At 49.0% G+C, this 72,089-nt stretch overlaps 1 protein-coding gene and 1 pseudogene across 2 annotated transcripts; both read left to right on the plus strand.

Annotated features, from left to right (window-relative positions):
• Positions 1-19,959: 19,959 nt before the first annotated feature.
• On the plus strand, positions 19,960-26,634 carry LOC144173273 (uncharacterized). Of its 2 annotated transcripts, none has more exons than XM_077701761.1 (2): positions 19,960-20,079; positions 23,646-26,634. In XM_077701761.1, the coding sequence occupies exon 2, from the start codon at positions 23,696-23,698 to the stop codon at positions 26,549-26,551; it is 2,856 nt and encodes a 951-aa protein (XP_077557887.1). In that variant the 5' UTR covers positions 19,960-20,079; positions 23,646-23,695; the 3' UTR covers positions 26,552-26,634. The 2 variants fall into 2 exon arrangements, with proteins under 2 accessions (XP_077557887.1, XP_077557886.1); XM_077701760.1 differs by lacking the exon at positions 19,960-20,079 and adding an exon at positions 20,937-21,358.
• Positions 26,635-40,578: 13,944 nt separating this feature from the next.
• LOC144175238 (uncharacterized) lies at positions 40,579-42,321 on the plus strand (annotated as a pseudogene).
• The last annotated feature ends 29,768 nt before the right edge of the window (positions 42,322-72,089 follow it).

A 72,089-nucleotide genomic window follows, 5' to 3' on the forward strand; every position in this document is an offset into this window, starting at 1 on the left:
AGACATATGGCGCTGTACTGTTGGTTATTCTTGGAAGTTTTATATCAGTGTTTTTTCAATCATGTTAGGGCAGCGGATTAGTAGATGTGTGTTTGTTAGTTCAGTTTTGACTTCTTATTTTTTGTTTTCCGTTGACAAACAATGCTCATCCACGCTATTTTGAAAATTAAATTTCGCCAGCCTTGCATTTCTGTGCAGGTTTAACCATGTGTTAGGGCTTTTTGACAAATTCTTTTATGCTTCTGGTTGTCTTTTAAATTTTGTCATAATGGCGCGAGGGCGGTGGATCAAACAGACGTTCGTGATAACGTCAGTTTGCATTTAATTTTTACGATTTTGTATTTTTTGTTTTTCGTTTGTTATTTTTTTTTAAATAATCGACATCTACGCGCAGTAACAAAGAAATATGTATACTTGGATACGGCTGTAAGTGTATGGCAGCTGCATCTTACCGGTACTCACATATATAAACCCTAAACCTATCCTTCCGTAATTTTTTTAAGCCCTTGTTTCCCCATGCGGTTAAGCGGCTGCTGGGATGAGTTCTTTCTGGTTGCTCCCCAAAAACATCTTTACCTGCTTTACATGTTTGCTGATTTGGTGTTCCCTGCAACGCTTGCCTTCTCTAGAGATCCACTCTGTTACCCTTAATGACCAGCGGTTATTTTGCCTTCGCATTACATGCCCTGCCCACGTCCATTTCTTCTTCTTAATTTCTACTAATATGTCTTTAACACCAGTTTGCTCCCTGACCCACTCCGCTCTCTTCTTGTCCCTTAATGTTACACATATCATTTTCCGCTCCATTGCCCGCTGAGTCGTTCTCAATTTAAGTTGAACCCTCTTAGTGAGCCTCCAAGTTTCTGCCCCGTAGGTGAGTACCGGTAAGATGCAACTGTCATACACTTTCTTCTTCAGCGACAATGGTAGGCTGCTATTCATTATCTGAGAATGTCTGCCATATGCACCCCACCCCATTCTGATCCTTCTAATTATCTCTGCCTCATGGTTGGGATCCGGGGTCACAACTTGGCCTAAGTAGATATATTCGCTTACCACTTCCACTGCCTCGCCACCTATCTCAAACCGCTGTGCTGTCCCGAGGTTATTGATCATTACTTTAGTTTTCTGCATATTAATTTTCAGGCCCACGGTACTACTCTCTTCGCCCAGTGCGGAAAGCATGCTTTGCAATTCGTCCCCCGAGTTACTTAGCAAGGCAACGTCATCAGCAAATCTGAGGTTACTGAGGTATTCTCCATTAACCCTTACTCCCACCTGTTCCCAATCCAACGTTCTGAATACTTCTTGTAATCATGCTGTGAATAACATTGGAGAGATTGTGTCTCCTTGTCTGACACCCTTCCTTATAGGTATTTTGCTGCTCTCCCTATGGAGGATGATGGTGGCTATAGACCCATTGTACATATCCTCTAGTATTCTTACATAATGCTCATCTACCCCCTGGTTCCGTAATGCCTGAATGACTGCTAGGGTTTCGACCGAGTCAAATGCTTTCTCATAATCTATGAAGGCTATATATAGGGGTTCAGTATACTCAGCGCACTTCTCTATCACCTGATTGATCGTGTGAATATGGTCCATTGTTGAATAACCTTTACGGAACCCTGCTTGTTCTTTAGGTTGGCTGAAATCTAAGGTTGCAGAGATTCGGTTAGCGATTACCTTGGTAAATACCTTGTAGACGACTGACAGTAAGCTGATCGGCCTATAATTTTTCAAGTCCTTCATGTCGCCTTTCTTATGGATTAGGATGATGTTCGCGTTCTTCCAAGATTCCGGTAACATTGCGGTCATTAGGCATTGCGTATACAGGTTTGCAGTTTTTCAAGTACAGTTTCTCCGCCATCCTTCAAGAGGTCTGCTGTTATCTGATCCTCACCAGGTGCTTTGCCCCCTTTCATTTCTTTCAAAGCCTTACTTACTTCTTCGGTCGTTGCTGGTGGGATGTCTATCTCCTCTGAACTACTGTCTCGTTCGGCATTATCCTGTATGTCCCGGCTACTGTACAGATCCCTATAGAACTCCTCGGCCACTGTGACTATTTTATCCCTATTTGTGATGACATTGCCTTGCTTATCCTTAAGTGCATACATCTGATTTTTCCCCACGCCAAGACGTCTCTTCACTGCTTTCAGGCTACCTCCGTTCTTTACAGCGTATTCGATCCTCTCCATATTATACTTGCGTATGTCAGCTGTCTTACGCTTATTGATTAACTTCGACAGCTCGGCTAGTTCTATTCTGTCAGCTGCGGTAGAGATTCTCATGGTTTGCCGTTTCGTGATTAGATCTTTCGTCTCATGTGAAAGTTTACCAGTATCCTGTCTAGCCATAGTGCCCCCGACTTCTACTGCACACTCTGTGATAATGCCTGTAAGGTTGTCGCTGGATTCCTGTGTCGTAAGCTCGGCTTCCTCGTTAAGGGCGGAATATCGGTTCTGCAGCGCGATCCTGAATTCTACTTTACGTCTTACTGTTAGCTCATTTATCGGCTTCTTTCGTACTAGCTTGTTGCGGTCCCTCCTCAAATCTAGCCTAATTCGAGATCTTGGTGATCTCGATATATATCACTCGAATACAGTGATATATATCTATATATATACAGTGATATATATATATATATATATATATATATATATATATATATATATATATATATATATATATATATATATATATATATATATATATAGTGTGAGAGATTGGGAAGGAAACAATTAGAGGGAAAACAAAAGGTAAATAAAAAATGACACGCAATAAAATGCAAGGAAAAAAACTATAAGTAAAGTTAAGCAAAAAAAGTAGAGCGAATGGAGCCCAGAAAGCGCAGAGCGCCTAACAAGAAAAAGGAGTCAAAGCGTACATGACGACGCAAACGCGTACAGACGTAGCCATGCGCCCAATGGAAGAATTACAAAGTTTTGCCAAGTCCAGTATCGCCCAAAAAACGCAGAAGAATTTTTGTCCCTAAGGACGAGTCATTGTTGCTGGCCCAGGGTCCAAGAAAGTGACACAACTGAAGGCTTGCTCCACGTCGTACACGAGACAGGCAGCTAGCCACTGTTACTGGCACAGCGGCAAAGCACGGGAATATACACAACAAGTGCTCGGTAGCCTCGCGCACAGCGCACGTGGGGCACATTGGTGAATCCTCCCACCCTATTTTGAACTTGAAGCTTCCGGTGTAAGCCACGTTGACACGCAAACGATGCAGTACACCGTCAGACGCTTTGGTTAGGTCGGGTAGAACACGGAATATACTGAGGGGGTCAATTCCACGCAGAGGTGGATATCTGCTGCGCGGGTGCTGCCACTTCAACATTTGCTCACTCCAACCAGTTCGATAGATAAGGGCACAACCATCCTCTCGAGAGAAAGGAAGCTGTGTCGTGTTACGTAGAGTGGTCAGCGCTGGAGGCTGCATCAGATAGGACCCGGTAGAAGGCCACCGTTCCGTCAATGCAAGATTGTCTGCACCGGCTTTGCTCCCCCCCCCCCCCCCCCTCCCGCGGCCGTTCGCCACAGACAAGCAAATTGTCGCCCCCTTGATAGAAATTTGCTCTTGCAAATGACGACACGGACTTTAAGATGAGGAGATCATATTCCAGCTTAATCCCATCTCTATACCCCCAACTCCAACTCTGCCGAGTGGCCATTCTTTTGTAAATTAATGCTCAATATTAGGGCGATTTCGTACTGATGATTTAATTGGCAAATTTATTTATTCGTTTTCTTCCTGGTGCTATAATGGCATCTCTTCTGCGGTGCGTGTAAAACTTAACATCATAGGTTTGAATAAAAAAAGAAAGACTTGTTTTGCACCGTTTCCTACCGAAATGCCGCTTTTATTCATCGTGATTTGGTTACCTGTTTCTACGGTACTTAAATCAACCGTTTACTTTTTATGGTTGTCCAAGCCCTGTACTCAATTCTTCCGAGCGATAATATGATTTCTCACTGATCTCTTTGCCTCTAAGTGCACTTTCCTCTGAAACGCTCTGAAATGGGTGTGGAAACACACAAGGGTGTTATGTATATTAACGAAACTATCTGTGTCGCGTCGTGGATGTCGTCTGTATATAGATGTGTATAGTTCTCTTGTTTTTTTTTGTTTTTTTTTAAACTTTATTCCACTGCTGTAAGGACCGCTGCTGTCTCAATGTACTTAATCTAACCCCTTGTGGTTCCTTAGGGCAAGTATTGTACCTTTTGTATACTCCAATGCCTGGAATAGCCAGCTCCTGTTTGGGTTGGAGCTAAACTCTCCAATAAATAATTATTTCTCTCTCTCTCTCTTTCTTTGCCTCCGGAAGGAATGAATAAAGGGAATACATTCGAAGACAATGACTATCAAACACGCCAAACACAACCCGTTCATGCGAATGTCCGAGTTTTTTTAGGTATACCCGACGCTATTCATCTAGCCCTTTTTAAACCTGAGTGCGACAGAAGATGTGCTGAGAACAATAAAACTGAACTAAGGAAAGAAGGAAATAAATAGAAGTACGTACGTGTTGGCCGTTAAAAATTTTTAATTTTTTTTCGAAATTAGGCTCGTTCTGTTCTTATTTTAATTCCTATAGTGCAGAATTGGCACTTCCAAATGTTGTTTTTGTCCCTGCTTTCACGTCGCTGAGTGACTGCGTCAAAAAACTATTATTCATGACAGCTCTCTGATGACAACATCTGTAAAAATAGCTAATAAATACAAGAAAGAAACGATAAATAAATAGGTCGAAGAATGTGGAGGAAAAAAGTCGCGAGAATTTGGTTCAACACAAGGAAACAATAGGAGTGAGAGTCATCTCTCGCTCGCGCATTCTAAGAAAATCGTCCCAGCTATGAATCTGTACGTCGCCGCTGAGTGTTTGTTCCCTGGTCAACTCCGCCGTGGCAACTTCCACTGGAAAATGCATCGTCGCCCCTGAACGGCAGCTTGGAGTCACCATGTTGTAAAAGTAAGGAGTTTGTCACTCGTCTCAACTTCTTATACAACTCAAACCTGGCTTTATTAAACTAAAATATTTATGCACTCCGTCGTTTTACGGGCAAATCGTGAATCCTTAGAGGCAGTGCACATCGCAATCCTCGATTTTATTGATCCAAATAGTTCCTGCTTTTAGGGAAGTAAAATGCGGGATTCGGTAAACTCATCATCACCTTCATCAGCAACACCAATGACTCGTCATTGCTCATGCTGCAGATAACTTACGAGAGCCTACAAGATATACTTATCGCCACTCCTATTTGGTGTAATCAGTATTGAATATTTTCTCCTGAATTTTATCATTTCGTGCTACCAGGCAAGATCCCAGTCTGCCGTGTATTTTTTGGAAGTCTTTCTGGTGGCGGTGGGTTAACACCTGCTGCGTAAAATTCCTCACACCTGGTTTTAACCGTGTTACCTTTACAGCATCATAAAGTCGAGAAAGACATGGGTAGTTGTATGTCTGCGCTTTTAATACAGATTCCTGTAAAACCCGAACGGAACCAGAAGCAACAAAAAAAAATCGCGAGACATCCCGTTTTGTCAACGAAACTTTCGAGCAAATTTTATTTCCTTTCTAATGAGAAAATGTCACTTCTTTTGAGCGTTAACGGCGGTCATATTTAAAGAAGACACATACAATTACACCCGTTTTACACACACACACACACACACACACACACACACACACACACACACACACACCAAAGATGAAAAATGCGCACGAAATGGCGTGAAGTAATAAAACGTCGGCCAACTTTATGTTAGTCAAACATGCTTTCGGCGCTCGGGGAGGGGGCAAAAAAGTCTTACGTAGGTCGACCTACCAGATATTAGAGAGTTTTAGCAGTCGGTCTGTTCCGTCATCTACGTAGTTACCGTGTTGACCGAGACGCGACTGCGCCTGTGTGCGCGGAAGGGTGAGGAGGAAGGGCGAGGAGGCGCACCGCACCATGACGAATGCACGGCGTGGCGAAGGCCTGCCCGCGGAACTAATCCCCCTACCGCGACGAATGCCCAAGTGCCCAGACGGGTCCCGGTCGCGTATTCCCAAACCACACCCCGTAGGGGCCCAGGCCGACCACACCCCCTTCAAACGGCGACGTCACAGCGGGACGTCACTTTCTCTTCGTGCGCGACTTCATGCGACGTGGATTTTAGATGCGACGCTGAGAGGAGCATCTCTTGCCGGCGGCCCTGTCCTGCGTGCGCCGGCGTCCGCGTCCGCACAGCTGCGTGTCTCCTCCGCTCACCCCCTCTGCTCTCTTCGATAGCGAACACTCTGTCTCTCTCAACATCTGCGGGCGCGTGGCGCAGCGCACTCTCACTCCGCCGGTGGGCGGCGCTGCGCGCGGCGCTGCATGCGCGCTGTGCGCATGTGCAGTACTCTCTCTCCCGCGATCTCCTCTCCTTCGGGTGCGCTGCGCATATACGTGGAGTGCCGCGCTCTGGCCGGTCTCTCAGTCGACGGTCGTCCGCGTTTGCGTTGCGCTTGCTCTCTTGCCGTACCCGACGATTGCTTGATGCGACGCCAATGGAACCCCCTTCAGCGTCGCATCACACCAGGGTTCCCGCGAGGGGAGGTGGGCGTAATTTTTTTCTCTCGTTTTGGACGGCGGACGATGGTTTCACTCCGTACGCGAGGCTGGAGCTGAGGCGCTGGGGAGCTGACGCACATTTAGTAAAAGTTAAAGGCCCAACCACATGCAGCGTACTTTCGGCGTTTTCTCGCCTGGTGACGTGAGCTGACGCGCGAGCAACGCTGATGTCTACGCTCGCCAGATATCGGCGTCGGCGCAGCGCGAGAAAGCAGCGGAAAGCTGGCAGCGGCGATCGGGTTTCACGTCCTTCTCGTGCTTTGGGGTCATTCCTTTCAGCAGAAGAGAATGAATTTCTTTTTAACTTGCGGTTATCGGCTGCCTTGAGACAAATTGCAAGCTATTTTTGTTCAAAAGCGCTCATTCATTTGTGGCTTGTTTGGTTTTCATCGGGGAGATCGGGTATTTGCGATAGCTTTTTTTTAGTTAAATAAGGGAGTTCTGGCTACGTCGCTTGTAGTATTAGCATGATGGGGCTTGGCTGCAAGATTGGTGCGTGACGACCAAGCCTTATCAACGCCACAATGCTAGCGGCGCATGCCATTCCTTTCGTTGCTACCGTGGCTTGCGTAGGGAAGACCGAGGTTTTGCGATGGCTTATCTTGACTCAAATAAGGGGGCTGTGGTTACATCGCTTGTGGTGATAGCATAACTGCCCTCGGATCCAAGATGGGTGCGTAAAAAACAAGCGTTACCACGGCTCAAATCTCTCAAACATGACGAAAGCAAATCACTCGACAATATTCGTTGGCAGCCTCTGTTAGGGTACCAAATTCTTGGGACCTGCGTCTCCTCCTGGCGTGGTCGAGCGGTTGCGCGCTGGTGTGCTGGCGTTTTGTGTTTAAAGTCCCTGGTTCGAATGAGAGTTTCACCGGCTTTTCTTTTCTTTTCAAGCTAAACAAAGGGGGCCAGAGTGCCTTGCCGTTTAACTTACATGTGACGTTCGACATTACCCTCAGTATCAAGGCAGCCCCGAAATTTGATTTTCTCACACTTTGAATGCCTATGAAGCTGCAGTCGGTACATAACATTAAGGTTAAATCAAGTAGCAAGTGAAGTTGTGCTAAGTGCGTCTTCGTTCATCATCCTATCTTATTTTGTTCCGATTTGACGGTAATGACACAATTATGAAAACGGATCAACACGCTAGCTGATGTTAACAGCAGATGAGCGACCGACGTACGCGTGTGCTTTCGAACGATAGGGAGCAAACGTTCTGCGCTTCGGAACGGAATGATGATGATGATGGTTGGTGTTTAATGGCGCAAGGCTGACGAGGGCAAAGAGCGCCAATCGGAACGGAATCCAAAAGACCACCCAAAATGAAAAAAAAAAACACATTTTCGTCTTCACTGTAATGATCGAGAGTGTTCGCTTTCAGGAACGAAAACAATGACCACATGTACGTGAAAAAGCGTCCGCCTGCGCGCGCACTTAGAGCACCGCGCCTAGCGCTAGCTTAACTAGGAACAGGATGGAAGACGAGCGTCTGCAGGCTCGCAAGAGAGTGCGGAGAGTGAGAAGCGAGAACAGGTATGCAAAGGTATACTTCGTGCTTGAAGCTTCCCAGCTCGTACGTCATGCTCGCGCACGGAGCGAAACCATCGACCGCCGCGAAGCAGCGCGACCACAAAAGACCAAACAAATTTTGTCTTTACTTTAATGAGAGTGCTTTCCAGAACGTATAGGTACGAAAAGGTTAAAGTCCTAACCACATGGACGCTAAATCACGCGTCGCGCGAGCGTCGGCGTCGTTCGGCGGCAACGCGCAGACACGGGCACTTTCAATCGCGATTGAGAAGTTGCACCGGTTGCATTCGTGCACGCCAGACGGCGCCTGATGGCCCGCTTTCCGCTGCTTTCTCGCGCTGCGTCGACGCCGATATCTGGCGAGCGTAGACATTCGCCATTGCTCGCGCGTCAGCTCGCGTCGCCACGCGAGAAAACGCCGATAGTACGCTGCATGTGGTTGGTTCCTTTAACTTCTACTAAATGTGCGTCAGCTCCCCAGTGCCGCAGCCTCAGCTTCGCGTACGGAGCGAAGCCATCGGCCGCCGCCCAAAACGAGAAAAAAAAAAAAAAAAAAAAAATCCACGGCGCATGAAGTCGCGCTCGAAGAGAAAGTGACGTCACGCTGTGACGTCGCTGTTTGAAGGGGGTGTGGTCGGCCTGGGCCCCTACGGGATATGGTTTGGGAATACGCGTCCCGGTCAACACGGTAACTACGTACAAGACGGAACAGATGGACTGCTAAAACTCTCTATTGACAGGTGCCCCGATTTTATTTCCGTTGGTTTGTAATACCGCCGAGTCGATAGCGCTGTGTACTCCTTATTGCGGCATTCCTATACACACCGCTGAAGCGTTACTTACAATCTCTGCAACGTTGACAGAACTACTTGAAAATAAAAAAAATTCTCGGGGGACACGTTCTTCGAAGACCTGGCGGTACTTATCAACAGCTTCCCTGTCGAAAATGACGACCAGAAAACTTTCTGTAGTCTGTCGTATTTTCTCGCGTCGTACTGTCGTGCGGTCGTAGTCTTGTCGTGTCGTGATTCTGATGTCCTGTCGGGTGTCGTGGTCCTGTCCTGATTTTGATGTTCCGTCGTTCCGAATTCCTGCGTTGCCGTGATCCTGATGTTCCATCGGCAGTTGCATATGGTCTGAATGTTATTGCCACTGGGAAGAATAGTATAAATGACAGTTCTATTGTGAGTCTCCTTCAGGTGTCACGCGGCACGCACTATTCTGCAACCCAGTCTAAAATCACAGCAGGAATACCGCAAAAAGGTTGCTTCCTCTCAAGAAGACCCTGTGTGCTGGGGTGCACCTTTTACAGGTCGCTTACTTTGTTGTACTGGCGTCATTTCCGTGACGGGTATGTCGTGAGTGAAATCTTGGTGTATCCCGGAATGAAACACTTTCGTTTTAAAAAAAGCGATATCTGTAGGTGGAGCATCGGGCTGCCGCTGTGGAGACCGCGGTCCAAATCCCACCCGATCGCGCATGTGTGTTTTCAATTAATTACTCATACATCGGGGGCAGTTTTCTGGACCGGGCAACAATAACGGTTCCCTTTCGCAGAATGGGGTGCTTAAAGCTTTAAATTGAGAAAAAGACAACTGCACCACGATTTTCACAGTGCCGAGAAGAAAACAGCAGTTGGAGACGGGGTGACGTCCTGACGATTAATTTTAAGGACATTTAACCGAACCTTGGGAACCTATTCGACACGTCTACTGGTTTTTGCTGAGTGGCTAACAAGTATCTGTCTGCCATCATTCACTTTCCGTCGTGGCTTAGTGGCTACGGTCGTGTGCTGCTAAGCCAAAGCGTGCCGGCTTGATGCCGGACGCATCGGTCATTCTTGTTCTTTTTTATGGAGACCACAAGGATTGTTTTTCTTGTTTTCATTGTTCTTCTTTAAGAAGGCGACAAAAAAAAAAGCTCTTGCGTCAAGATTTCGGCACGCGCCTAACATTTCCAGGTGATCTAAATTATTCCGTAGCCCTCTACTGCAGCGCGCCTCTTTGTCCACGTCTAGCTTCGGCGCTTAATACTAACAAAAGAAAACAAATATGAAAACATGCCTTCATGCATGAACTCTAACTCAGACTCAAGCTCGCTCATCCCCTGTCAGCTAATTTATCCCCTTATCGCTACGTCTGCAACAACACAGAGGACGAGATACATGACAAAAGGCGCCCAACAGCGGGTTCTGCCTCGGCTAACGACAGGGATATGTAAACGCGCAGCAGATTATTCCCTCCCCTCCTCCCCCTCTCTCTGTCTGCCAGTCTGTCTCCGGTGGGTCAGGGGACACACGAGGTAATTAGTTGACACGGGGAGTGGGCGTGCTCTGGGTTGCAGAGAGAAGGAGAGGCGAAAGTGGATAAGAGGCTGAAGGGAAGGGTAGGATACAAGGGGAAGAGGAGAAGGGCGCGAGGTAGAGAGAGGGAGAGAGGCGGTGAGGTAAACGGGGATGTGAAAGGGGGTGCAGTGGTAGATGAAGTGGGGGAGGCGTAGGGCAGTGGGAATGGCAGCACTACAATTAGGTCAGTCGTACAACATGCATGGATTCTTTGGTAAAATGAGACACGTCATCATCCCGCTATAAAGGGGATACAGAGAGGGTGGGTGGGTGGGTGAGGGAGTGTGTATGGGGAGAACGGAAGTATTCCGGTAACGGGGCGTCCGTTGGGGATAGTTTGTGCTGCACAGCCGGAGTGTTCCGAGTTAACATATCCGAAGAGCGAAGATCCAAACGTCAAAGAGCCAAACGTCAAAAAATTGGAACGCTATCGCAGCCAAATTGCGCTCCAGCTCTCTCTCTCTCTTCTTGAACTCTGCCTTCCAGTATAAAATCACAACAGGAATACCGCAAAAACGTAACAAGAATTCCTGTCGTACGAGAAAGAACTGTTGGGTCCTGTTGTTAAGACAAACCCCTCTGTTGTTATGATACCCATTTCTGTCGTAACGACAACGTCAATTTTCTCAGCGACAAACTCATTTCTGCAGTAACAACGTAACTGACATTTACGCTACTGCACTCTTCAGATCTCAACGTTCAAACCATGTGCAACTACTGATGGAACATCAGTATCACGACAAGACAGGAATTCGGCGCGATGGAGGATCAAAATCAGGACAGGAATACCACACACTACAGAACATTCGAATCACAACGTGACAAGAATACGACAAGACGACAGTACGACACGCGGAAAGACGAGAAACTACAAATACTTTTCTTGTCGTCTTTTTCGACTGGGCGGGGTCTCGATGTGGAAGCTTACTCGACTTCTTGGGCTGTCAAATGTCAGATGTCTCAGCTTGGGCCGTCAAATGGATCGCATAAAAACGTCCAGCCGGACCGTTAGCCAGTTTCGTAGCCAAAGGTAATTTCTGTGACAGGTTCCTGGCTTCATTTCGCGGTTACGCGGATCTGCGGATGGCGTAAATGACCCTTGAGTGATGCTCACACATTAAAAACAAGCAAGGGCCATTAGCGCGTGATATACTCATACGGAGCAGTTCGTACATTCCGCCTCACCGATCGTATACAATAGCTGTATCCTCCGCCTTTCCCCTATACGATGCTGATCGACTCGGAATGGCCAAAGGGATTAACTGAACGGCGCTGTCAAGAACCCACACAGCGCCGCATTCCGTCATTCTTCATCTGCCAAACAGAGCACCAAGGACGCGAAAATAATGGAGCAATTAGCGCGAGTGTGGCGCTGCGAACGTGAAAGGGCAACGCTGATTGCGGGAGAAATCCGCGCAGGATATGCATGTGCACGAGTCACGTAGAGTGCCCCTACGCGGGGCGTATTTCATTTTCTGGGCTAATTTTTGCGCGTCCTAGAGAAATAACGGCCAGCGTAAATCGCGACAAGCTCTATGCACTGACTCGGGTGTCGCCAGTAGACTGCGCACGGCCCCTTTGAAGACGGCTCTGTACCGCGCGATGCTACTGTCGTCGGCTCCCCCGCGCTGAACGCCCCGTAAAAATGCAATAAAGGTCCGGCAAACGCTCGTACTCCATGACGTATACGACGCACACAACCCCGCGACGGAACAAGAAAAGGGCGGAGGAAGGGGAGCGGCTAGATTTATTTCACCGCTCACCCGCCGACTAGAGCATATATAGCCTATAGCGGCCGTGACAACGTGGTGACGCGTCCCGGCATCGCTTTTTTTTTCGCGGCGTATTCACAGTCTTGGGAGTGAATTCACCGTAAGCAAATGACAGCGGATGCAGGAAATGTCGATCAACTGTTCACGCGGGGTGATCAGCTCCAGCATAGACAGCAGACGACGGGGGCTCCGAAGCCTTGCAGCAAGTCTCCGAGAACACAGCCAATCATGCTCGCGCACAAATCATTCGGCCCATTTTTTTCTTCTTCTCCTTTCTCGCCTTCCACGCATCTTATTAGTATCCCTCGCGGACAGAGGGGAGGCGCATCTGATTTATATAGTGTTGCCGCGGCCAGTACACCTTTGATCTCCGTGCTTGACGGGACAGCGGGGTGCGCTAGAAAAGCGCTCGCGCAGTATGGAACACCCGCTGCTTCAGGGAGCTCAAAAACCAAGGAGAATGCGCCAAATTCGCTCGACAGAAGCGAGCCAAGCAGCGCTTCGCCCAACACCGCCTGAAAACGAGTAACGAAGTTTTCCTTTTGGGAACCTGGCTGGGGCGTGGCGTATCCTCTACACGGGCTGTGTGTAATACGACACGATGTTACTTTACATGAATTTCACTGTCACGCGAGCCTCTTCAACGAGGAGTCTCCTGAAGTGTGCATCGACTAGGTCGAATATTCAGGCGACCGAACAAAACTTTTAGGCGTTGTGCAAGCCTTCAGTGGATCGTCGGGAACCGAAGGCTACCTCGAGCATTAGGGGATCATGTGTGAACAACACTACTCACCGCTTCATCTGACACAACATGCACGCTAGTCAGTTTGACAAGGGTGCCCTTTTAAGTGCAGAGCACTTAAGGCGCTCGCCTCGTAGTCGTAGCTCGCTCGCTGGACCCAAGTAGAGCAACTGGGCGCTCCGTTGTAGCGCTGTCGTCGCGGCGTACCCCAGAGGCTTCGAAAGCCAGGCGGCTTATATATAGTCACAAGCGTTCGAAACTCGGGAACCGCTGGCGCTTGCCCTACATCTCCCCTTTGTTTAGCGCAAAGATAACTACAGGTACATTTGAGGCAAAATCTGTGTATATAACCTGCAACGCCCGCGTTAATTTAGTTAGGAACGCTCGTTGGGTTGGTTTTTGGCTTTTTGCGATAGTAAGCGAAAAAAGCCGCCGCGCAAGAAAAAAATGGCGCGTTCGAAATGACGCAGAAAGACTCCACGCGTAAGAAGAAAATGGCGCGTTCGAAATGCCGCAGAAAGGCTCCAGCCGCGCAAGAAAAAAATAACGTGTTCGAAATGCCGCAGAAAGGCTCCAGCATACGAAATTAAAGCAAGCACAAAAAGAACAGAACTCCCGCTGGCGCAGTTTAAGGCAGCGTGTGTGCGAGCACTGCGAAGGAGGGAAATTTGAATTGCATGGGCGGATAACGGCGGGAGCAGGGAGCGGATAACGTCGGTACAGCCCGGTGTGGCGAATCAGTGCTGTGCACTTCCGACAACTTTCACATTGAGTGAAACGGCTTTAATTTTTTTCAACAGCCAAGCTGTTCTTTGTCGAGGCGTCTATGGGACGAAATGTGGTACAGCGGTCGCAGCGGACTGAAGAGTGCACAGCCTAGTGAGGAGGAGAGCGAGCGCCAAACACGCATAGGGAAAGCTAAAAGGATGCTGGAACGAGACGCTTATATAGGCAAAGCTTGTCTAAACTACTGCATCTGGCGGAAATGTTGATACTTATCAACACTGTTGAGCAAAAAGAAGGCATTAGGTATATGTGAGGCAAAACGTTGATACATAAGTGAAATTTGCAATTGTTCTCCCAATTAAAAATACATGGCTGCTTGATTTTGGCGATAGCAAATAAAAAAAAGCGTCCTGAAAAACAAAAGGCGGCAGTGGTGCCACCTAGTGGCAGTGCGCCAAGGTAAAAAGTAACAAAAGGTTCTGAGCAGTGGAACACGGCAAAAATGAATTGGAGCGAACGAGAACCGATCGGCTGGCTTTGAGAAGGTCTGTGATGATTATTAGCCTCACGATCAGGGAACGCCAGGCAGATTCGCTGTTAACACCAACGTTCGCTACTTTAAGTCAGTAAAGGTGGGCTAATTTTTACATTTCCTTTTACAGCGGCAGCTGTCCGTAGATTATTACGTATACGGTACCCTTACAGGGAGTACTTTTTCTCGACGAGGGGCTCACGGGGCACGTGCGGTGCCGATCACAAAAATTTATACTTCTGAAATTCCGGTGATCGAACCTAATCTCTCTGGATCAGCCACGAGTAAAATATTTCTCATATTTTTCTCGAGATACTACAGGTCCTGTTATGAGTGAAGTGAGGTTATCCGGCTTGGACCCTCAGTAAGGAAAAAACCACTGGGAGGTGTTTTCGTCAACTCTTCCATCTCGTGCAACATGGTTGGTTAGCCAGCTCAGCTCTCTCTGGCCACCCGCGCATTGGCACTGCAAATAGCGCCGCAGTCTGCCCTGGACTCGCAACGGAGACTAGTGTGAGTGCTGTGAACCGTGTACGACGGCTAGCCCGGTGAAGCCTGTGCTCGTCAGTTTCCGTGCTGTAAAAACGGACCCGAACTTACCGCGTTCCGTACTTCCAAAAACCGACTGTATGGAATCGAGGCTGAATTCAGACTAGAAGCGACTGTTTCACGGAACTGCGTTGGTTGTACGGAAGATAGGCTTAACTTTTTCTGCTTTTATTGGCACACGCCCCTGCCCGCGCTCATTCACACCGGGCCGTTTCCCACGAGGGCCACGAACCCCCATCTGAAGCAACAGTTAAGCCCACCCCACTGCAAACATACGCCGAAATACTCGCCCACTACAGGAACGAGCGTCGCAAATACCCATTCCCCCACCCGAACCTCTCTCGTGATGAAGCTACTGCCTTCCGGTGACTACAGACTAACCCCTACCCACATAACACCCTGCTACATGCCATGTGTCCCACCCTATACCCTGCCACATGCAAATCCTGCCCCCAACCAGGCACCCTGTACCACATTGTATGGGAGTGCCAGCAATCCCCTTCCCTATACCTATGAGCAGTGGGTGGAGCTGCTGACGAGCTCCGACCTCCCACGCCAGCGACGATTGGTGGAGAGGGCACGGATGGCCAGCATAGCCCAAGGCATCCCGGACTAAGGAAGCCTCCCAACGGGCAGGTGCCCTAACATCAGCACCTGGTCTCACATAAAGTTTGTTCATCATCTTCATTATTGGGAAACGTTTCTTGAGCACGGAAGGAGAACTGGCGCGGAGAAGTGCATTTCTACGTGCTATCGGCGTCAAATGAAACGCGAACACGAAAATATGAACCAGAACGTGCAAAACTGAAAAAAAAAAATATTGTTCGTAGATTTCATTTAATGGCTTGCTATTGGTATCTTTGGAAACCCACTTTTCCCAACTTCGTTTTTGTAACTAAGCCACGCGCCATTTTGGCTTGCATGGAAAGAAATCACGCTATTTGTGTGTTCAGGTTCATATTTTCGAATTCGCGTTTCATTTGACGCCGATAGTACATCACTAAGCTGAAGGCTCCCACGTATAAGGCTCGGGGAGGTCTGAACGCGTTGTTAAAGCAAAGCGTACAACCAGTCCTGCAACGGCACTCGGTACAGCGGGATTCACACGACGGAGAAACCCTCTCACGGAAGCGGACGGATATGTGACGTCAACAGCACGTGACCGGATTATCCGGCCTGGCGGCGCATCCACACGTGCGGAGCTACGCGGAGAGACTAGCAGACGACAGCGCCGAGGAACAGGTTCCATTCCCCGCCGAGGGCCACCGCCACCGAGCGAAAACATGCGGAGGCATTTTCTTTCGCGGAGCCACCGCGGGCTATCCCCACCGAGGGGCGGAGCCTAAAACCGGTCACGTGAGCGGGTCCCGCGGGCCAAAAAGAGAGGGTTTCTCCGTCGTGTGAATCCGGCTTACCCGGTGCGTGCATCTGCGCATGCGCACACTCGGTCTGCGCACGCGCAGTGGCGCCGGTCGGCTACCGGCTACCGTACTGAGACGGGTTTTATGCGCTGTGCTATAACTCCTCAATAACTCTTTACTGTTGAAGGTGCATCCATAAGTGGAAAAATGCGATGAGGATGACGTTTTATGCAGAACAAGAATGTTTTAGGTGGAGCCCTCGTAGGGTGGTTCTTGGAAAAGTGGATGGGCATACCAGAGAAAAGAAAAAAAAAAAAAAAACTCCCCAGGGTACTGCAGTCTACTTACCTGCCTCACATAGGGTTGCCACCTGCCCGGTTTGGGACCGGCCCGACCGGTTTTTTACACAGCGGGCAATTAAAACTTCATTTTTACCCTAGTACATATAAAGGTAAAACATCATGGCTCTTTGTCCGGTAGTCAATAAAAAGTACACAGCCTGCTAATGTTCTAGAGGTAACACAAAGGAAAAGTCAAAATAAAGGCCGCATAGTCAACATGCAGGAGACACAAAGTAAACAGAAAGGAAAAATTCATTTTCAAGAGGGGTTGCCGGTTCATACTTAAAACCGGCCGTCATTGGCTGGTTTTTTGGCCTTCGTGCCATGATTATGTCCGTTTTGGCGTTTTATAAGCGTCAATTCAACAACTAATACGATAAATATGTGTCGACAAGCTGCGCCAAGACACGCGAGCAGAGAAAATATTCAGGCGAGCGCGCTGCCTGAGATAGAGGGGGACCTGAGGGAGGAACAAAACAACGAAATGCTGCCGCCGCGGTCAACAATTGCGGTTACTTTTCAGTGAACCACATACAGAGCAATAACCAATCTCTCAATCACTTTAAGTACAAATGTTATGTTGATATTTTAAATGGCAGTGCATGTCAAAAACATGGCGTCTTTTTTCAACACCACGCCAACCCCACCCAGAAGGGCCAGTATTCTTTTCGGGGAAAGGTGGCAACCATAGCCTTAAAGACGAAATCCTGGCGATACTTATTAACAACTTCTTTGCTACTACATCGCATTTGCGTCTGCTACTCCAATTTCATATCTTTGTCGTTTGGAAAGAAAAACTTCGACCGGCCTCTTTTCTCCTAAGCCGTCTTTGCGACTTTTTTTTTTCTTTGCTTGCGTTTCTTCGTGTTGTGCGCGAATTATACCAGCAATCAGACTGGGACACGCCACAGCTTCCCTATAGGGTGCATTCCAATTTCCCCCTTAGACGGCTTCATTGCCGCCTTCGCGGACAGTCCGCCATGTTAAGCAGTCAACGAAGACTGCTTCGAGGAGACAGCATCGAGGTCAGCAACGATGCAGGCTACCTTCCTGTCCAAACAATCAAGTGACGCCAGCGCCAAATTTTTGCGTATTCATGTTGTTACAGAATAACTTGTTCTGTTATTGCAATATTTAGTATAATTTACTTGTGGTAAATACGGTTTAGTTTAATTTTTAAATCTCGTAATGTTTGTAATAATGACGGTAATAATACTTACGAAACCTGCGGCTTGCGTTTCTCAACATGTCTGCTACGAGGTTGTCGTCTGCGTTGGGGTTGCGTTCGTGACCACTGCGCCGTTCCATTTCCTATTCCTTTAGATGTCTTACTAGACTGGTTCGTTAGCTTGTGTACCAAGCTGTCCGCAAATTGGAACGCAGCCAACGGTGCACTGCGCACCGTTCTGATGCGAAGTGCACCGGTATGCACCGGTTGTACCGGTGTACTGGTACACCGGTACACCGGTACCGGCCTGGTGTACCGGTGTGCACCGGTACACCGGGCTGGTGTGCACCGGTTCTACCACGTGCCATTCCGTTCAGGTGTCACGCGGCAGGCACTATTCTACATCTTTTACGTTTTCAATTCATAGTATTCGGAATTTTGTGGAGTGGGCACACTAGCCTCTAAATGGGCCCAATTGCTGCCCAATCCCCCAAGTAGGTATGTGCCACGAAGAAAAGAAGAACAACAACGGCGACAAGTGTTGTTCAACCGAAGCCAACGTGCGGAGATAACGCAGTGGTACCGTGTTGAGCTGCCACTTTAGATTTCCGGGATCAAATCCCATCTGATCCCACGCGTTTTTGTTTACTATTCACAACAGCGGTCATTTTCTTGACTGGAATACAGCAGCAACAACAACGGCGGTTTTGCGCCCTACGGGGCCCCTAAGGCTTTCCCCATAAAACTGAGGCGAAATTCCCCTCAAGAAAAATTGAGACGCAAGATGAAAAAGTCAGCCGCGTATCTGCGCCTTTCGTTGCAAATGTCGACGCAAGACGATAGTTGACTGGCGCCTCTGGCAAGTAAATGCCTCCCTTCTCTTTCCAGCTCACCTCTCATGCTGTTCCCCTCCCGTCTTGCTCCTTCCAAGATAACACGCTACAGGTTTGCTCAAGTCAATTTAAATTTACCGCGTTCAACTGCTCCAAGTCGGGTGCCTCGATGCCAGCGCTGCCGTACGGGCGGAGACGCGCGTGAATCGAGGCACGTTTATAGAACCACGTTGCCCTATTCCACGAGCGTTCCAAGCGGAACGTGGAACCTATCTTGTTGACCTTTTCGTTGCTGTTGCCGTTTGATTTTTTGAATTCCGCCTGGGAGTGCGGGCAACAGTGGGCGAGGTTTTCTGCAGTTGATATAGTGTTTTATTTGCTATCGCAAAACCACGCTTTCATGAATTTTTAAATGCAGGGCATTTCTTTAACTCACATGTAGCGTTCGCCGTGCGTCCGCAACAGCTCAGCGCGCAGGTGCGCCCTCTCCCCCACTCCTCCTCTCCCGCATCACGCTACCCTCCTCGCTCTCAACAACAGGTCCGCACCCCTCCCCCTACACTATATAAAAAAATATAACTTACAAGCGCCTGGTTTCGATCCCACGACCCTGCGGGCGGAACGCAAGGTACATGGTGCTCGAATTACCACTGCGCCACAAATTCGACACAGAATCTACCGCTACGAACGCGCCTTATATCCTTGACTCATTCAAACTACGCCAAGAAGCTGCTGATACAACGCATTCACTACGTGTGGGCGGAACGCGAGGTACATGGTGCTCTTCCCACTGCGCCACAAAACCGACACAGAATCAAAGGCTACGAACGCGTCTTATATCCTTGACTCATTTAAACTACGTCAAGAAGCAGCTGATACAACGCATTCACTACCACCAACTCCCCAAACACTAAACGTGAACGCAATACACCCACCCCCTATGCGACGCATTTACTCGAGTCCCCCTCGCGGGGAGATGGGCCCTTTTTTTAATAAAGGAACACTGCAAATATCACTCATGCATTGATTTTCTGCCTTATATTTTCGTATAGTCTTGTGCTTGTTCAACAATGTTAACAAGTATGAACATTGACACCATACTTAGACGTTAAGATTTGGCTGTGAGTATATAAGACTATTGCGCAGCATCTCTGTTGCTTTGGCCGGCTGGCTGAATCGAGTGACAGACGGACGGACGGACAGACAGACAGACACCAAAATTTTCCCGTTCAAGTTATTGTCTTTAAAAGCCATGCTCGTCCGTCGTCGTCGGGTTTTTCCCGGCAGCGACCGCACCGGCGTTGGAGGGGAGCGCATGCAGCTGGGGCTCCGGCCAAGCATCAAAGTAATCATGGGCGCGAAGATGGCCGATCGGCAGCTGGGGGGAGGTGGGGGCGTGCGGCGGCGGGCTGCTCACGTTCGCGCAGACGGCAGTATTTCCTCGCGCCTGGAGCGCCACGGGCCCTTCGCCACGGCGAGGAGGAGCCCACGGCCGCCTTGGTCGTCGTATAAAAAGAGAATCGTCGGCTGGACACGGAACGCCCAGCGGCCGCCTCTTCTCCGGAGCAACAGGTGAGTGAGTCTTTTCACCGTTGCGACCTGTGGACACCCTGCGGTGACACTTCAAATCAGAGGCTACCTGTGTGGGCAGCTTGGAAGAAGCAGCGACGTAGCGGTTTACAAGACCGCAGGAAAATGACCAAACACATGTGCGGAGAGCGACGCGTTTACGCGCGCTTTTTTTTTTTTTTTTTCCCTCTCCATAACCAGCCCGGTAGCCTTCATGTCTTGATTACTGGTGGGCCGGTTTTCAAAGCGGTAAAAAGCGCGCGGAAACGCTTCGCCCTCCGCACATGTGCTTGGCCCCCATCGCGCCTAGGTAATCGCAGCGCCCGTGCAGATGATGTGTTTAACCCAGTGATCTATCAACCTTCCGGGCCAGCGATCGCAGAGGCAGGATACCAGTAGTCATCCTTCCGTTAACCGTCTCGACCTAAGCTACACACATTCCAGGTTCTCTTTGAGTGCAACCGAAATTATTCAACAGCACATCCGAGCCAGCTTCCGGCGGAAATCCGTCTGAAAGTGCCAAACAACTTGGCTACGGTATAAATGAAGATGCTGCTTTGGCAGCGTCGACGTTTTCGAGCTCTAGGCGTGTTTAAGCGGCTCTCCGTATCGTCCTTCCGAATTTTAGAACGGCGACGAGCACCGCCAACTGGGGATAACGCGCTCCAGAGGAATCGTGTGAGGCGAACGCCTGCCAACCCTGCAGCCTAATCAAGTCTCGTGGGTGGGGGAGCGTGAGAGGCGCTTCTTTCGTTTGTTTGCGCACCAGTATAAATCAAGCGCGAATCGCTCGTGTCGTGTTCGGTGGGCAGACGTCGTTTTGACAGGCGCCGGATGTCACACCTCGGGGCTGTAAATGCGAGCTCGGGGGAAGGAGGCGGCGCTCGGGAGGCGTGGTGGGTTCGAACGCCTTCGGCGAAGCCATAAAGTGTCGCCTTCTTTGATGGCCTTTGAGCCGGGCAAAGCCTCGACTAAACTGCGCGACAGGCGTGCCGGGATCTCGAGCGACCGCACCGGCAGAGTTCATTAGAGCGACCATTGAGGCGAGCCGGTGCAGGGGACCTGTCATTCCTGCTTGGCCATATATTTCCGACTCGTTGGCTGATAAATAAGCCGCGCTTGATAAAGGGTTCCTTTCGGACAGTGCGCCTAATCGAGCCGTCGGAGCTTCCAGTTATTTCCCAGCCGTCGGCCTCGCGAGCAGCGGGTGTTAGCCGCCGCGGCCTGCGGCTTCGCGGCGGGCCTTCCATCACCAAGCCATCCTGAGGCGCGCGGCTTCGGAGTAAGTACGAGCGGCGCCCTGCCGCCGCCGCCGCCGCAGAAGGCGCGCAAATTCGCCTGGAATGGACATGCCCGCTGTACGCAACGCAGATAGTCGCTCTCGGATATTTATAGTGTGATAAGAAGTCAGTGAACGCGTATCCAATGATGGCACTGGTGCACATTGCGTTTGCGGATATCAGTACAAAAAGTTGCACTCGAGCAAGTGGCACCGTATTTGCGTTGTCTGTAAATGCACAGCATATTTGCACAACTGTAATAATTGGTGCAAAAATTGGAACCCGCTTTCAAGCTGTTTATTGTCAACAGGATCCCCCAACCATCCGGTGCACTCTCTAGAAACCACAGTGTAGTTAAACCTGTATTTCCTGAATGTGGTTAGTTCTGAAGAAAAAGGAAGACGGTCATACAGCAAGCTCATGTTCGCGTGAATTTTCGAGCTGGAAGCGGCGAAAGGGGAAATGCTGTGTACAGACCAGAAGCACTTGCTAGGTGACGGACCCGTCGTATGGAAGGTACATCTGCGGCGAACTGTATTATGGTGAGAGGTTGAAACGGTGATGTGCCACGTTTGCCCCTTCGCATGGTCCCTTCGAAACTGCCCCCCCCCCACGTGCAACAGTGGCTATTGTGTTAGGAGAGCAATGAAGGAGGAAAACAAAGTTTATTGCAGAGCAATGGATAAATCGTTCACGTCATCCCTACAAATGCGGTCGCATTTAATGAGGAAATTTAAGCCGATTCTCTTCGCGAGAGACGAAGTGGTATACTCGGGAACAATTTAAGAGCGGCAATAGCTCATGTACGGTATCACTCCGCCTAAGCGACGGACCCGGATGTCAACGTGGGCGCGAGTTTTGAAAGGAGACTGCTATGAAGGCGTGGTATCGTCTGCCTTTCCTCACGTAGTTTGTTTGTCGTCGCTGCAGTTGTTTATAAGCATTATAAATCCAAAAAATAACTAAAACGGCTCTTGCGGCGTTCAAAATATTCCCAGTAACACACTACTTGCGCCGCGCGGAGTAACATCCGGCTGCGGTGACGAGGCACAGTGGCAACTTCCGTTGCCGTTCTTAAGTTGTAGCCGGGTATAGTGCCTCTCCGCCCGTCTGCCAGTTTGTAGTTTGCGGAGCATGGGTTGGCAAGTTCTGCTAGATAACGTTCTCAGGCAAAGATTGTGAGCAGTGAATGTTTCGTCTCTCAGTTCTCGTACACCAGAACCTGGCCTGGCTGTAGACTAGGTCGTTAGGAACTGTTCGGAAGAATGGCCAGGCGACGCCCTAGTAGTCATAAGGCCAGCATTCAAGGTTCTACCTGAGTCTAGGAGAATCTGTCTAACCTTACCTCTGGTTGTTTCTGGGAAAAGCGATGTTTAAATTGCTCTGCGCGCGGAAGAAATTATTTGGTCACTGAAAACATCTTGTTCTTTCGTCTGTTTTTCTTTGCGTCTCATGAGCACCTCGTACGTGACCAGACAACGACATCCGGCTGTCGTGCTGGTCCCTGAGCTGTGTCGAGATTACTGGCAACGTTGTGATGTAAAGCGCACTGATATCACGTGGACAGGATTATACGCCGAGTTTCGATTACACTCATGCTGTGCTCAAAGCGTGCTCGAAGTGTGCCCAATTTAGGGACACAAAAGTTTCCGTTTTCATCCATGCTATTCACTTGAGGCACTTTTTATCTTCATGAAAATGTGACCGCAACCGGGAGCTGGTGTCCAGGCTTTACAAGCTGAACAGCAATGCTTCGTAACCAATATAGTACTAAAGACTCCACAGGCCGGAAGCTGCGAATTTTAAGCAATGTACGCCGTAACATCAACAGCATTGAACCTTTGGCTTACGTCTCCGAAGTTGTTACTAGTTCCTGACTAGCCTTTTGTGTAGTGATATAGGCAGGGTATTCCTTATTAATGTTTTTTATGGCCTTGGGAGCGGCAGTTTGCTTTGACGCAAAAACAATAATTTTCCCACCATGGGCGTGCGTACGTGATACGGAACGTCGAAAAATATTCCGCATCACCTAAAAAAATTGTGTATGCATTCAGCAGCGCGCTTAAAGGCATCAGGAATAAATTATAACTGAAGCATCCCTTTTTCCCGGTGAGGTGAGGCTAATACAGCTTACGAAGTGCTTGCTCCTAACAATTGAAAGGAGGCAGTTCCGCATGGGGCCGTTGCAAAGATAGATGTAACAAAGCTGCGTAGGTCTGCAGTACGTGTAGCTTGTAAATGTGCTGTAAAGTCAAGTCGGTGTGACGCCTGTTCTGCTCTCTCTTGCAGCGAACGGTGAGGAGCGGCTCGTATACCCGACAAGCTCCAGAGCTAACAAGATGCTGGCCTCGGTGCTGTACCCTGTTCTGGTGGTGCTGCTGGCGTCCACCGACAGTGGTTACTGCCAGACGCCCTGCCCGGACTATTGCGTCAATTTGTTCGCCATGTTTGAACCCACCAACGGACGCATCAAGTGGATTCGTGGGCAAGACGCCTCCCGTGTGGTTCAGGTCATCAAGGTAGTGTCGGGAACGAGCACGTCTACGTCGGTCGTCACAATACGCATCAACGGAAGGGACGTTCCCGTGCCTTCCGAAGCCAAGCCCATGATTATCGAGGTACTTAAGAGACACCCTGAAATGGCTGAAGTGATCATTGAACTGCTCCAGAATCGACGACCGGTATACCCCGGCGAACCGACGCCAGGTGGGATGGGCAAGATGACTAAAGAAGAACCAGTTCATCCCATTGAGCCCACCAATACAAACAGTGATGAACCGTTTCCGATTCATCCGGGATCCGAGTCGTCGCCTACGTTCGGCCCTTTGTTTCCCGACACCGAAGAGCCTGTCAATCCTGGCTCGCCTGATGTTCCCAGCAAACCTGACGAGCCTGTAGTGCCTTTCGAACCTAGTGTACCCAGCGTTCCGAATTCCGGGGTGCCCTCCTTCCCAGACTGGGTTCCCGATCCGCTTAATCCCATTGATATACCGTTTGAGCCACAACTTGTGCCCGAAGACATTAGAACCTACCTGGAGATGCTGATCCGCAATCCCGACTATTTCGTCCCCATTTACACCATTCTAAATCGTAAAGGCGTCCGCTTTCCGGATGTAAGCAGGCCGTTCACGTACGTCATCATAAACGGTCACCGTGTCGACTTGCCGAGAAAGGTAAGGGTTGTCTTCACCGTGCGAATCAACGGCCAGCAGTTCGTACTGCCCAGGGATGCCCAGAGGCTGCTCACGTACATCTCCCAGCATCCTGACCAGGTGCCACTGATTGCCACGATCCTCCAACAGTTCGGCGCCGTTGTCACTACAAGCCCCGGCGGTAAGGTCACTGGGTTCACCCTCTTTGGCAAGCCTTATGTCCTTCCTCGTCCCGTTTCCACACGAGTAACCGTGAACGGCCGGACGTTCAATCTGCCTCGGGACATTCCTAAGCTCATCGGCTTCATTCAGAGTAACCCCCAGGCGTTCCACAGGATACTGCCCATTCTCGAATCGTTTGGCGCGCGCCCTCGAAAGTCGCCTACTGGAGAAATAACCTCGGTGGTAATTAAAGGCAGCACGTTCCCGGTACGATCGGTGGCTCCAGTGCAAGTCACTATCCACGGAAGGCCATACACTATTCCCGCAGACCTTGATGTCTTGCTCAAGCAACCCGACAGCCTGATCGTCGGCGAACTTATCAGTTCGCTTCAGAAGTCACGGATCCCAGTGACCGTGGACAAGGACACTGGTAACGTGGTTGGCATCGTCATGGATGGCGTGCCCATTCCTTTCCCAACCATTGTACGGTTGCGTGTAAAACTGGGTGGCCGGGTGTACAGGATACCACGCGACCTGCCTTCGATCGTAACATACCTAGAGCAAAATGGAATGCCAAGCCCTGTCCTGTCCCTCCTGTACACCTACTACGGTATTATCCCTGTGAGAGACTCGAATAACGTCGTGGTCGCCCTCTCGTTCAACAACAAGAAGTACCCGGTAAAGGTATCGCAACCGCAGACGACCGTCGTCATTAATGGCAGACGCTTCGTTCTGCCCAAGGACACAAACATTCTGATTCGCACACTACAGGAACGCCGTGTTGGTGTGGATGAATTTCTGCGTATCATTCAAGAGGTCGGTTACAAGCTCATGCCTGATACAGATGGCGTTCTCCGCACCATTCAGAAAGGATTTGACGTCATTTCCCTTCCAGTACAAATACGACTTATCGTCAACATTAACGGAGTCCGTTACAGGGTGCCCGAGGACCTACCTCGTATCGTGAAGGTTTTCAAAAAGATAACATCTCCCGGATCTCTGGAGCCCATCCTGGTCAGTCTATCGAAGATGGGGGTGCGTGTCCAGCGGAGCGGAACTCACATAACGCTCATCTTTAACCAACGCCGTTACACCTTCCCCACCCCACCTGGCGGCCGTGGTGGCCCCAATGGGGAACCCGGAGTACCCTCGGGAGCGGTTCGCATCAATTTCAACGGCCAGTGGTTCACACTCCCAACTCAACTGGATGCCCTGATGACCACAGTACGTTCCAACGGCCCTGTGGCTATCCAGCTTCTGATTCAGACGCTTCGCTCGAACGGCGTCACAGTAAACCTGAAACCCGGTGGCACTGACATAGTTTCGATTGTCATCCGCGGGCAAGTATTCCCTGTGCCTGGAGGCAGGGTCTCACCTATCGGCCGCGGCAGTAACGCAGGCGTGGTGGTCACAATACGGGGCCGCCAGTTTACCATTCCTCGGGACATTGGAATCCTGCCCCGTACGCTGCCGGGCTTCCAGTACGGTGAGCTAATCCTCGCTGTCCACCGCGCTGGTGCCCTGTTCGAGGTGGACGAGAAGGGAAACTTCTACGGCATGCGCTTCCAGGGTAGGCTCTTCAAATTCTCGGTCATCTTCCGCGTAAACGTGTTGCTCCAGAAGGGCGGAAGGTCGTACCGCGTGCCGGTGGACTTGGCCGAGCTGGCACGGGGTCTGGCCGCCCCCGGCCACCACTGGAACTGGGCCTCTGTGCGCAAGGTGCTCCACAATTCGGGAGTCGAGGTGCAGGGAGGCACGGCAGGGGCACCACGGGCCATCGGCTTCCAGGGGAAGTTCTACGAGCTCCGTGTCTCCGGCAGTGGTGGATTGCAGGAGCCACAACTCATGCAGTTCGGTCAGGAAGCCCAACTGTTTGCATAGCTTTACCATTACCTCCCCGCTCACGAACGCGACTACGGAATGTTTGTCGCGGCTGTTAATAAATAAAGCTCATAACACATTTAGTCTACAAACGAAGTGTTTCAAGTGGGCCAGTGTGCTGTAAACTGCCTGTATGACGTATATCCCGAATCTCGGACTGCCCTCAACACAAGCGTGTACTTGGGTAGAGTTCCAGCAAGGCATCTGTTAACAAAGCAGTGCACCCAAGGGATGCTTTTTTCTTTTTCGTTGCTTCATTTAAACTGCTGCGAGCGGTTTATTCGTTTAAAATCGAACTACTTTATTACTGCGTAATGTGAGTGCGACAAAAGGGTGACCCTAAAAGCTGCCCGCATTCTCTGGAACGAGGTTATGACCATGAAGCAGCGTGCCTTTACGTTTTGCTACAGTTGACCGTACTTTCCATTCCCGCGTTGTTTGTTTTCTTTACTCCTATTGGCAAAGTGTGCGCACCAATGCCTTGGTATCCACCAATGAAGGGGGTTCAAAAAAATGGCGGCGTATCTGCTTTCTCACCAGCAAATTGCCTCTAAAGACGATTATCCTGCAACGCCCTTGCAATGTAACACGCTCACCTCTGTCTTTTCAATCCTCTGGCTTCCCCCTTCTCTTTCGCTCCTCCTGTGTTTGATACAATGCCGATTTTTTGTTTCATTCAATTCAATTTTCCCGCGCTCGCACTGCCAGCGCGCCATATGGTGGAAGAGCGCGCAGCTTGCCTTACATCTGATAACGCGTTCTTATTCGTTTGCCATCAAACAAACGAGTTTATCACGAATTCTTAATTAAGAGAACGCCGCTTTTTTGATTACGCACTGACATTTTGCAACAAACACGCCTGAGGTTTCTTTGGCGTTGCATGAAGTGAACATGTATGACCAATGCCAGTGGTTTCAGTAGTTTCGGGCGTCTTGACAAAGAAGTGTTTCAACTTTTCCCCGAGTGGTTCAGTCTAAGGTCAGCCAGACAGACAGGGCAAATTTTCACGCTTGGATCGCCCAGGAAAGGCGATCGCTTTTAGGACCCCCTCTACCGCTCTCTGCCTTTGATGTCCAAAAATTTAATTCTTCACTTAATGTTGTGAAAACACTTTTATGATCTAAAAGAACTTCTGACATCACAAATATGAAATCAGAAAAAAATTTGGTTCATTAGTGTGGACACAATGACCCACTCGGCACTGGGAAACACTGGTCACTGGCTGCCCACAGATCAGTTGAACAAGAAAGCTACCCTGATAGCATGATTTATGGCTCGAGTGAAGACAATAACGTAAAGTTTGTATTGCTGTCGTTTTTATTAACAAGAAAATTGCACAATTTCGCTTACTTGTCGCTATCCCATTGAGCCCCCGGGCTCGATGCCACTTGACAAGCATAAACAAGACATTTTTTAGTACACGGAAGTACATGCTGTCCTCTCTTTTCTAATTTTTGAAGGTCCGGGAACCTTTGTCTGTCCACAGATGGTGTTAAATGTCGAAAAAAAAAACAGAAAGTGTGAGAGAAGAAAATATTGTTTGAAGTGTTGCTTCTGAGCAACATTAGGCATCAATGAACAGCGAGCCGACGGCGCTGCTGTGGAATGCTTTCTTCTGCACCTTGTCGGCCTTACCTGTGCTTCCTTCACTGAAGTGGAAAAAAGGAGTATATAACTTAACTCTAGAGGGTTACCTAACTCCATGGTTGCCAATTTCCCTGATCCAGGTCGGGCGCCCGGAAACACCGAAAAGCTTCCTACCCACACTTCCGAGCTGCTGGCCAAAAATGCGATTGCATTTTCCTTTACAAATGAATTGTTACAGTGAGGTCATCTTAATAAACCGCACAAGCTCGAAGGCTTGTGGAGGAATTCGGTACCGGGAAAGTGTTGTCCAACGTTCTCATTCGAAATTTTGTGCGTGTAGGGAATCACAGCTATTTTCTCTTTTGGTAGGGCACGGTACCTGTAGCCTAAAATGCTAGCAAAATTTTATTTTTAGAGCGAAGCTGTGCGTAGCTACCCTCTGGAGGCGGCCCACGTCCTAACGTCTACGCGTCGCATTGACCAGAAAAGAATTCCTCCCGTTTCTCGGTGCTCTGTAGCGTTTTATCCAATGTAGGTATATAAAAAAAGTGTGCTTTGAGTGGCCAGTAAGACGATTTCCTCATTATTTAGACTTTAATTAGCTCGACATAATTGGTTAGTTCACGGTGAAGGTTCAAAGGTTGCACAATTCACGTCAGCTTTAAATACACGGCCGTCTACGGAGGGAGCATGGTCACAGAAAACGGCTGAAATGCTCATTTTATTGAAATAATCCCGAAAGAAATTATATGTCAATAGGCCGCTGATCATTCTTCTTAACCGAGTGGAAGGGCTAATGAATTTTTTAACGTTCATGTCGCCCCTCTCCCAAATCAGCGTATATGTAGCAAGGCCTGAAGTGTATTCTGGTGCATTCTGGTACATTATGGTATCCTGGTACATTCGAAAATGAATGTCCACGCATATATACTTCGCGGCGAGCCCTGACCGAGGTGTTAGAACTTTACCGCTATGCACGAATTAGTGCAATTTAAATCTGAGTATTTAAAGCGGTTTCTTTCACTGACCTCGAACCCTCGCGCAAGTGCGCCTCCCGAGTTCCATCTGTGGATACGAGGAGGCGTTTGTTTGTTGACTACCTATTATTTGCTCTTCTACAGCGTATATGAGCAGCAAATTCGTGGAATTTTTTTTTTTTTTTGGGTGTCGGCTCTACCCGATCTGCAGTCAAACTGGGTCACACTAGTCTAACCACCGAGGCGCTCCGCTCACTCAAGCACACATCTCTAGCGCAATGGCTACCAGCTTCTTCTGCAACGTCAAAGCTCTCACTAGTTTACCCTATTACAATCCGTGCTGCTCACAATGGTTGCAAGACATGCCATGCGCAAACACGTAAAATCCCGCCGAGGAAATTCGCGCACAGAAAGAATAGCTGGGAAGAATATAGTTGCAAACAAAGCGAGAGCTGGGATTTCTCCAAGGCACCCGAATCAATCGGATGTGCCACAGTTGTCCGTTTTAAATGCAGAGCATTTCTTTAACTCACGATGTCACCCGGCGTTGGCGTGCCTCGGCGTCCGCAACAGCCGTTCCAGGTGTGCCCTCTCCTCCATTCCTCCTCGCCTGCTCTCCGCTGCTCCTCGCGTGTTCTCTGCGTGCTCGGATCGTGTTCAGCAACAGGTGGGGCGCGCATGCGTCGTAGTTTGGCGCGGGATCAACAACAGTTGTGGCGTGATCCTGACGTAGTCGTGACGTGGTCGTGGCGCGGTCGTGCCGTGATGGGGCGGTTCTCGGCGTTCGCTCTCGCTGTCAATTTCTTTCGAACCAAATAAAATCGGGTATGTGCGCCCCCCGAAAATGCTCTGCATTTGACCGTGCCCCTCGCGAGGGGGATGTTTTTAGTTGTCCTTCTAACATTTCTTCGTTCTTGCTGAAACTTTTTGTTTAAGGCGATAGCTTTACATGATCGGTTCTGCGAAAATCTGGCATTGGTGCTGTCAGCGTTCGTACGGTGTAATTGAAAAGCCTGTTGGCTGAAGCACCCACAATGCTCATCCCAGTGGCTGCGAGCGTATGTCGATCGTATGTTGATACCGGTGAGCACAGGTATGCGTCAGCGTGACGCCCCTGGTGTATGCGACGGCCCGATGTTAGGCTTAATGTTACGATTGGATGTTTTTTAACGTCGTCAATCGGTACCCACAGCTTGACGCGCAACGAGTCTGACGTCCCTTGGCGGCGGCGTGTAGCTCAACGGCAAGGTTACCTCCCACGGTAAGGATGAACAGAAGCCAAACAACCTTCTCGCATACACACCCACGAAGACCGGCCCATAACGGTGACAGCTGCTGTCAGAAGGTCACGGCTGATTTGCCGATTCTTATTCGGCTGCGGAATCTGCATACGCGCCCACAATTATCAAATGCCCCCTAGAGGTAATTGACCATTGACGACGCCACCTGCCGTCAGATGCTCATGGCCGATTAATATGAGCGTACCCATAGGGCGAAATAAACATGCGAGTAAATCGCCCTACAACGCGTAAATCGCCCTACAACACGCGCAAGTAGCCTTACGTGCCCCTGTATGTTTTTAATCGACGTTCTTTGAAAGTAGTGTGCGCATGTGAGCAGAGATCACGGTGAACAATGGAGACCGCCGGTCAACGGCAGCAGCGATGGGCAACACATTTTCCCGGTGCTCGTGAAGGGTCTGCGAGAAACGCCGAATGGCGGACTTCCGAAGCTGGAGCAAGACATGCGCGTAAGGCTGATCCTAGAGCTGGCGACGCTGTCGCATTCCAAAGAATCCCGTAATAATTCCACTAATGTTCTCGCTGTCCTCCTGTCCCTTCTTTTTTTTTTTTTTTTGCCAAATCCCCGTCCCCCAGTACAGGGTGGCGGACCGGGCTGTACGCCTTGGTAACCTCCAGCCTTGCCTTTAGCTTTATCCTCTTCCTTGCCCGACTACATTTCAAATTGCTAAAGAAGATGGCGCAAAATTAAAACACTGCCTGCCCTGTGGTTCTGTCAGTTCTTCGCTTCCATCCAGCGTCTTTTCTTCCGCAGAGGAGATCACGATGTCAAAGCACCAACTAGCTCAACGATGCACTTTAAGCTGCGAAAGTAGCCCAACAAGAACGTGCTACCCGAGTAACTCCGCATCAACGAGCATCTGAAACCCCAAAGATAAAAAAAACGCGCTGAAAAAAAAAAAAAAGCGCACATCAGTAATGAACCTAGTTTTGTCTGGCCTTTTGTTTCAAGCGAAGAAATTAGTTCACCAACATTCCATCCCATACTCGGAACTACTTTCCATGAAAGCATATTACGCAGCTGTCGAGAAAGCGCGACATTCCCGTGCTTTACACAGTTGCGAGGAGAAAAAGTTGCCGGGTCAGGCATTCTTCGTCAAATAACGAGCCCTATAAAGATCTGCCACCCCACTCAGCGGGAATGGGGTGCTTAAGATCCGCCACCCCGCTCAGCGGGGATGGCGTGTTAGAGATCCGCCACCCCCCTCAGCGGGGGTGGCGCGCTAAAGATCGGCCACCCCACTCAGCGTGGATGGCTTGCACCACCTTCTGTGAGCGATCCACGTGCGAGTACTTCACTTGCGCGTGCGGGATTTTGCGTGCGTGCGCGTGCACGTAAGCATTCTTGTTACTTTTGGTATTTCTCCTTGCCTTTGGGTGTGCTTGTTTCGCCCTTTTAAGCGAAGCTTCTATGGATAGGATCAGTGATTTTATGGCGTCTGCGGGGGAAAACTCTCTCCTAAAAAGTGGCCGTGAAAGAGCCGACAACGCAAGCAAACGCGCCGCTCGCGTCGGAGTGGAAACTCTACCTTGAAGAATAAGAGTGAGAGCCAGGTGAGCGTGAAAGAGCGGTGGGCAGAGGCGTTGGAAAACGAACGTTCCGGTGTGTGTGTGTGTGTGTGCACGCTATTAGCACAGAGTCACCATCAAAGTCACACGCAAAGTCGCAAAACATGATTTGTGACGCGTTCCAAAGCAGATGGTGTTCGAGTGTGCGTTTTTGTTCGTTTATCACAAGGAAGTGTGCGCGTGTAATGTACGGGCATTTCTCAGGGATGATCGTCGTCAATTCTCGATAGAAATAAAATTTGCCCACTTTCCGGACAAGAAAGACCACCCACAACGCCATATTCCGCTCTAATAAACGTATATCAACAATACAGCACCACAGTTCACCTGAATTCTTTGACACCTCTATGTTTTGATCCGAAAAGCTTCTCTGGTCATCGACCTTCACAGAACGGAATGGTTGCTTAATTTTTAATACCATCTAAAGTAGCAAGTCAAACGTGCCGCCAGGCAGACTTCTCGCATCCTTAAAGGAGTACTGACACCAATTTTCGGCGTTAATATTACTGCGCACTCGCTTCCTTTGCTCAACAGAATAGCCTGGCTGAAATATGAGCGGCCTGCGACGCGAAGAGCATACCTTAATTGGATCTCATCTATCGCGCCGGCGGAACAGCACGCGTAGCGGCACTCAGAAAATGGACATCAGCGTGGCATCATCCCGTGGTAGCCAAAAGGAGTGACGCGGACAGCACCCGTCAAAAACCTGCGTCGTCATTTCACGCGCGCGGCCCCGCGAGCGGCGAGCGGGCGCCGGCGCATTCGCAAACAGGCGCAGCTAGCCAGAGCTACAGGCGTAACCGCTGCCCAGAAAGGCACTGTTGGCAGCAATAAAGTTCCTCACACGGGAAAGGAAGCGATAATATATCCCGGAATCGCAATAGAAGTAACCGTCAGGACTTTTATTGAAAGCGGTCATCGAACTTCCGCGCAACGGTAGGCCTAGCACCTTCAGGCAGCCCAGCCGTTGGTTGCTGGGCTGCTGCCATATGCGCCTTCCGGGATGAAAGCACGGGAATTTTAAACAACCGATTTTCAGGACGTTCATTGTAATTAATTATCGCGCGCTGAAGTACTTAAAGAGTTTTACGGGTTCGCCAGATAATTAAGCATCGATAAAAGCAATAAAAGTGGAACATTATATTTTCGTGTCAGCACTCCTTTAAGATTTCTTCGCATGTTGTTTAGTGCTATATCTGCATTATCAATGCAAATACATCATCATCATCAATGATTATAAGTCATTGATTCATCATCACTGATAAAGGCTGCTTTGTTCCGATAACAATGATAACAGCAACTTTATCGCGAACTTCAAGGAAGTACGCGAGACGTTGAAGAAGACATATGAAGCAGTGGCAATCCCCCAGCCATCACATAATATGGTTAGTGCGACTGGCAGCCGCCGACATAAACCACCACCAAGAAGCATGACTGGGTGGTTCTAGTGGGGCCCTAGTTCCGTTTGGTCGTATCCCATCAGTGCTAACGTCTAGTTAACCCACCGATAACAATGTTTTCAGTGCTGGCCCCTACTACACCACTTTTGCCCATACTACGTCACTGTAGCGCGAAATTTGAAAGTTATTTATTATATTCCTTGCGTTTCTTTTGTTTAAATATTGGCTGGTGATTACGATACTCTCTAATGCGATATTTGGGCGCAGCAGCAGGGCGCTGAGGCAGCACTCACTCGTGGGTTCTGTCAACGGCAACGATGATGATCCTCTGCGGCGGCGGCGCGAAGTGAGTCTCAGGAAGGGACCGCGAACTGCGTCTTAAGCGAACGCACATCATAGTCACGCGCACCCCCCCCCCCCCCCCCTAACGTTTTCGTCAAGCGTCGCGCCGCCGAGTGCCTCGTGCGGGAACATCATTCTGCCCCCTATCATCATTCTGCCCCCTATCGTACCCCACCGCACACTTTCGGAGAGCGCTGGCTCGCGCCGGTGCACGGCGAACCTCCCTCTTCTCCCACTTTCGCGACACCCTCCGCCTTGAGCTTTCTTTCATCGTTTGCCTTTTCTTTCACTCGTCGATCGTGCCTTCGTTCACTCGGTTACGCCGACAACGCGGCTCATCCCAGAGACGGCCGCCAAAGGGCCGCGCCCTAAATGTCTTTCGGGGATGGAATGAAGCTGAGTGAGAATGGAGCTCAGTGAGTTAACAAAGTAACTCACTAGCTCTGTTTCAGCCACGAAAGATATTTTTAAACAATAAATGCAAGAAATGTAAAAGCAAGAAGACGCTTTTTAAACATAGTTTTATTTTTCACTGGACAAAGTTATATTTTGCCAACATGACCCCTTTAAGAGAGTTTTTCGCGCGCGAGAGTTGGTGAAGCAACGCACAGTTGTGTGATATTATGGCTCTCTCTGTATATAAAACAACCTTGTTCAACGCTTAGCTTCGCCGTATTCGTTTACGGTTTATTGACTGCGGAATTTCCAGGAGTTCACCGTCGTATATTACGGCAGCTGACTGAGCCAGCTCAACTCCAAGGTGCTTTTGAATGTCCCCGCCACAATAGGGGAATTGTCTATCTTTTCCTATTGATGTGTAGCATTCTTTCCCGAGTGCCCTCACAGCCAGGACCGTGTAACGCTGCATTTCCACAAAAATGCAGATATAGTGGAAGTTCCACCTGTAGTCGCTTAGTGGCGTAAATGGAGATAACTGCTCGCACGAAATTTTGAAAAACTAAAACATAAGAAAAATACAAAAAATACGAAAAATGGAGAAACATGTAACGCCCTGCATTTCCACAATAATGCAGATTTGAGTAAAGTCCCAAATGTAATCCTCATAATAACGTAAATGGAGATAATTGGTCGAGCGAAATTCTGAAAAACTAAAAAATAAGAAAAATATTTAAAAAATACGGAAAATGTCAAAACGTATAACGCATGGCATTTCCACAATAATGTGGATATCGCGAAAGTTCTGCCCGTAATCGTTATAATAGCGTAAATGAAGATAATTGGTCGCACGAAATTTCGAACTAAAAAATAAATAAAATATAAAACAATTACGAAAACTGGCGAACCGTGTAACGCCCTGCATTTCCACAATAATGCAGATTTCGCGAATTGTTACAATAGCGTAAATGGAGACAATTGGTCGGACAGGATTAAAAAAAAAAAAAAAACTTTGACTGTAAAAACTCACACTGAAGACAAGCGGCATAAGAATGCTACACATTATACTCGGTGACAACTTAAGAACGGCACCGGAAGTTGCCGCTGTGCCTTATCACCATAGCCGGATGTTTCTCCGCGCGGCGCAAGTAGGGCGTTATTGGGAATATTTTGAACATGGCGTGAGCCGTTCCCGTGATTTTTTGGACTTAATATGCTTATAAACGACTCCAGTGACGACAAACAAACTGCGTGAGACAAGGCAGACGATATCACGCATTCATAGCAAACCCCTTTCAAAACGCGCGCGCACTGACATCACGGGTCCGGCGCTTTGGCGGAGTGATAAACTACATGAGGTGGTGCCGTTCTTGAGTTGTAACCGAGTATAGTAGATAATTCTCAGAATTTCTGCAGAATTTTTTATTCCCGTTGCAATTTATTTGGAATTTACCAACTGGGCCCGAAGAGGTCCCGAAGTGCAGAACTAGCCAGGGAACCCTTCTATTAATAACTGAAACACGTAAAGAATTACTGCACAAGCATAAACAAGCTTAAAAGAACTGACCAATTTCAGGTTACTAAACAAACACGACAAATAGAAGGCAGAGAGAGCAAAATCCGCGCTTCAGAGGATAAAAATACACTGTAAAAAATATACATGCAAATATGAGAATCAGCAAAAGGTATATTGCGGTGCTTGCGCCAACCAAATGTACGAAAACCTTACAACTGTACCGGGTGATCAAAATTAAGTTGACAGGAGGAGGAGGAACAAACATTTAATTGAGCAGTCAATGTTATTGGGTTGACCGCCAGGTGGGGGGCCTCTTTAATCTAGGAAGCCCTGGATCTTGGCAGCCTGTCTCGCCCGGTCCACCAGATGTTGTTGGGGATCCGGGTTGGAGCTGGCCAACCGACCCTCCCACTGCTCAAATGAGGGATTGGGATTTGGGGCAAGGGATGGTGTGTGGCGGCTCTCACACCCCATATGGTAGAGAGTGCATGGCTCTATGCAGCATTTACAAGTGTATGTGTATAATGTCGGATGTATAGAGTGTAGCAATTTACCAGGTGGAAATAGGTTAGTCTGGAGCTGTCTGTAGATGACCGTGCCTTCGCGAGACATGTTGGGGTGTGGAGGCGGAAAGGTTCTTCGTCCCAAGCGGTAGTGGGCCAGGATGTCACTGTACCTTCTGGGGATTAGTTCTCGTGTTGGGATCATGGAAGGACTGGCTGACATCCCAGAAGGAGGCGCCCGATGTGTATGAGCTCGGGCTGTGACATGAGCCGCCTCATTCCCTTCCAGTGATGAATGAGCCGGTGTCCATATGATAAACATTTCGGGTAAATCGGGGTGGGCCGATATAATTTTTGCTGCTGTTGATGAAATGCGTCCAATTTGGAAGTTTCGACGAGCTGTCTGGGAGTCTGATATGATGGTGACATGTTCTTTGCCAGTGGTAGCTGCAAGGGCAATTGCTGCTTCTTCGGCGGTGTCGATGTCCTTGGTAGGTATAGAAGCAGAAGCTAGCTCCAGTCCCTGATTATTGACTATCGACAGTTTTTTTTTTTTAATTTGGTGCTTAGACATACTGGAAGACAACCTCTACATTCAGATTATGCGCCCAGGGGACACACAATTAGGTGGCAAATATTGATGCCGGTGGCTTAATTAACTAAAATTCAATAATTAACTTTTTAGTGGCTGCAGTAAGCAGGCATGTTTGTATAGTTTGTATAGAAAATTTGGGTGCAATCGTGTTTTCACGAAGTTTCGTTTGGCAGAATTCTTGTAGCGCATCCGAATTCCTAGATATCGAACTCCGAAGTTTAATTGCGGTTCGCATGATTACGCATGCAAGACAGTGAATACCGGCGCAAAGCTCCTCCCTTTTGCTACGTGCGCGCTGTGTACGGTGTTTAGTTTGACAACGGGATGGAAGCATAGGAAAAAGTGGTAACTGACACCCCTTCAGTCTTGGCTGGCGTTATCGCAATCGGCAGTACTCGGAACCGCTATCTAAACACAGAACAAAAGGGAGGAGCTTTGCGACGGGCTTCACTGTCTTGCATGCGTAATCATGCGAACGGCAATTAAACTTCGCAGTTCGATGTCTCGGAGTACGGATACGCTAAAAGAATTCTTTCAAATGAAACTACGTGGAAACACGATTGCGCCCAACTTTTCAATACAAACAAACATGCCTGCTTACTGCAGCCACTAAAAAGTGAATTATTAAATTTTAGTAATTAAGACACCGACATCGATATTTACCGCCCAATTCTGTGTCCCCTTGGGTACATAACCTCACTGTAAAGGGGGTCTTCGCGTAAATCTAAGCGCATAATTAAAAAAAAAGCTGTCGACTTAATTTTGATCACCCCGTATAGTACAATCAAGAAATGTTCAGATTACTCTAGATTGAATAAGTGAATTAGTCATTGTAATTTCGATTGAATTAGTCATTGTTTGACACGTTTTGTGCGTTGCATAAGTATAGGTTCTGAATACTGCTACTGCTGTTGTTGTTGTCGCGGCGGTTAAGCTTCTGCTGTGTGTGTATGATGATGAGCTTTGGCTCTTCGCAGGCAGCCACAGCAAGAAAAGACCCCGCGGCGGTCGTCTTCCATAGGTGAAGGGAGAAATGGCGGCGTCTCTGCTTTCCTGGCTTCCTCTTATGCTTTTTCTGCTTTTAGTAGCCAGCGAAACTGGTCTGAGCAAAGAACACTGCCCGGCATACAGCGCAAAGCAAACTTTCGTGCTTACAGAGGAAGGTGTATCGAGAGTTGAAGGACCCCATGCTAGATTTGTTATTGGCGTCGTAGAGAAATTGCAGCATACGCCAGCAAATGTCCCTGTTACAAAAGTGTTTTTGCATAACACATGGGTGACCATACCGAAGAATTCGGTGATAAAAATCAAGAAGCTTGCCAAGACCCAACCGGAGATTTCGCATGTCGTGGAGAAAATCTTGCGGAAAAAGTTCGGGAAGCCGAAACTGCAGCCAACAACACCCCACCCTATCCACCCAGTGACCACAAAGGTGCTCAAAACAACGACGAAGGCGAAACCGCAGCCAACAAGACCCCGCCCTATCCACCCAGTGACCACAAAGGTCCCCAAAACAACGACGAAGCCGAAACCGCAGCCAACAAGACCCCGCCCTATCCGCCCAGTGACCACAAAGGTGCTCAAAACAACGACGAAGGCGAAACCGCAGCCAACAAGACCCCGCCCTATCCGCCCAGTGACCACAAAGGTGCTCAAAACAACGACGAAGGCGAAACCGCAGCCAACAACACCCCACCCTATCCACCCAGTGACCACAAAGGTGCTCAAAACAACGACGAAGGCGAAACCGCCGCCAACAAGACCCCGCCCTATCCACCCAGTGAATACAAAGGTCCCCAAAACAACGACGGAGCCGAAACCGCAGCCAACAAGACCCCGCCCTATCCGCCCAGTGACCACAAAGGTCCCCAAAACAACGACGAAGCCGAAATCGCAGCTAACAGGACCCCACCCTATCCACCCAGTGACCACAAAGGTCCCCAAAACAACGACGAAGCCGAAACCGCAGCTAACAGGACCCCGCCCTATCCACCGAGTGACCGCAAAGGTCCCCAAAACAACGACGAAGCCGAAACCGCAGCTAACAGGACCCCACCCTATCCACCCAGTGACCACAAAGGTCCCCAAAACAACGACGAAGCCGAAACCGCAGCCAACAAGACCCCGCCTATCCACCCAGTGACCACAAAGGTCCCCAAAACAACGACGAAGCCGAAACCGCAGCTAACAGGACCCCACCCTATCCACCCAGTGACCACAAAGGTCCCCAAAACAATGACGAAGCCGAAACCGCAGCCAACAAGACCTTGCCCTATCCACGCAGTGACCACAAAGGTCCCCAAAACAACGACGAAGCCAAAACCGCAGCCAACAAGACCTTGCCCTATCCACGCAGTGACCACAAAGGTACCTAAAACAACGACGAAGCCAAAACCGCAGCCAACAAGACCCCGCCCTATCCACCCAGTGACCACAAAGGCCCCCAAAACAACGACAAAGCCGAAACCGCAGCCAACAAGACCCCGCCCTATCCACCCAGTGACCACAAAGGCCCCCAAAACAACGACAAAGCCGAAACCGCAGCCAACAAGACCCCGCCCTATCCACTCAGTGACCACAAAGGCCCCCAAAACAACGACGAAGCCAAAACCGTAGCCAACAAGACCCCGCCCTATCCACCCAGTGATCACAAAGGCCCCCAAAACAACGACGAAGCCGAAACCGCAGCTAACAGGACCCCACCCTATCCAACCAGTGACCACAAAGGCCCCCAAAACAACGACGAAGCCAAAACCGCAGCCAAAAAGACCCCGCCCTATCCACCCAGTGACCACAAAGGCCCCCAAAACAACGACGAAGCCGAAACCGCAGCTAGCAGGACCGCACCCTATCCACCCAGTGACCACAAAGGTCCCGAAAACAATGACGAAGCCGAAACCGCAGCCAACAAGACCTTGCCCTATCCACGCAGCGACCACAAAGGTACCTGAAACAACGACGAAGCCAAAACCGCAGCCAACAAGACCCCATAGTGAAAATTTAAAGCGCAACAAATTTAGACACAAGACGAATGACACAGGGACAAACGCTTGTCCCTGTGTCATTCGTCTTGTGTCTAAATTTGTTGCGCTTTAAATTTTTACTATGGAGTACCAACTAGCTCGAACCCTCACGTTGTTAAAAAAAAAACAAGACCCCGCCCTATCCACGCAGGGACCACAAAGGTCCCCAAAACAACGACGAAGCCGAAACCGCAGCCAACAAGACCCCGCCCTATCCACCCAGTGACCACAAAGGCCCCCAAAACAACGACGAAGCCAAACCCGCAGCCAACAAGACCCCGCCCTATCCACCCAGTGACCACAAAGGCCCCCAAAACAACGACGAAGCCGAAACCGCAGCCAACAAGACCCCGCCCTATCCACCCAGTGACCACAAAGGCCCCCAAAACAACGACGAAGCCAAAACCGCAGCCAAAAAGACCCCGCCCTATCCACCCAGTGACCACAAAGTCCCCCAAAACAACGACGAAGCCGAAACCGCAGCCAACAAGACCCCGCCGTACAACGAAGAAGCCGACGCCTAGCAAACATTACCGAACTAAACCCACCGCGAAGAAGACCACAAGGCCTACCACAAGAAGGACCACACGACCAACTACAAAGAAAAATGAGCCGGCACCACCAGGCAGACATAAAGAACCACGCATCATGCCACCGACCCAACCAGAAATTAATTACCCTAGAATTGATTTACTTACGTTACTATTAGAGGACAAGATGGCCTCACTTGTACGGTGCAATCGATTCTTGAAGTTGTGATAAAACTCCCGAACTTCCTCCTATCCTATATCACCGTATTGCAGCATCTGGGCGTTAAAATGCCAGAGCTCGGGGTAAAGGGAAAAGTTACCTACGTTATTGTCAACGAGAAGACTATCCAACTCCCAAAGCCAATTGTGGTGTCCTACAGAGTCCCGATCAACGGCAAGGCGTTTGGGGTCCCTGCGCAGTTGAAGCGGTTGTCCATGTACTTGTCCACGCACCAGGCGCAGCTCACAAATGTGGTGCCTGGGGTCAGACAGCTGCAAGGGACCTTTTCCACGAACAAGCGGGGCTTCCTATCAAGCATCGGCATGTTCGGCGTAACGCACACTTTCAAGCGCCCTATAAGTGCGTCGGTGTCTGTTAACGGTCGCAATTTCGTCCTGCCGAGGGGCATCAAAGTGCTGCTCACAAGCATCAAGCGCAATCCGGCCGACTTCTTCAAGGTACAGATGCTCCTGGAAGCTTTCGGCGTTCACTTCAAACCATCTCCCGCTGCGAACAGCATTGAGGCTCGCATAGGGAAGAGAAAGTATAAAATTCCCATCGTGAAGCAAGTTAAGGTAACGATAAACAATCGGCAGTACAGTATACCGGGCGATCTCGGGACCATTTTCAGCGGCTCAACGGTTGTGCCGGTTGACGAGCTCATCGCGGCTCTGCAAGGGGCAAACGTCGTTGTGAAAGTGGACAGAAAGACCGGCGGCTTCACGGGAATTGTCATGGGCGGCGTCACAATATCGTTTCCAGTTGCCGCCTACTTGCGTATCAATATATACGGCAGAACATACACCGTACCGTACGATCTCCCCAAAATAATCTCTGTCCTAGAAAAGAAGCACATGCCGAGCAGTATTTTGTCAATTCTGTACACGTACTACGGCGTCGTTCCAGTGCGCGGCCCCAACAACGTGGTTGTCGCCCTTTCCTTCAACGGAGTTCGATACAAGGTAAAGCCTCAGCCCCAGACCCCTATAGTTATTCATGGCTACAAACTAGTTCTGCCGAGGGACAGCGACAAAATGAATCAACTTGTGTTGAGTGGGAAAATCGGCGTGGTCGAATTTATGCAGGCGCTTGAAATGGCCGGCTACACGTTTATCCCAGAAGCAGACGGCGCCCTGCGCAAGATACAAAAGGGTGCTGAGATAATCGACCTTTCTCGGGAATTACGCCTCTCCGTGAAGCTCGGGAAGATCGTTTACAGGGTTCCCAACGATCTACCACGCCTCGTGAAAGTTTTACGCAACTATAGTGAGAAGGTAATCGATAAGGTTATGGTCGAGCTTGGAAAGCTTGGCGTGCGCTTCACTAGAAAAGGCAAGCGTTTACTTCTCTTTTTTAACGGAGTCAAGTACGAAGTACAGCTGAAGAACGGTGGTGGGGCAGCTACGATTGTCATAATACTCAACACTAAGAGGTATGTAATCCCGGCGCAACTCAACGAGCTTGTAGCTGATGCAACAAGCCTAGGATCCTTTGCCATCGACACCATTATATCTGCCTTCAAATCCAACGGAATCAAGGTCAAACGATAATCCGATGGCGGGACCACTTCCATAGTCATTGACGGCAAACGATACAAAGTTGGACGTGTAGCCGCCGGCGCTAGCAATATCAAAGTTAAAATTCGAGGAAAGACGTTTTTGATTCCCAGAGACATGCCCAAGCTAAGACAGTTGAAGAACTTCAACATTTTTGAGCTCACCTCTGCAATTCTGAGGGTGGGAGCCAAGCTGGTGTTTGACGACGAGAGTTATGTCCGCGGCATTTTGTCCGCGGCATTACCATTATCCTAAACTTCAAGAGGAAGTTTAGGATAATGGTAAAGGTGGACCAAACCGGCACGATGTTTTATATTCCGGGCCAACTTGGCCAAGTTGCTCACATCCTCGCCTCGGGAAAGTGGAATTGGAAACAGGTGCGCACGGCGCTTATTGAAGCCGGTGTTCAAGTGCCCGGCGGTATCGTCAACAAGCGCGTCAAGAAATTCTCCTTCATGGGCAAACACTGCAAAGTAAAGAAGTAACTCGTTGTTACCACTCTGCTCACACTATAGGCCCACGTGCGTGACTGAGCTTTTTTGGAAGCACGTGCAAGTTTGGCGAGGCCACCGTTACGTTTTCGATAAACCGAACTCAAACAGGGGACGGATCACTTGCTGTGATCAAGGAGCACCTATACTGACTGACCTCATTGGACACTGAGACACCGAATAAGCGACGACGTCTGGGCACACAGAAAAAATAAACTAAATGTTATCACAACAACCCGTGTTGTCCTTCATTTTGCTTTCAGTACACGTGGCATTGCGGCCACATGAGTGAAGACGCTATAAACCTCACCTGTCCTTTTCCCTCTGCGTGGTGTTCATCACAGAACTAGTAGTCTGCGCAGTGCCCGTCTCTGTACTTTCGCCCCATTCGAGCAGAGCGCTAGTGTTATACTGTACCATACACTACGACTTTCATCTTAGCAGTATTGTGTTCCGGAGCAGAAACTCTGTGTTCCACAAAGCACCACTGGAACTTCAAATCCGGTTCCTCAATCTTTCCTTGGACTGGACACGTCTTCCTTTCTGGCATCTGAGCCGGTCGTGCGGATTATTAATGCGAGGAGGCACAGCTCTAGCTCCTAGCCATTTTTGCCTCCTGCGTGATCAAAATCTGTTTATTAACGTCGTTATTTGGCTGGGCTTACGAAAGCACGCACTCGGCTGGCGTTCACAAAATGCTCACCCTCCACAAAAGGCGTCCACAGCAGCTAACCCTCGCTTCGCCCTCAATTTTTTCCACTCGATGGTTGGTTGGCTCAGAGCATGGCTCGAGAATTGATCGGCCGAGCACCCGAAGACGAATATCTGCGTCCGCTTCCTCTAGTCTCGTATCAGGAGATTACCGCGCACTATCGGCGGCAGAGACAAACGTACGCCCCACCGCACAAACAACTACCCAAGGGCCATGATCGAATACTCCGCGCCCTGAAAACTTATGCTTAACCCCATCCAAGCAGACACCACTACGCAGCCCCCACCCTGCATCCCGCTTTGTGCCACTTCTGTGTGGAATCCGCTACACTTTTTCATATGGTTGGCGGCTGTACACAAAGCCCACTTGACCCATCCAATCCCTTCCACACTTATGAGCTTTGGGAGAGCGCCTTGGCAAGCTCTTCTCTCGACGTCCATTGCAAGTTGGTGGAGGGGGCAGAATACGCGGCCCGTGCCAATGGACTTCTGGAATGAGGAGGACACCCTAAAAACTAATTTGTAGGAAACAATAAATATGTTTACTCTCTCTTTCTCTCTCCCTCAGAGCATGGCACATATCTACTCGGGGGACTGGCCAAGAAGCTCTCTGCCAAAATTGGAATGTGACTTAGATTATTTAGGTGCCAAAATGAAAAAAAGAAAATAGAGAACAGAAATTAAAATTTTAGGGGGTACGATGGGAGTCAGGAAGAAAAAAATAAAACAAATAAATATGAAGCCTTAGCTGTCTAGCAGGGAAACCTGGATTCTCGCCACAACGTAAGAGCAGAGTCCTTCAATGCTTTACTGGTCACGAAACTGCTCCGTAACTCAATGGGAGAGCTTCATATGCTGCGTTTGGCCGCCGCGCGGTGGCGCCACCCTCTCACTGAGGTCACTCCTCGGGCGGCGTTGCGCTGGCTCGAACGGCGGATCCGCGGCGAGTTGTGTTTGTTTTGTGCGGGAAAAAAATGCAATGTGCATCTCGCGCTCTTGTGATGCGACTTAAGTAGTGCAACGACGATGCCTAACATAGTTTGCGTCCCGGGATGTCGTTGCTTGTACAACGATACCACAGAAAATGTTTCCTTGTTCTGTTGAGCGAGCAACGGGGAGCTGCGAGAGAAATGGAGGCGCGCCATTCCAAGGCAAGAAACTGGAGATTTCAGCTTCGATTATAAGTGTGTGACAGTGCGTGGAAATGCACTGTGTGTGAGAATGGAAAAAGCAATGTACCCTTTTGAGAACATCGTGGACCTAGAATTGTACAAGGCTAACTTAAAGCCGGATTTTTGTCATATCAGTCAGGTTGTAGCGGTGCTTCATTACCTGTTTGCAAACTTGTATTACCTTGCGCTCAGGCTCGCGTGTAAAAAAGCTTTGGGACGTCCTTGTGCTTTTACTTTTCATATTTTCGCGAATTATCCCCTAGGGTTCGTCTTGTTTATTTTTTAACCGCGCGTGGCCGATTCCGGTTTCTTATCTGGCGTTTGAACCGGAGCGCCCGTTTGCTCTTTTTGTCGTACGTCCCGTCGGGCAATATTGTTTGATATGAAAAGGGTGCCACCTTGTCGCCAACTTGATTTTTTGTTTCTTCGACAATGTTCTCGATCCCATTTCCATGGATCTGCAATTAATAACGTTCCGAGAGTAATGCATGCATAGCGAACGCCGCGCAACTCACTTTATTGACGTTCTCTGTGCACGTCACACTGCGGTCTGCTTCTTCGACGTTTGTGTTTCATTCTAGTCTTCTGTAGAACAGAAGCTCGCTAGCTCGCTGCGTTCAGAAAAGCTTTGCGTCGTTCTTGGCTACGTGGCAATATTCTGTTTCCTCCGTGTCCTGCACATCGCAGCGCAAAAAAATAATTTTTTGTACGCTGGACCACGCTCTTTTGTCTCCCTTCGCGACATTGAATTTTTGTTGCGTGTGATAAAACCAGTTTTATTGTTCTTTTTTCGCTTCCTGTTTTTGCATGAATTGCAAAGCGTGGAAGCGGAAAGACACATGGTGCAACATATATCTCTTCGTGTTTTGATCCTTCGCGTTTCTGCAGCGTTTTTATATGTTCTCAAGTATGCACCCACTCATTGAAAGGACAATACTATTGGGCTATCTCTTTTAGTGTTCTGTGCATTCCAAAGCAATCAACGGATTCATTAATCGTAGTCTGAACGACGCGTACTTGGTTTCTTTCAGTTTTTTTTATTGTATTATCGATGGGCCCGCAGCAGTCCGTGACTACGCAGCTACCGTATGTGTGGTATTTACAACTTGTGAACGAGATTTCGGCGCACGTTAAAGATCCCCAGGTGGTCAAAATTAATCCGGAGCCCTCCACTACGGCCCGCCTCATCGCCTGCGTTGCGTCGGCGCGTTAAACCCTACAATCAATCAATCAATTTACAACTTTTGCTTTAAGAAAAGAAGAAATAGAGGTTTAAAAATCTGAAAACACGACGGCGCAGCGCTTGTGCCATAGCACGCAGAAGCCGTTGCCGTTGGCGGCCGAAGTGTACGGTAATTTACTACGAAAAATAAAACCCCATTGAAGGCAGGTGATGACTGGACTATTCATCGCTCTACTACGAAAAAAAACACACTTAATCAGCGCGCAGACACCAAAAGCAGCGAGCGTTTGCACGCCAAGAGCAGGCCAATGCGCTGCGAAAGCGGCGGCTGGATGACCTTCGTGCGGCGGTGGCGCCTGTAGTGGCGCGCGCGGTCCCTATATGAAACGAGCGCCGAAGTTTCGTGACCAGTAAAGCATTGAAGGACTCTGGTAAGAGTGACGAGCGGACACAACATCCCTTTAACACATTCGCACGGCGGAAGCGCTTAGTGATGCAACTGCGTCTAAGGGAAAAGCCCAAGGTCGAGCCGAATAAAAATTGATTCCAGATGCGCGCTTCGCATTGACGAGAATCTGCGGCAATTGAAAAGAAAGTGTTCTATAGTTTCAAGTTCCTCGCAAAAAGGGCGCTGAGGTGATAAAGCCAGGCCAGCTATGTGAAGATAAAACTTTAATGAGGGAATTCTACACCGAAATTTAGGCATTGCTGGCTCGCATATCCTTGATCCACAAAACATCAACTTCCATGAATGAAAGAGGTGATCGAATCAGTTGAAGCGAGAAGGGCGTCTTGGCGATGACACTGAAGTGGTTGGAAAAGCCTGAATCTGTGAATTAATTTACAGTTTACGCAGGAGATGGCTACAACACCCAGCGACCGAAGCGTAGCCTAGAGACCGCTGACACAGTAACTAGAGGCCCAGTTATCCCGTTCCCTAAAACTCCCCACTTCTACTCTCATCCGTAGCAGCGCCCAAGCGCAGCAAAATGAAATAAACGTCTTTTCACTCACTAACTCCCTCGACTACGAAACCCCCAAGAGACAGACTGGCTAATTGATCAGCCACTTCATAGTACTGGATCCATGCATGTCCTGGGACCCGCACTAGACTAATCTCACGAAGCTGATAAGGAAATCAAATGCTACGTGCGGTGATTGAACCATCTTTTTCAGTTGTTAATGCGGTACAAGAAGAGAGAAAGCCGGAAAGGATATAACAACATTCAAAAATTGTTGGTGAAGTTTCTGAGGAGCCAGAACAGAAAAATAGAATTATAATAATAGAATCGGATAACCTTATTGAGAAGGACCAATCGAGGGACTGAAAGAATATTGCCACCCCAACTTCCCGCCCTTTTGTGAGGCATCGTAGTAATGACAATATCAGGACGAAGAGTGGACGAAGGATCCGTTGAGGAATCGAGCCGGGAACATACTTGCACTCGGGGGGAAGATATTATCGCCAGTTATTTCCACGCAAGACACTATTGCAAGGAAAGGGAAGCCGAAAAAGTACTGCACGAAATGGAAATATCTTTACGAAATCCAACTGTGGGCACTACTACCGAGGCCACTGAATTCCATGAAGTAGATCAGGCATCAGAAGGAAAATACAAAATAAAGAACAAGGAACCTCGGCGTCTCCGTCATATAGAACTTTTTATCAGAGCTAGAGTTTAGACAGGGTATGGTAAAAGAACACGAGCCTTCTATGTACCTTTTTATTTGAATACATTTCTTACAGACTCTACGGTAGCTTCAGCTAGGAAACAGAAAAAAAAAACGTATAAATGATTGGGTGCAATCAAACATAGAGAGGCGTGTATTGCGACTATGTATTGTTATCTCAATTGTTGAGTATAGCATTGCCTGTTCTTTTTGTGTGCTCTCTTCTCGGTTGACAATCATGAAAATCATGGTATTACGGTTATCCACTTCTTTCTTATGCTTCGTTATGTATGTGCTTTAAAGCTCTTATATTTATCTGTATAGTACATGCACAGTTTTCTTATTCAATTGCACTGTCAGTTGATTTCTGTCTATTGTTATAAGCTGATAGGGTGATTTGTTCAATTGCACTGTCAGTTGCTGTCTGTCTATGGTTATAAGCTGATTTGGTGATTGATGTTTGTGTGATCACTGGGCTGCCCCGTCCGCACACAAGCTCCTTCGAGTGCTTCTGCGGGAAGGCAAGAAAATATATTGAGAGACAAGGGCTAGGAACGGTGTTTACTGAGGCGTTCGAGCCGCAAGCACCGCAGAACACACGATGATGATGATCAAGTCATTAGTGTGAGCATTCGCGACCACACTCCCGGAGGTGGAGAACTCCAGAGGACAATTCCCGCACCTCGTCTTCATCTGTACATACTCATCAGCACTAGCCATGCGGTACTGTTCCATCATCTTCTACGGACATGATCATCATCATCGTGTGTTCTGCGGTGCTTGCGGCTCGAACGCCTCAGTAAACGCCGTTCCTAGCCCTTGTCTCTCAAGTGGTGTCTTGAGAGACAAGGGCTAGGAACGGCGTTTACTGAGGCGTTCGAGCCGCAAGCACCGCAGAACACACGATGATGATGATCAAGTCCGTAGAAGATGATGGAACAGTGCCGCATGGCTGGTGCTGATGAGTATGTACAGATGAAGACGAGGTGCGGGAATTGTCCTCTGGAGTTCTCCACCGCCGGGAGTGGGGTCGCGAATGCTCACAATATTGTATTATAGGCGAAATAAACTGAAACTTCAAACTTTCAACTGCAAATTGACGGCGCGTCGTGCAATATGCACTCAAACAATCTCAAAAAGGTTAATACAGTCAATTCTTGCAATCTGTACCTCAGTGGAGAAAAGCGTGCCTCAAGGTGTAAAACGTAGCTAGCGACATATTTTAGTAATCCCAAGAATAAACGCATAGCCAATGTCTCACCCATAAACATGGTGTGTAATCTGTACGTCCCACAACAAGAAAACAGGTCACTTCCGAACTCTAATACCTGGCGGACTAAACACCGATAAATCATTCGAAGTGTACCCCTGATCAACCTTAATTTGTTTTTGCATAGCCTGCGCAACACGCCCGCAACTCTTTCTTAAAAAAAAACAAAAAAAACAAAGTGTTTGATGTGAGAGGCCGTGTGCGCTTGGCAGCATAAACTACAACGAGATGTCTTATTTCTGTGACCTGAGGAATAGATCAGTGTCGGTATGATAGGCATAATGATATGGGATTATTAACTGGGAATACTAGAACTGCCCATTTTCTAGCATTAAGCGATAAATTTAGCCCGTTAAGACATTATCTAAGGCGACCAGATGGTTGCCAGACAGTTTGTAAAACGCCGTTTTATCGAAGAAGTGTCCGTTTTATAGAACACAGTGCTATCAAACCACTTACGTCCGATTTATCGAAAGTGTGGTTTTGCTGCTTCCATTGTCATTTTCAGTGTTCATTTTCTTTGACTGGTGTTACGAATCAAGGCGCCGCTGTGCTTCAAGCTTCGTGCAGAGCTTTTCTGCTATGTGGTGAAGCCTCCCTTTCGAGCGTCTTTCGAGTAGGCGTCTCTGTGTCGGTGAATCAGGCTTTCCGCGACAGCCAACAGGTCCCAACTAGCCGTTACATGCCTGGGAAGTCCTGATCGCTGGCGCCTCGCTGTCGGCGGGATTCAAACTTTGGCGGGGGCAAACAAGGCATGCAGAGGCTTCGCTGAAGGACACGGATGCCGCAGTGGAGAAACCCTCCCTCCCCCTTTCTCGAACTCAGCGTGCGCCGCTACTACCGGCCCCTCACTAACTCTGGAAAGAGCGTTGTGTGTGTCTGTACCATGTCGCACCGTGTGCAAACAAACCAGAGGGAACGCTTCTTTGACCGTTTATCGATTTGGGTATAAATAAGAACCCCCTAAGCGGTGAAATTCATTCCTGTTGGAGCAGTGAATCAATGCTGTAACTCTGTTTGGGTCCTGTACTGTAACCTCGCCCGTCGGGCATTGTTATTGTCTGGCTTTGGCTCATCTCTCGCCATACAGTAAACAAGTTAAGTTTGCCTTCGGCTTCTTGTCGTCATCTTCAAGGCAGCAACATTGGCTGGCCGCTCTCTTCACCACGCTACCACTCGCGTGACGGAGCCGACGGAGCTCGGCTTCGGTACGCCTGCCCGAATGAAACACTGGCCGTTGCACTAATAAATATAGAAAATATAAAATGGAGACAATATGGAAAACATCGAATAAACCTAGTTCCATTCGATATTGCCTCTGCCGAGCATTTCATGCAACAGACTGCCTTTACACGCTGACACGTCATTTCCCTGCTTTACTGCGAAGCAGTGTACCTCCAACTAGGCAAGGAAATTTTGGTGTCCGCGACAGCAGAAACCTTCCAGGCTACTATTGGCTACGCAAACCAACATACCAGGTTACTACAGGCTACACCCAGGCTACAGAAACTATACAGGCGCAGCCAGGGATCGAACCTGGGCCAGAATGGTGAAGCGGAGCGAGAGCCCGTCGTCTTGCTGACTCAGCTACGCGGGCCCACGCGTGGAGACGAGGAGACAGACGGTCGTTTGTATTCGGCGTCTGGGGAAGGAAAGAACGCTTTTGGAGGCGACACATGAAGCATGAAGCAAGAGGGAGGGGGAGGCAGTGAGAGAGATGACGCCATAGCCGCGCGTGCCGCCCTCCTCCTCCCCCGTCAAAAGACGCTCCTAACCATTTTCTTTCTTTCGATGCCGCTGCGTTGTGGACGCCGCCCCGGGGAATCCCAGGTAACAGATGGCAGAGTCTCTGATTTCCCCCTTTGTAGAGCACCGTGTGTAAATTCAAGTGACACCGCATGGGTGATCGTTGTGGCTGTCGTTTACAGCTTCGCAGTCCAACCACCCTCATGAATTGGAGCCAATTTTGGTAATGTTGTCAACCTTGTTTGCTTTTTAGGTTTTTTTATTTTTGGACGTGTTCATTGATAGCTCTCACGCATGTATTATCTGTTTTTATATTACAAATAATCATCATCAACAACAACAAAAACAACAACAGCAGCCTGATTAGGTCCACTACAGGACAAAGGCCTCTCCAATTGACCTCCAACCGCTCCTGTCCTGCGCTGCTTGAGTCCATTATTCATCTCCGAATTTTCGTATTTCGTCTCTCCATCGATTCAATGGCCTTCCTTTACTTCTAGTCCAGTCTCTCAGTGTACATTTTGTTGCCCTCGTGGTCCAACTACTGTGAATTCGTCGTAGTAATTCTACGGACAAATTCTCTGTGGACCACGTAATAAATGTCTGGGTTGTTGATGATTTAGGCTGTCCCTTATGCAGCTAACTATTACTTTGGTAAACAGCTTGTACACACCTGACACTAGGCTGGTGGGCTTGTTTCAATTCTTAAAAGGGCGATGCAGACAAATTACAAGCTTGTTTCATTCGAAAGGTTTCGTGTTCTGTAGTGCCCCCAGCGCTTGTCCGGAAGCAAACAATTGTTTATTCACTGAGGAAATAATTGATTTAAGTTAAAATTGTGATTCTCCCGCCAAATCGTGTGTTCTTTTAGGCGTCTTTCCACCTCCAAAACGCTGCGGTATCAAATGCTGTCACACAAAAATAAAAAAAAAACGAAAAACAAATACACAGGAGCCCTTTATGCATTAAATAGTAATAAGTATGAGCATGAAAACTAAAAACAATGCTGCGCGTGCAAGCATTTGCATCAAAGCATTTTAGGCATGAACGCAAGTGGGGCGGATGAGCTCCGAGCGTTTTGTAGTGGTGGAAAGTACGCGGCAAAAGCAAACAAATAGCAAAAACAATGGCGGCTCGCGATGTATGCAATTTGTGTACAAACAGTTACAAATGTAGTGAATCATGAAGCACTTTAGCGTCGTTTATCTCGTGTGTGTTTTGCGAAGTAGTTATTTGTACGTGAGGAAATCGTGGTGAGCTATTTTTATGCGTAACATCGTCACCTATCTTCTGCCGAGATGTCCGGGCTGCATCTGTTGCTGGTGTGATGCGTGTCTGTGTGCAACGTCTTTGATGGAATTTGAGTGACTTTGTTCTACGACAGTAGCAGTGACAGGCTGCAAGGATGATTTTTTTCTGGTTGTGAACGCGTGCTCACGCGATGTTAAACGCGAAGCCTACGTAGCTGGTGTTTCAACTATATTCTAGTTCACTCTACCGACAACGGAAGGTATCGTTTACGCAGCGGCTTCGCAGGTTTCCCTGGGCGGTAGGACAATCGGAGCAACGTTGCGTTTCTTTTTTAACACGAAAATATTTTATTCCCGGATACACAAACATTTCACTGGCGTCATATCCGTCACAGAATTGACGCCAGTACAACGGAGCAAGCGGCCTGTAAAGGGTGCACCCCTGCATCCAGGGTCTTCTTGCGGGGCAGCAACCTTTAGTACTGATTGGAAGAAAGTCAAGTAGGGTTTAGCCTAACCCATATGCTGCAAGGCGAAGTGGTACAACAGCATATTCCGGGAATGTTATACGCAGACGACATTGCTCTTTTAGCTGATAACCAAACCGATATGCAGCGGCTAATAAATATTAGCGGCCAGGAAGCCACCGACCTCGGGTTAAAGTTGAGTGCAGAAAAATCAGGAATAATGGTTTTCAATGACGCTACCACTGACGTAGTGTCTATCCAGCGGGGCGAATTACCTAGAGTGAAGGAATATAAATATTTGGGAGTGTGGATAAACGAAGGGGATAACTACTTAAGAACTCACGAGGAGCAACTTAAGGTTAAGGCAAAGCGAAACGCAGCTATAATGAAGCATAGAGCTCTATGGGGGTATAACAAATATGAAATAGTAAGAGGAATGTGGTCTCACGTTTGGGAATGCTGTACTCTGCTTAAAATCAGACGTTCTATCAGGCCTTGAAATAATCCAGAGAACGGTAGGACGTTTGGCCTTAGGCGCGCATAGAAAAACTACTAACGAAGCAGTTCAGGGAGACATGGGCTGGGCTTCGTTTGAATTTAGAGAAGCACAGAGTAAAATATGCTTTGAGATGATGTTGAGGGCAATGGATCAACGAAGGTCGGCAGCTAAGGTTTTTCGGTACCTATACTTGAAAAGCGTGGACACGCAGTGGTTAAGAAAGAGTAGAAGGCTAACGATGAAATACGGAAAGAACAGTGGAGAATTCAAAACAGCCAAGGTAACCAAAAAAGAGGCAAGGCAGATTGAAACGAATAAATGGAGGGAAAAAATGGAAGCTAAAACGTCGTTAGAGATGTACAGGGTCGAGAAATTGAACATCAGAAAGGAAAATTTCTACGATAATTCCCAGGGGAGTGCTTTGCTTTTTGAGGCTAGAGCAGGTTGCCTGCGAACTAAGAGTTTTGTGGGGAAGTATTCACAAAATGATGGGGTATGTGTGTTCTGCGGAAAAGAAACAGAAACTATGCGGCACATAGTGTTAGAATGTGAGGGTATCCATCCAAATCTACATGAAGGGAATATTGGGCTTTCAGAAGCCCTAGGATTTAAGGGTATCACAGAGTAAGTTAACTTCAAGGCTGTCGAGGGAACGAAAAGAAGATTAGAATGCTGGTGGACGAAAAGCAGAGAGGGGAATATGGCCTAGGACAGTTACCACCTGTAACAGGAAAAAAAAGTATTTTTTGCCTAATAAGCTTTTGTACCTGCCCTATCTCTTTCGGGACCGCCCGAAAAAGTGATGAAAAAGTGAGGTCTCGCTACAAATTTTTTATTACATAAAGCAAAGGCACCATCCTACCTTAGCATATACCAAAATGCAGCAAATTATATGTTCTTTGACATACAATACCAAGTTTTACTTCAACACTGACGATAGAACCATGAAAAAATCTTAAAGTAAGAACTTTGTAAAAAAACTACAGAAAAAGATAGAAAAAAGCGTAAATATAAAAATATTAAAAAAGAATAAAATTATTTCAGGATATACAAAATCTAACACAATGCTTTGTTTCTTCATCGCGAAAGTTTGATGCAGCTAGGTGTAACTGGTTTTTTGTTTTGTGCGTGATCTCTTTGGCACTAGGGCCATGGCTACGTCATCGCCCAGGTACACGCCGGGCTTTCGTCTCGGCGAAAACTTGATCCCTTTCTGAGATGGTGGCAGGAGATCACCACCATAGGTAGTTAACACCCTAGCGAACAAATATAAACCAGCCAGAACATATTTCAAGCGCACATACCTACTCCAGAGACAATTGAAACCGAAACCAACACCCACCTTTGAGCGCGATTTGATGTTCCAGGCTGATCGACATCTGAATCCTCACTTGAGCTGAAATCCGATCTCTAAAGCCGCATTCCGACTCTTCACTGCCACTCTCATCATTAAAATCCACAGTAGAAGGTGAAGATATGCAAGACGAGATGAGGCGGATTTCTTATCGCGCTCGCGCGAGTATGACGCCATGTTTGTTTACATTCGAAACCACTGCCCGTCAGAATAAAATATCTGATGCGTTGCCGCCTGGCGATAAAAAAAGAAACTTCACAAAAGAGAAAACTATAGTTTTCAAACTATCTCCTAGATGTCGCTAGGTGTTCCATCGAGCGAAAATTTGTATTCTGCAGGCTCGTGAAACCATCGATCATATGTGATCGATGGCCTATGGAGCGGTCCCGAAAGAGCTATGCAGCGCTAGTATTAAACCAAGAGTGCAAAACATGGGTATATTAGTCCTTTTTTGTTAAGATGACATGTCATCACCCCGCTACAAAGGAAAAACCAATAGCAATCATCAATCATCATCATCATGACCTGATAGTAGGGTTTAACGCGCCGACACAACGCATGCGATAAGGCGCGCCGTAGTGGAGGGCTCCGGATTAATTTTGACCAACTGAGGATCTTTAACGTGCGCCAAAATCTCGTACACACCGGTGTTCTTGCTTTTCGCCTCCATCAGAAAAGCGGCCGCCGCGGTCGAGAATCGAACCCGCGACCTCGTGCTCAGCAGTGCAACACCTTAGCCACTGAGCCACCGCGGCTTTTTTTTTTCTTTATTGCCTGCTTGGCGACAACACAACACACACTGTTCAGTACACAAATTACTAGCTCCAGCCACCAATCGGTTGAAGGGAGTGGCTTAAAACATCTTAAATTGCGCTAGAACATCCAGAATGGGTAACCACTCAGGCTCTTCCGGCATCACTCGATAAACTTCTCTTATATAAGCAACGCTTTCAATGAAGTACTCTCGCACTGTGCGAGCATCCTCTTCGGCATTTTGAACCGCCATGCGAGTTTTCCACATAGAATGCAGACTAAGTGCCATGAACATATCATAGGGCACGCCTCCATCGTTGTTTACGGGCAAAAAGCGAATGCCATAAGGCGTTAATGGTAAGTCTTTTTTCAGGGTTCGTTGGAGGATGTCCCAGTGAAACACCGCATCCCAACAGTCCAGAAAGATGTGCTCAATTGTTTCCAGCTTTTGGCATAGTCTACAGATAAGTGTCCATGGGTGTACATATAGTCCTTTTTCCTGCAGCCAGGGTTTTACCGGAAGCGTGCCGCTATGAAGTTTAAAGAAAAAAGATTTAACAGATGAACGTACTGGCATTCGTTTCACTCTTTTTAGAACATCTTTTCCTGAACCCACTGCATATAACTGACGATAAAACGGAACAGGCAGACACACATCAATCGGCGGGTCCTTTAGTACTAAAGAGTACGTTATACTTAGGGTTGTTCATTTTCGGGTTTTATATTTTAAGACGAAGGCGTTTCATCCCAGTACCAAGATTTCACTGACGTTATATCCGTCACGGAAATGACGCCAGTACACTTTTGCAGAAGCGACCCGCCAGCAGGACGTCGCTCGCCAAGCACACCCACAAGACAGCCGCCGACCCGCAAATCATGCTCAGCTGCAGATTTCGCTGCACATTTCACTTTCGCGTTTTACCGATTCCCATGACAGAGAAATCAACCACAGTTTTGTATCCTGGCGTAAACAGGCATGATTACGGCATTATTGAAGAGATGAGTGAAGGACAAAGCGTTCGTACATGATCTCGTGAGACTGGGTAGCTTTACAAACAAAGCAGTACGAACGAACGCCAATATTGTTCAGTGTTGTGCCATAGCGCCCAGCCCAAATTCGATGCACCGGGCGACGTGCCGACAGCGGGGCCGATTCGCGCCTCCGCCAAGCCGCCCGCGGCACACGTGCCCGAACTTGAAGGCGCCGCAGTGTCACCTCTCCTTTTCCCTTCTCAACGGCTGGGCCGAATCATGCCTCGGACGAACGGCCCGCTGCACTCACGCAGCTACATGCCTGGAAGCGGAGGCTTTGGCTGACGCAATCGTTTCGCCTCCATTCGTCGGATTCAAACTTCGGCCAGCGAGAGTCCTCATTGGAGCGATTCAAACCGCTCGCGGCTGCAACGGACTCTCGGGGGTATAAAATCCCGCCGGAAGCACAGCGAGCGCGGCACTTTTCGGAGGCACCGAGTTGAGACGTGCTGTTGCATTTGTGCGAGCCGTGTAACGCTTTTTTACCCTTGTACGTACTATATATAAATGTTGCTTCACCGTTTTGTCGACTAGAGAACTTCAATCGTCGCTCTACTTTGCGCCGCATCGATAGCGGACGGACCAGGCAACGTCTCTACACCGGTGAGCGCGCTCGGATGGCCAGTCGTTACAGTGGTGGCTGCGGTGAAATGGCCAGTCCCAACATCAGGTAATCAAATGCGCTGGCGTTATATACCGAGTATTTCATGACTGCTATGGTCTACGGTTGTTCGTAAGCATAAGTATTTTTTATAAGGTTAAGGAGGGGCAATTGTTTACCCCTCCTATACCTTCATAACTCTATTGTTAAACTGCACAAGTACCAAATGTAATCATTAAACTACAGCCATCACTACGAAACACAATTGGCAGCGTTGGATTCGATCGGAAGTGTCAGCTACTAAAGCTATTTTGGAGTAGCTCAGTGCATTTCAGAGGAATGAACCGGCAATCTATCTTCCCTTTATTTGTCTTCAGAGCTTGTGGAATGGCCTTAGTGAGTAATAAAAATGTGTTTTCTTTTTCAATTGTGTTTCATAGTGATGGCTGTAGTTTAATGACTACATTTTTGTGCTTGTGCAGTTTAACAATAGAGTTGAAGTTTATACAAAGGAGTTTACGAAGTGTGTTGGCAAACATTCAGGTGTAACAGCGTCCCCTTGCAATGATAGAGCCATTATTCTACTGAATGGGACAACCGTTTGAGAGACTAGCCATAAATCTTTAGTTTATTTAGATTCAACACCTCTTCCACACACTTGGAAGTTGTTATTGTTCTAACAACTGTGGCAAGAGTTGAAGAGGCTTCGGAGTGCCATGTCACTGATTTTCAAGCACGCACAGTTGCATCTATTATGGAGCTGCGGTAAGAATAGAAAATGATGCGGCATATCAGAATAGTTCAAGACCTTAGTGCTTCGTTCATGTCGTTGCTTTTCAAGCATATTCTGGCTGTACAGCTGCAGTAAGAATAGGAAACAGTTGCTCAGCAGGTCGCAATGGTTTGATGTCAGTCCCTCAAGGTGCTAGTGTCGCTGCTTTGCAGAGGTGGGCTGTTGCTTCTGGCTAGAAAGCTACGGCAAGAATTGCAGACTTACGTAGTACGTTGGAATGGATTCATGTGAGGCCTTGTCGCGAAATTCGTGTCTCTGCGTGGCTGTTTTTTCGCTGCTCGCCATTTAGGGGGAAAGAGCGCCGCAGCCAACGGAAGTCTGCACCCTCATAATTCTCGCTAGACGTGCGGTCCGTGAGACTGCATGTGCGCGGGACTGGCGGTGGCCGGACGGACGGTCGGGACGCGGCGTCGGCCTTCAAGGCTGTGCAGGGGCGGCCAAGCGACGATGGCCGTGAACTCCGGGCCCCTGAAGATCGTTTCAAAAAGATTAAAGTGTGCGGCCGAAGTTCGCCCGAATTGCGTCGCTGAGCGGCGCCTCACCACAAATGGCCAGCAGCCTCACGCGTTACCCCGGCGAGACCCTCGTCCGGAGCGCGGCTAAGCTGTTCTCCCCTTCTCCATTCTAATCATATTCGTACTTCTTTGAGTGGACTGCACGGGCTTCATGTAGGCCTTCTTTAGTGCGGCATGTGTTGATGTGTTGTGTTGGGGGAAGCCTCCAACACCGCCTATAGTACACATTCCTCTTACTGTCGCCTCCTTCTTGGGCTCGTATCGGCGTGTCCTGTTTTGCTTTGTCTTTAATGTACTTTGTGTTGGTCTCTTGTCACCTCTGACCACAGCGGGGTGTCAACTGCAGTGCGTTGTTTTGTCTTGATGCACTTTGTGCCGGTCTGATGTCAGCCCTAACCCAACGGGGCGTCAACTGAGGTGTGTTACACGTAGCGTGTGCGCCGTGACCCACGTGGCCCTGCCTTGTCTAGTAGAATGAAAGTACTTGTTTGTGTTACGCCCATCCCGTGTCTCAACTAGAGCCTCGCGCCAAGGGCTGATCAGGCGTGGACCTATCGCCGGTTGGCAAGTCGGAACTACATCATCTGATTAGCAAGTAGGGGGGAGTTGTTTGGCGCTCCTCCTGTCTAGGGCATCGGCCAATAAACCACCTCTTAAATTCGTGACAGGCCTGCTAAAGTCGCTGCTTCTCAAGCACGCCTCTTGTTTACAGCCATAAAGCTGCGGTGAGAGTTAAATATGCTTACTGAATTAATTACAATATATTCATGCCATGCCTTCAGAAGGTGAAGTTGGTGCTTCTTATGTACACACCAGTGTAATTTTTTTATATCACCCATACCTCTGCCATCACCTTTGCCAGCTCTCCAAGTACTGGCATTTTCAATGTGCGTGCTCAGTCTGGACAGCTTTCATGGGCGCAGAAAATACTACTCGGACACTATGCCATGAAGCAATTTTCTTTATGTTGTGCGACGCCTTACGAAGATACGGCATCACTTTGACCCTTGTTTTCATCGGGCCTCTGCACTTTGGTGTTGCCTTTTAAACTTCGTGCGGAGACACTCGGCAACAGTTTTAAACACTGGTGTCGGAAAACCCTCTGCAGTTAACCTCTGAACCTGGGCGGTCAATGCGTTCCTGGATTTCGTGGACACAACTTTTCTGTTGCGCCCTGCAAAAACGTAATGTGGCTATGCCTCATCAGCGATGGCTCAGAGCTACTGCACTCGCCTCATATGGGGGAAGTGCTGGTTCGAATCCGCGTACAGGCGTCCCTGGTCGAGTGCGGACCCTTGACAGAGAAATTCACGCCTGGAAAGCTGCCTTTACCCTCGCGAGGGGCTTTTGACCCTTGTTAATCTGGTGGATCTCCCCGGCCGTTTACAACACCGCATTGCCGGTGGGTGAAAGAGTTTGGCGGCGTGTCCTACCACAGCTGGTTACCGAGTAGACTGTCTACCGTAGCTTTGGAAGTCACCATGGGCGTTGCATTCGTGTGCCTTGGTGGTGCCGGGCACCTATCGGGAAAATAGGTACAAGCCACTCTTCATCCTGGCGCTCGGCCATTGCTACCAGTAGAAGAAGCTCCTGGCGTGGGACTGCAACGCTTGGAAAGTTGACCCGGCTTGCACAGGAAATCGCCTCTGTAGAATAGGGTGGATGAAAAATGCCACTTTTTTTTGGTTCGTGCCCCCACACGATTGAACAAATGAGGGCATGCTAGGACGTGGCATCACCTCAAAAATTGCAATTAATGGGACAAAAAGTATACCCAACTGGTAGAGAAAACTTGAAAGCGGCAATAAAGTTACTGAAACACTGGCACCGTCGCCAATTTTTGAAATTTTAGACGTCGGAGCTGAGCTGTTGGTAGATAGCAGCATTGCAGTTGTAGATAATAGGCGAAGTGAAAAATGTATTGTCAATGGCACCTGAATGATTTTGGTTACACGGGCTTTGTGACTCACATTCTCAGAGGTAGGCTTTAATTTATATTTTACACTGCAACGGAGCCTACTAGGGAATGCTGCAATGAGATGCATGATACCCTACACTGCACCGACAAAGTGACCTGACTCTGGCCTCTGAATCACTCTTAACTGCTACTGAAAAAAAATTACACCATCTTCCCGTAGGGGAACCTTGAGTAATATGTATGCAAAGCAGCCATGGGGTCGACTGAAGTTCCCATTAGTTTTCAGTTCGTCGTTTCCGTTGACGTTCAGTTTGGCGCGCCTTCGTTGTATCAGTAGCTTCTTGACGTAGTTTGAATGAGTGAAGGACATAAGGCGCGTTCGTAGCACATACTCCCGTCTCGGTTTGTAGCGCGGTGGGTAGAGCGCCACGTACCTCCCGTTGCGGCCAGAGAGTCGTGGGATCGAAACCGGGCACCGCCTAACTATTTATTTTTATAGCGGACTGCGCTGACGTCATCCCAAACGCTGACGGGGCTGAAGAGACGCGCATGCGCAGTAGAGTGCGGACGGCGGACAACGACAACGAGGGAGGGAGGGACACAGCCTCGAGCATGAGATGCTTCTCATCTGAAAGGAAAACAGAGTTCGCAAATGACAGTCAGTAGGTACAGTCTGTATTTTACTCTCTCCTTATCTGCTTTGCTGCCTACTTTGCAATATCGACACACGCGCTCTGAGGAAATAAAAATTTCGGGAAATGTGAGCGCTGTAATGGTCCTAACATCAGATGCTGCAGTATTACTCTAATATTATTCCTGCGATTTTATCGCAGTTTGTTAGCTTGCTGAGAAAAAAATAAGTACAGGACATGTGGGCAATATACTTAGTCCCTTACATTTGAGGAATACAGTACCCAGAACTACAATTTTTTTGGAGGCTGTGTTTTTATTCGAGCACTTAAATTGAATAAAATAGTTACTACAGGTGCAGGATGGGTTCTTTACCAAGAGTGAAAACGTGACGGCGATTTTGAGAAAGCTCTTGCTTAGCGTTCTGTCCAGATAGAATGGTAGCATTCACCTAAACTGCGTCCAAACGGAACGCCAAACATCGTGCCCGGCTCAGAACTCACAGTGAGTGCGGTCTTTGTTCATTTTAAGTGCAGAGCCCTTTATGCGCTCGCCTTGTCGTCCTAGCTCAGTCGCTCGACCCAAGTATATAGAGCACTAAGGCGGCGTCCCGGGGTAACGCTGTTGTTCGCGGCGTACCCCAGAGGCTTCGAAAGCCAAGTGGTTTGTATAGTCATAAGCGTTAGAAACTCGTGAAAAACTGGCGCTTGTTATACATCTTCCCGTTGTTTAGAGCAAAGAAAACTATAGGTACATTTGAGGAAAAATATACGTAATTAATCGGCAGCGCCAGCGTTCATTTAGTTAGGAACGCTCGTTGGGTTGATTTTTACGATAGTATGCGAAAAAAGCGGCCGCGCAAGAAAAAAATGGCAGGTTCGAAATGACGCAGAAAAGCTCCACGCGCAACAAGAAAATGGCGCGTTCGAAATCCCACAGAAAGGCTCCAGCCGCCCAAGAAAAGAATTACGCGTTCGAAATGACGCAAAACAGGGGCGGTATTCTCGTAACTGTCCATTTTGAAAACGTCTGTTTTGCGTGCCTCTCATCGTGACGTATACTCTTGGTTATGCAGAGGGCCTTTGATAATACGCCTCGAGATTCGCGATCGCTGCGCCGCCTGCCGCCGCTTCTCCGCGGCGTTTGCGGGATTAGCGCTGCGTGGCTGATAGGTGGTCAAGCAGTGTTTTGGCTCTCTTTCGCTTCTCTTTGCCTTTCCGCGCACTAAACAACTTGTTGGTGACGTCTGTAAGCTAACTGCATGTTTAGGGCACTTAAAAAAACCGCTGCGTCTTGGTAGAGCGCTCTAACGCCAACAAGAGCTGCCCGGGGAGGCGGTTCTGCGTGCTTCTTGGCCGCTCTTGCGGGCGTCGGCGACGGCAGCAGCATATCACCGCTGTCACCTTCGAACACGTCAGCACAAGTGAATTCTATTTATTGTCGCCTCGTTTAGACCTGATATTGGCACTGTAAGAGGTTGGTTCGTTTTGCAGCGCAGACAACAAATGTGGCTTTGCTTCAAATATGTACGTCGTAGAAAAATATGTTTCGGGGATGTGATAACCCAATAGCTGACAAAAACTTGTGCCTTTTATGGGAGTATAAGCCACGCGAAAATGTTAAGTACACTCAAAGGCTGTGCATTGTCAGATATGTGCCCACTTATGCCTTATAGTACGAACCAAGGTGTATGTTAATGAAACCACGGGAAAATGAATGGTCTGCAAGTCCGGAATAAATAGAATAGTCGTACGGGAATGAAAAAAAAAAACCGAGTGCAGCCTCTGAAATGCTAAAGACCAACTAGATCCGAAATGCACTATTTCGCTAGACAAGGGGGGGAGTAGGAGGAGGACGCTCGACTATCGTTGTTTACAAATGCGGAGCGAAATCAACGAATGGACGTTTTAGTAATCACACACACAAGCTGCGTGTTCACTTTTGGTTTGTTTTTCGCCATCAACGAACGGCTGATCACTCGGCGGACGCATTTTTTGAAGAATACAGGGTACGCAGTTCACAAGCGATACGAGGTGTCGTTGGAAGAGTTGATTGATGGATTGCAGGGTTTAAAGCACCGACGAAACGGAGACGATGAGGCACGCCGTAGTGGAGGGCTCCGGATTAATTTTGACCACCTGGAGATCCAGAACGTGCGCCGAAATATCGTACACACGGGATCGTTGGAAGATGGTCGTATCTGATAAAAGCCTCTGATTTTGGTTTATGCTAGATTCTGCAGTCTCCCAGTGTCATATGACGATGTTTCGAAGAAGAGTTTGTTCACGGACGGGATTACTCTATAAGCCCAGCTTTGCGCTTCTGTGGAGGATAAATGTATCAGATGAATCTGTGCGAGCGCTCACCTCGGGACAAGACGACACAGCATTAAATTTGTCGTCGTGTGCTGACTTAGGAGTGTAATTTTGCATTATCCATCGTACTTCTTTGGTACAATGTTTGTGAAATTTATGCCGCATTGGCTTGTTCGTGGTACTGATCAATATCTGATATGTGATCCTGGAAGGCGTGACCTGCGTGCTGTCAGGTATGAGTGCTCCGCTGGATTTTCTAAGTGCACAAAGTCGATTTACTTCATAGTGTGTATGGCCGCTACATGACCATCGGAGGAAACACTGCTTACGGAGACACTGCCACTAAATTTCAGGGCAGCGGAATTGCAATCAGCTGCATGCAAATGCTGGCTTCGGGACGCCGGCCTGTGACACGCCCGGCGCTCATATACATAGATCGCGTCATAAACGTTTATACTCTCGTGAACACACGACGCTTGCAAACAGAGTGCCTGCTCCACGTTATTCGGTATTTCGAACGCGGACAAACGGTTAATCGCTGTCTTGAACGAGCCCCAAAAGCAACGGCGACAGGGGGGAGCAGGCCGGGGACTCCCGCGCCTGCTTTCGAAACGGGCCGCTAGGGGGATTTCAGTGGCGCCCCTACAGGCCGCGCTCGAGGCGTATACTGTAACTGTTTTTGCGAACGCATTTTAAAGAACTGAAATCATGTAAAACTATCGTTTACGTGTTTATTTGAACGTGTTTTGAAAATCTAATCCCGATGCATTTTTTTTTGTGTGTGTGACGACGTTGAACGTTTTAACCGCAAGTGGACGAACGTCCTAAGATGGGAGCTACGGCTAACTGTTTCTTGTGACAGTAAAATGGAAACAATGCTACGGCTACTCAGGTTTTCTTTTTTTGTTCTTGGTCGCCGTTTTGAGGTCAGTGACAATGACCGTGCATCAAAATAGCCCTCCCATTTCGTATTTCGGCATTGACGCACTTTCAGCATGCTGACGCGATCTTTTCTAATAACCTGGAATTGTGCGTCATGCCGTCGACATTTTCATTGTGCTCTACAAGTGCAAAAATATGTAAGTGGTGAACATTTTTGTTTCTTGACGACGTACCCACTGCGCGTGAAGCCTACGAACGTTAAGCTGGTATATGTAACCGTTAAGTACCAATCAAAGGTCATAAATTTAAATCCGAGTGCTCGTGCCATTGTGGTCGTCTCCTCGACAGCTAGCTCGCAGACGGTCGTTTATTTCACTGCGTGATCGCGACGGCGTGGATACACCGGTTCACAGATGGAGCTGTGACAGCGATATCGTTTCTTCACTAGCGACTGCTGAATGTAAGCCACCGGTAGCGAAGAAACAAAGGGTCCATATCACTTGGTCCTCGACACTGAGCCCGCGCTGCAGCCGGCCAAGTTCATCTCAGAGGTAGAAGCAAAGACACCGCACAGAACTCTTCGATAGGCGGAAATGCTTCTGTATACGCATTTCGAATGCGTCTACATTACTTCTCGACCGCCTGTTCCGCCGGAGAGCCATCACTAAGGCGATAAACGGGAAGTTCATGATTGGCCTTCGTCGTTTTCAAATTCAAATCGTCTGCTCCGAGAAGCTGCTAACTAGGTCCGCGGCGCTTGTGTTATGTCACACCCTGTTCGCTTTTAGCCAATGAAGACTCGCTCAAAACGGACACTTTTGTAACGGACAAAAAAGGGACAAAACACGAGAATATCGCCCCAGCTCCAGCATGAGAAACTAAAGCAAGCACAAGAAGAACAGAACTTCCGCTGCCGCAGTTTCAGGCAGGGGGCGCGTGAGTGTTGCGAAGGCGAGAAACTTGAATTGCAGGGGGTGGTACCAGTGAGCGGATAACGGCGCTACAGCTCATTATGGCGAATCACTGCTCTGCACTTCCGACAGCTTTCACATTGAGTGGAACAGCTTTAATTTTTTGCCCCACAGCTACCGCTCACTGTTAATTAGTAAATACTACTATTAATTACATCAATAATTACAGCTTCGGCAACGGACCTCGGGGGCAAGCACCCGCACTGAAATGATGGACCATGTGAAAAGCGTGGCATACTACTGAAGAACACTGCGACCCCGACCAGTGTCACTTGAGAATGTCAACTCAAGCAGGACGCTCGCCCCCTGTTCTACTTCTATTTTCTTTTTTTTTTTTGCTCATTCAATTCGTGGCGCATCCGTCCCACTTGCGATCATGCGTGAAATTTTTTGATGCAGATTTACACGCGCAGCAATTATTTTACTTTTTATGATCATCATTATCACTATTTAATGCATAAACAGATCCTGCGTATTGATTTTTTTTTTATTTTTGTGTGACGTCAGCAGAAGTTTTCATACTGCAGAGTTTTGGAGATGGAAAGACGCGCTTTTCTGGACTTCTGCAATGACGTCAAAATAAGAGGTCTCCAAACGAAACCTAGTGTGCCATTAGGCTCGGCAGGCGACTGCGGAGCATTGTTTACTGACAGTCCTCCTATAGATGGCGTCACCATGCTGCGGCGGTCCGTTTTCTGGCTTTTCTTTGTTTTTGACCGTATTTGCCCCTCGCTTGTTTTTGTTAAGGCAGAAAATAATCGTTTCGTGAAACATGGGTATGCTCAACAAACAGGGTCACGCAAGATATTATCGCTTACGCATATCAGGCAGTGTCGTCTGAGACAACCCAAAGCGCCGCACTGCTGTGCAGCTAAAACAAGCATAGTGCACGCAGTACCAACAGCAATACGCATCAGTACTTGTATGTTTGCGTGTGCTTCCGTAGCCTCCATTGTTTACCCCACCATTCTTGCAGCTACAAAAATCATGTGCCCTAAATTTAAGCGCAAAAAGCTCGTTCGGCAAGCTTATCAGCCCTGCCGAATTTGCGTTTGCTCTTGCCGGCCTCAGCCAGTCGCAGAGCTGGGCATATGACATCATAGTTTCTGTTGCGGGAAATGAGCTACTGGCTCGCATGGCCATTCTCTTATCACCTATTTATATAGCTTATTTGAGCGATGTCTACGTTAAAAGTGCGGTCAGTACGATTCTGACGAGGCAATCTTTCGAGTAAACTAAACGTATTTTGTCTGCATGGCCCCTTTAAGCCTTTGTTATCTCCCTTCATGTAAATCAAAATCATGGTGGCTATTTTCCAGGCTATGGGCACCTTTGGAGTTCTGAAGCATTCCTAAAACAGTGCAGCAAGCTTTTCCAGTGCAATAGTTCCTCCATCCTTTAAAAGTTCCCCGGCAGCTTTTCCCTTTTTCATGCCTTTGAGAGCCTGCTTCGTCCTTTGTTACTAGTGGGGCACCCCATGCTAAGTTTATACGCTCAGTTGTTTCTCCTGGTCTAACGTCACTGGAGCATAGCCTGGTGTAGAATCGTTCTGCTTCCCTTATTATCTAGTCCACGCTGCGCGTAATATTACCTTGTTCGTCTCTGAGAACATGATGATGGTTGGGATTTTTATGGCGCAAGGCCGACTAAGGGCAAACTCTCTGAGTACATATATTCCGTCTTTGCCGATAGCTGGCTTCCTCTAAGTTGCTATTACACTTCCTCTATTCCCCAGCGTTTTCTCAACAACTGCCATGTTGCACGCGCGAATGTCATTTGTCTGACATCTGTTAATCTATTTCGACAGCTCTGCTAATTCAATTTGATCCGCCGTACTCGACACTTTCATGTTCTTAAGTTTTGCAATTATATCCATCGTTGTCTAAGTTGGTGTTCCATTTTTTTTTTCTAGATTCCGCTTTTCCCACAGATGCTGCCGATTCTCTGATTGCCGTTGTTAGGTTGTAATTCAGCCTGTCTGTACTATCTTCGTTCTCCTCGGTTTGAAACTCGAATTTGTTTTCAAGTTTTTTTTTCTAATCCTGTGCCCTGTCTCTGGCTGAATTTATGCTGGGTTTCTTACATTTGACGAGTTTCCTCCTTCCTCTTTTAAAATTTATCCTTACTTTGCATCTAACCATCCCATGGTTGCTGCCCCCTATCTTGCCTAGCACCCTGAAGTCCTGTACAACGCCTGGCTTGTCACTTAAAATGAAGTCAATTTCATTTTTTGTAAAACCGTTGGGACTTTTAGGTTATTCCTCTCTGCAAATCCCCCCAGTGCATCTGCTGACCTTTCTCTAACTGGCTTCCCTCATACTTTTGCATTAAAGTCTCCTATTACAACAGTAAACTGCGTTGTTCGCTTCTTTATTGAGAGAGAGAGAGAGAGAGAGAGAGAGAGAGAGAGAGAGAGAGAGAGAGAGAGAGAGAGAGAGAGAGAGAGAGAGAGAGAGAGAGAGAGAGAGAGAGATAGAAAGACTCTATTTATGGCCAGCAGGGAGTGGGAGGTCGGGATGCGCAGAGCCTCCACATCCCACCCACGTTCACGACGTCTTCGGGACTAGGCCCCGCCGGCGTCGGCGTGAGCGGTGCGCGAAAGGTACTCGGGAGTTCGTCCCTTTCCCCCCCGTCTGCGACTCGCTCCGCTTCTGCCTGGCGAGAGCAGCCTCGAGCTGCTGGACAGCTAGAGTTTGTGCGGCCAGGTCCGTCGAATATACGGCACTCGTTATGGTGTCCGGCAGCCGGCCGTAGAGGTCGGCAGCTTCCACGGGGTGCACTGCACAGTCCCACAGGATGTGGGCCAGAGTTGCGCGATGTTGCCCGCACACACTACACACGCCACTGGCGTACACGTCCGGGCACACGTGACGCGCGAGCGCCGGCGTGATCACTGACTGTGTTTGCAGTTGGCGTAGTAGCACTGCCTGCTGTCGTGTTAGTTCCGGGTGGGGCGCCGGAGCGGTGCGCCAGCCGAGCCGGTACCACTCCAGCACCTCCCCGTACGTGAGGAGGGGCTCCGGGTCCCACTCCACGTCGTCGTTGTCGTCTTCGTCGTCGTCTTCGCGTTGGCCTCCCTCTGTCGCGGAGCTCGGCAGTGGGGAAGAAACCGCCGCCGCGCGGTTGGTCAGTCCTCGCGCGGCTGCGTTCGCCGTCTCGTTGCGGTTGGGGAGACCGTCGCCCACGTTGCCTCTGATGTTGGTGTGCGCCGGGAACCACCGAAGGTGGGTGGCCGGCACCGCTCCACTGATCACCGCACTGCACTTCACCGCACGCACGGCACTTTCACATACGTTGTTCTTGGCGTAGTTCGCGATGGCCGACCGGGAGTCACTAAGCACTGTGGTGCACTGGGGATCCGTCAGCGCCAGCGCGATCGCCGTCTCCTCCGCCTGGCTGGCGGACGGCACGCGGACGCTGCAGGCGCTGTATATTTCTCCCGTGGTAGCGCGGACCGCCACGGCTACGTAGGCGTCGGGTCGGTCGGTGTACCGGGCGGCGTCCACGTACAGGGCGCCCGTGTCGTTGGCGTGCGTTGCGGCGAGAGCGCGGGCCCTCGCCTCTCTGCGACCACGGTTGCGGTCGGGGTGGACGTTGCGGGGCAGCGGGAGGATCCGGAGTCGCCCCATCACCTCCGGCTGGAGCTGCTGCCGCTGCTGTTGCTGCGCTGTCTCGTTCTGCTGCGACGACGTGCCCGCCAGCCCGAGGCGTTCCAGGATACGCCTGCCCGAGCTCGTGGTGGCGAGGCGTTCGAGTTGCGCCGTTCGTTGGGCCTCGCTGATCTCCTCGAGGGTGTTGTGCACCCCGAGCTCGAGCAGCCGGGCCGTGCTGGTGCTATTTAGCAAGCCCAGGGCCGTCCTGTACGCCTTGCGGATGGCCGCGTTGATGCGATCCCTCTCCTGGCGCAGCCAGAAGTGGAACGCCCCGACGTAGGCGACGTGGCTCATCGCGAAGGACTGGAGCAGGCGGAGGAGGCTGGCCTCCTTCATTCCATTGTGCCGCGTCGACACCCTCCAAATGAGTCGGGCCGCCGCGCCGATCTTGGTGACGAGGCGGTCCACCGCGGTCTTGTTGCTTCTGCTGGCCTCGATGTGCATGCCGAGGACCCGGAGAGTGGCGACCCTGGGGATGACTGTGCCGTCCCTCGTTCGTATGTGGATGTTTGCCGATTCTTCTGCCTCTTTCTTGCGGTACCTGCCCGGCGGTGGGATGATCAACAGCTCCGACTTCTGCGGCGAGCACCGCAGTCCCGTGCCGATGAGCTGGTCTTCGATGGCGTTCACCGCTGTCTGCAACGCGTCCTCAATGTGGCCGTTGCTGCCCCCGGGGACCCACAGCGTGATGTCATCCGCGTAGATGGTATGGCGGACCTGCGGGATCTCCGAGAGCCTGCGCGCAACGCCTATCAGGACTAGGTTGAAGAGCAGCGGTGATATCACCGAGCCCTGGGGGGTTCCCGTGCTCCCTAGCTTCTTGGGCGGCAGCTGTAGGTCGCCCGCGTGCATTGTGATGGTTCGTTCTGAAAGAAAGTCCCGAATATATTCATAAGACCTTCTGCCCATGCCGAGGCTGCTGACCTGCGCGAGGATGGCGGAGTGCTTGACTTTGTCAAACGCACTCTGGAGGTCCAGCCCCAGCACGGCCCTGTTGTCGTGGGTGCGTACGGACGCGTCCAGAATGTCGTGTTGTAACTGAATCATTGCGTCTTGTGTGCTCAGTCTCTCCCGGAAGCCGAGCATGGTGTCCGGGTAGAGTCTCTCCGATTCTAGGTATCGTTGCCACCTGTCGTTCAGTATGTGGTCTAGGATCTTCCCCACGCATGACGTTAGGGAGATTGGGCGCAGGTTTTCTATGCTCGGCGGTTTGCCCGGCTTCGGAATGAGTACCGTCTTCGCCGTCTTCCACTGCTTCGGTAGTGTTCCCGAACGCCAACAGCGGTTGAAGTATGTCGTCAAGGACGCGATGGCTCCGTCTCCGAGGTTTCGTAGGGCCTTGTTCGTTATCCCGTCCGGTCCGGCCACCGACTTGCAATTGTGACTCGATGTCTCTCGGGAAAACTGTCAGTGGCTTCATCATCGTAGCTAGCTGTTGGCACGTAGGCTTGTACTATCTTAAACCTGTAGCGCTTGTTTAGCTTGATAACAGTGACTGCGACTCTTTCGTTAATGCTGAAGAATTCCTCAACGTTCCCTGCTATTTCTCTGTGGATTAACGGGGTCCTGAAAAAAAATATTGCCTCCAATCCACGCTGTGAAGGTTGTTGGAAAGCAAAACTGTAAACAAAACCCACAGCAATTGCCCAGTCGACGTCGCTTGAATTCACACACGTGGCTTTACAAAAAGTGAAACTAGAGATTCTGCCTGCCGTTGCCTAGAATTCACAGGGGCGGCGTCCCGAACGCAGAAGCGTCGGCCAAGGCCGGGCAAGGGTGGCTGACGCCACCGCTGAAGCCCGGACGTGCGTTGGCAGAAAGAAAACGGCGAGGAGCGTCATTCGAAGGGTGAAGCAGCGGTACCTAGCCATCCCGACGTGCTAGCTCGGGGCTACACCACCGCGCGACAGAAGCGCGGACACCGAAACAATTCGGCATGTGAGCTTAATGATTCCCATTTATACCGATTTCGACTAGTTAGTTTAGTAAGTTTGAGAATTGCGAGAAGGCCGAGGGTACTCTTTTAATCGCTATTTATCGGAACTAGTTGCTCCTTTCGCCTTTTGTAATACCTGTTAAAACGCAACAGAATTGGTACACCAATTTAGAAAACGGAGTTCCATTCGTGGCAATCAGTGCGCAAAAGGTAGTGTTTGTGTCGCGGCCAGATGTCTGTATGTGGTCTCTAAATTTTGTTTTCGTGCTCTGCAAACCAATCTTTAACGTATCTTTGCCGTACGACCACTTAATTCCGTTGCGTCCGGATTACCAAGGAGGTGCTGTCGAACAATTTAATCAAGTCGTGCGAAGGGAGCGCGCAATGGACGCGAAGCTGTGCCGAAATAGGCCCAAAACCACATGTGTGTGTGTGTGTGTGTGTGTGTGTGTGTGTGTGTGTGTGTGTGTGTGTGTGTGTGTGTGTGTGTGTGTGTGTGTGTGTGTGTGTGTGTGTGTGTGTGTGTGTGTGTGTGTGTGTGTGTGTGTGTGTGTGTGTGTGTGTGTGTGTGTGTGTGTGTGTGTGTGTGTGTGTGAGTGTGTGTGTGTGTGAGAGAGAGAGAGAGAGAGAGAGAGAGAGAGAGAGAGAGAGAGAATAAACTTTATTTCGAGGAATATCAGTGATTATGCATCAGGAAAGCGATGCTGGTGGTTAGATTGCGTTGATGGCGGTCAGCGTGGACTGAAATCCAGCGACGTTAAACATCGTCAAGTGAACGAACGTTAAATGTTGGTACTAAGAACTTAAAACAGCGTTCCTTGCTTCTTACAAAGCGTGAGTTCATTTAACCCAGGAGCTTAAACACATCAAGCAGAGGGTGGCTCCGATAAGGATGGGGAGTCGGCACGTGCCTCACATGCTGTTCACACTCCTCGCATGGGCTCCCGCTTCTTCGACCTTTTTATCTCACAGAGTGTATCAATGACCCTAAAAGAGACATCGGCGCCTTTCCTAACATCACGCCCGAAACGTCGGTATCAAGTACGTTGTCCTCGGAGCAACCGTTTCCTTACAACTTCCCTGCGAAGTGACGACCACGCCGAGAGCCGCAGCTAGGCCAACGTTTTTAGATTAGGTCAGTTTGCAAACTGCGCCTCGAGAGGCGGCACCATTTTGTCGCCATTCCGAGAGGTGGCGCTTGCGTTGCTTTGAGATCTAGTTTGGGGAGCGAAGCTCGCCCCGGCCATGTGTTTTCGCTGTGCTGTTGGCGCTCGCCTTTTCGTCACGTCTGTATTAACGTATTAGCTCTGTGTTGTCATCGTGCATACATATTTTAGTGGATCTCTGAAGTGTCGGTGCGGTTTGTTGACGTGCTGCGCGCCGGGCTACCATTCGGGGTATGCTTCGGAAGCGGCCAAGTCCGTGCAGCGGCATTTCTTCAAAGCGCCGAAGGGTCATGACAGATTCAAGGAGTGGGAAAGCGCGATTCCGCGGAAAAACTTCAAGGTTACGCCATAAACATACGTTTGTGACATTTATTGTGAGTCTTCAGACATCGTAAACTGTTACGAACACGCCGTGAACTGTCAAACTCTAAGGATAGGCTGGCGGACTCTGAGGGACGGCGCGGCGCCCCGTATTTTCCCTGACATACCTGAGCATCTGTCGCCACCAAAGACATCAAAGTCATGCCGAAAACGACATAAATGGATGACAGTGGTTCCCACCTATGTTGCGTCCTGCCAAAATGATGGATCTTTGCGCGAGGAAACTGGCGTAAGTGGCGCGAGTGGTGTAGAAAGCGCCGATGTCAGCACGTACGTTGGTAACGGAGCTGTGGTTCACAGTTATGCAGGAATTCAGCATATGTCTGACATTTCAATCGTAGAATGTGAAGGCTTCGCCTAGGTTATCTTCTACAAACTCGAAGATTCTGGGTGCAATTGTGCTGATTGAGAAGGGTGCAGTAGTGGGGCAAAACTTGTCGGTTGAAGTTAATTCAACAGGTTTGCTTGTCCCGCCGTGTAGCTACAGCGATCAAAATGGGAATATTCACCTTCAGCTTACAAGGCAGAAGAATGTAGCAACATTTATTCGCTACATTGTTGTCTTAAAGATCAGCCCTCGGAACAAATGTTACCTGTTTCAAGACGTTTCATCCGCAACAACTGCCGTGAAAGGGCATGAAGTGTGTGTGGCATAACATATTC

The sequence above is a fragment of the Haemaphysalis longicornis genome, unplaced genomic scaffold (assembly GCF_048455015.1).
Source record: "Haemaphysalis longicornis isolate Haplotype H1 unplaced genomic scaffold, Haemaphysalis longicornis Haplotype H1 scaffold_3, whole genome shotgun sequence".
In the NCBI taxonomy this organism is placed as follows: Eukaryota; Metazoa; Arthropoda; class Arachnida; order Ixodida; family Ixodidae; genus Haemaphysalis; species Haemaphysalis longicornis.

Bases quoted from the DNA above. Each gene is read 5' to 3' on its own strand.
- LOC144173273 (XM_077701761.1), top strand. From the start codon at position 23,696: ATGCTGGCCTCGGTGCTGTACCCTGTTCTGGTGGTGCTGCTGGCGTCC.